At 40.9% G+C, this 72089-nt stretch overlaps 2 protein-coding genes and 1 long non-coding RNA gene across 4 annotated transcripts; 2 read left to right on the top strand and 1 right to left on the bottom strand.

Annotated features, from left to right (window-relative positions):
• The first annotated feature begins 38818 nt into the window (after positions 1-38818).
• LOC111604574 (steroid receptor seven-up, isoforms B/C) lies at positions 38819-63920 on the top strand. Of its 2 annotated transcripts, XM_023322677.2 has the most exons (5): positions 38819-39710; positions 49664-49813; positions 55472-56023; positions 63483-63640; positions 63786-63920. In XM_023322677.2, exons 1-5 carry the CDS (start codon positions 39068-39070, stop codon positions 63900-63902), a joined length of 1620 nt encoding a protein of 539 aa, XP_023178445.1. In that variant the 5' UTR covers positions 38819-39067; the 3' UTR covers positions 63903-63920. The 2 variants fall into 2 exon arrangements, with proteins under 2 accessions (XP_023178445.1, XP_023178444.2); XM_023322676.2 differs by lacking the exons at positions 63483-63640; positions 63786-63920 and having other exon boundaries at positions 55472-56884.
• A 200-nt stretch (positions 63921-64120) lies between these two features.
• LOC111604575 (kinase and exchange factor for Rac A-like) lies at positions 64121-65218 on the top strand. Its single transcript, XM_023322678.2, has one exon. It carries the CDS (start codon positions 64131-64133, stop codon positions 64776-64778), a length of 648 nt encoding a protein of 215 aa, XP_023178446.1. The 5' UTR covers positions 64121-64130; the 3' UTR covers positions 64779-65218.
• Positions 65219-67612: 2394 nt separating this feature from the next.
• LOC111604588 lies at positions 67613-68367 on the bottom strand. The gene is made up of 3 exons (XR_002751759.1): positions 68313-68367; positions 68083-68224; positions 67613-67855 (listed from the first exon to the last, which is right to left on the bottom strand). It is a non-coding gene; the product is annotated as an uncharacterized LOC111604588 (long non-coding RNA).
• Positions 68368-72089: the final 3722 nt, after the last annotated feature.

The following is a 72089-nucleotide window of genomic DNA, read 5'->3' as shown; positions in this document are numbered from 1 at the left end:
CCGTCGAGGCAGGGCTCGTGCCTAGATGCCTAGAGGCATTATCTAATTACCGCATTAGCTGGTCGAGAGCAGCTGCCACGTGGGTGTTGGCCAAGTTACGACAGACCAAATAGTTGGCAAGCCCTTGGGCGCATGGTTTTGATGTCTTTGTCAGCAGCAGCAGAGGCAGCAGCAGCAGCAGCAGGGGAAACAGCAGTTGGTAGCCACAGGAAGCCAGGACAATGGTCAATGGGCAACACCTACTGAGGCGGCATTGACTTGATTTACGTGCTGACGAAAGGACTGCAAAGAGCGACCTGCGACACGACCACTCCCACACACATACAAACCCAGCGTGTGCTGCTGTTGTTGTTGGTGTTGCTGTTGTGTCTGCTAGCAAAAATAATTGCCCATATTTATGAGGCATTTTAGCCTTTTATGGCTGGCATATTTCCTTTGCCATTTGCGCATCTATTACCACAAATTTCTTTAGCTCGGACAACTATTTTAGTTGCAGTGGCCCACAATTGTTTTAGGCCTTGTTTTTGTGGCACACGAACTTCCTTCCGTAAGCAATTTCATGCTCATTTTGTGGGCGTTCAAATTGGTTTATTGTCCTCGAGGCCAGATGCCAGAGCCACAATATCAAAAAAAGAGAGAAGAAGAATGAAGAAAAAACGAAAACTGTCCTGTGGCCATTCGAGCCAGTCCAAGGTGTGGATATCTTTATGTTCAGGTGATTAGTGCTGTGGCTTCTGTTTGATATCTCTGCACCTTTTGTAAGTAGGCGGCACAAAAAGAATTATAATAGTTTTGTATAGTTTATTTGATCTTCTTTGCTTTAGTCATCTGAAATAAGGGCGGCAGCAGAGAAGCCATTCAAATTTAGACAAACAATTGGCATGGACAAATTGTATACCAGGAATTTACTAGCTTAATCTAAGGGCTTATCGTTATGAATTTGTTTAAGCTTGATCGAATGTAATTTAAGCCCTTTACTAGACATATTTATACACATTTATGTAAATTGTATTTTCTTATTATTTTCACTATTTTAATTTGTCGATGCCAATTTTGTGGTACGATTTGCTCTTGGCCTCAAAAAATGCCTCAGTTTCAGCGTTTACCTTTTCCAGCGAGCATTCTCTGGAGGTCTGAGAACAGTCAAAAGTCGCTGTGGAGCAGGTCTGATGAAACAACTAATTCTTTTTTCGTAATTTCTATCTTTTTTCATCCTGGCTTATCCCATTTCAAGAGAGTCTATGACTATTTCTGCCAACAATGTCAAAATATATTTAATTATCTAGCGGTAACAAAAGTTACACTTAAAGTCTAGTTTGGTCAAGTAAAACTATTCAAATTATAAAGTGAACTGCTCTGCTCACCTCTAAAGCCGCTCATTGAACCCTGAACCGTGAACCCTTTGCTCCCAAGTGTGTCCACATTTCCATCTGATGTTTCACAAGAGAGCAGCTCTCACACGAGGTCGATTACCGGTCCGGGAGATGCTGCGCGCAGCAACGAGGAGATCAACAAAAAGTTTAACCCCTTTTAATGTGGCCAGCCGCCTTTTATTGTGGCCAACAAATAATGTTATATTATTTTAGTTTTTTTATGAAAATGTTGCCACACATAAGCGAAGACTGTGATTAAACAAACGCAAAAAAGAGGATGAAAAACAAAATTGAAATTACATTTCGCAAACAAATATATTAAAATGTCAACTAGGCAAATGTCAATATGCGGGGTTGATTCGGCACAACATCAATTATATTATTCAACGAGTATAATTCGTTCCCCTACTCCGATTTCTGTTTTGTGATCTGTGCCGGCTTTCATTTAATTGTCGCCAGCGCTGGGCGGGAGGGGCTTGGGTTAAATGGATTTTGATTTTGCAACTGGCTGGGAAGTTCGTGATCCGCGAACTCTTCGACAATCGGCCTGACATTTACAAGCCGCTTGCACTTTTGGTTTTTAATTAGATGAGGCCCAAGCCGGGTCCAACCAGCTGCTTGGGTGGTCTCCCAGCTCTGAGGCTTGGACTCTGCCGAGGGGTCTGCTGATTATCGACGCCAGCGCTTAGATCTTGCCGTCGATTAAGCTGCTTAATGGCATTAACATGATTAAGTAAGTGCTGGGTAGAGAGTGTGGACTGGAGGCTAGTCACCCGCTGACTGCCCCTGCCCTTTGGAGAGGGACCCAAAGGGGGCACTTGGCTTTCATTCATAATTCTCTTCGAACTTCTGCGGCAGCTAATTGAACAATTGATCTCTGATCGCGCGTTCATAAAAGTGAATGTGAATGTGAATGCTAAGTGAATGCATATGAGTGCGAAATGAATAAGCCAGCGACTAGTTCACTAGCTGCTCAGCCTAACTAGCGCACAAGCTTGCGGCTTAGGGGTTCAACTGTTATTTTTTAGGCTCTCTTTTCGAACGGGTCGGGCTTTATTTTGGGGTGGCTCGTGTCAAAGGTCAAACTGCACGAAAACTTCCCATGGGTCAGTCATTTGCTTTTTTTCTCTTTTTGAGCATAGAAAACTTGTTTCTGCACCAATTTCAATAACCTTTTTTTGCCATTAAAATTTTAATATGACCTTTGAACTTGGCCAAGGCCCGCTTGGATATAGGCCAACATAAAAGTATGAGTATTTCCAGTATAAATTTTCTTGCTTTTTGGTGGGAAAGCATTTTGAAGCAGCTGCTCAAGCAGCAACCAGAAATTTATCAGCTATCAGCGGTTTCTAAAGCAAAGTCTGGCGTGTGTAAATTTGTTCAAGTCTATTTGCAGTTAGCGGCAAGATTTTCTTAGCTGAAATCTCAACTATTTCATGAAAGAGATATGCACTCTGTTACGCAATACACCGAGACTTTCTCACCAAAATTATTTTTATGAATGAACTCACTTAGAGACTTACAGTCCCCCAAAAATGAGGAAAACTGCGGCACGAAGGAAGTGCGAGTATGCGTAATGCAGTAAAAGACAAACACTCGACTAAAGCAAAGAGATCCCAAACGAGATCTTCTAAGTTTATCAACATGCAAATATTTGACATCATAATAGAGCTGTGCAGTGCAACTGGGTCGCCGAGTAAAGCACAATTTTAGATGCGCATTGAGCTCTCTGGGCCAAGCGAGTATGCACAGTGCTGTCTCCGGTAAGCATTTCGTAAATACCAGAGGTGAAAAATGCTGTGGGAACTATGTGGAAAATCTATCTGAAAAGTCGACTAGCGGAAGTCTCAGATAAAAAGCTGTGGTTCCGTTTAGTAATGAAATGCTTAGATACTATTTTTTGTAACTTTAGATCTGCAGTTGTGATATCATAGAGCTTGAAGCTAGAACTGTTCATCAGAGAGAAGAGAGCAACGGAACGATGACTAAATAAATTCAGGCCACAATTGGCGCTTAAGCAATTCCCTTTGCTAAATGACTTTTACTCGGGCTTCGGAGCTTCTCCTTCTTCCAGCACGCTTTACTTATGAGTTCTTAAGTCTCTGATCACACAGTTGTCATTCTGTTGTTAATTACAAATATAAAATTAACATATGCATAAGTGTTTCGTCCACATTCCTGAATAACATCTGCAATTGTGTATTGAACGATGTGGTTTAGCTTTTAATGCAAATGGAATTCGATATCATACGCTTAACATCCGGTCTTGAATGTGCATAGCTGGCTAGCTGTTTATACGATTTCTTAAGCATTGCATTTCTCGAGTCCGTTAATTACTTCCGTCTGAAATGAAATCGCAGACATTAGGCATAGGCGATTGACCACGTGGTGGCGACATCGGGTCTTCTTTGTAGGTAGCTGCCGCAACGGAACCAGGTTATTTAACACTTTAAGCGTAACCCTCTCGTATCGAAGCTGTAATTGTTGAAACCCAATCATTCGCTCACATTGTTTGGCTTTGATTGCCTTGTGGTGTCGAGTGTCGCCATGGAACTTGAGCGACAGTTGCCAATACCAAACAGGATCACGGTGTACGGTCAGTAAACGAGCCTTTAGGGGTGGCACACAAAATTTAATAACAATTGATATAAATATTGAAAGTATTATTGAGTCATAATTGACCAAAGACTAAAGGGTTGTGTTCGTTTTGAGTGGCTATAAATGGATAAAGTTAACCTTTATCTTCGGACCTTATCTTATACTAGACTTGGGTCGAGTTGATGTAAGTTGAGTCACTTGTTGCTTGCGGGGCAATAAATAAAATTTGTTCAATTGGAAACTGCATCCATATCTTGCAGATAAGCCAAAGGCATCACGCTTATCGACTGCGAACTGGAGCGAAGGGGAATCAGAGCATGCCTTCGGCAGATAACATTCGGGCAGATCTCAACTTACAGTTCATAGGAATCATAAATAACTCAGCAGCATGGCATGATAGTAAAGGATTTGTGTGTGTTTTTTATTTTATATGAAAAGTTCATTTAAGGCCCCCACATCCTCATCCTGCCTGTGGCTATATATATTAAAATGTCACATATTTCTCACGGAAATCTTCTACCGTACTTTCGTCTCGTTTATTTCTCTCGTACTGTAACAAATTCCAACGATTGCATGAAGTGCACGCCTTCGGGCAGGAATTCCCCCGTTTATAGTTAAATGTTGTTCGGAATCGATTGGGCCTCCACCATAAATTGTAATCTTCCACGGCAAATTGTTGTAGATCCTCCAAAGGAATATGATTTTCTTTTTTAATACCCGTCCAGATGTTTTCTTAGCATGTTACCATGTGTCGAGGTTTCTTTTCTTATTTAAATACTGTCGTTTGGGGGTTTTCCTTTCGGTAATTTTTTGCTGCTGGCTTCTCACACTCGTGTAGCTAATTTGTGATTTCTGGTGTTTTCGGTGTTGGATTTTTGGTTGCGTGTTTGTTTTACGGTTGCTTTGTCAACTATTTTCCGGCTATTGATTTCATAGTTGTTGTTGTTGTTGTTGTGGCTGTTGCTTTATTGACACTCGAGTGGATGGATGACATGCAAGTGCCGCATGATCTAATGATTTATTGACATGTTTACCATACCGAGGTTAGAGGGTGCGACGTCAAGTTTACCAAAGAGGAAAGGAGGTGTGCTGGACTAGCTCAGAGCTGATCGAGCTGATCGAGAGATTGATTGATCTGCAATATATAATTCGTGTACTAGAATATTTCATATATTGTGATATGCTTCTCATTGACTTATGAACTTATATCTATCAAAGCTCTCTTGGTTAGATATCACATTTGAGTATTGGGCTATTCAAGTTGGCCGAGTCCTGACACTCAGGTTCCTGTTGGCATATTTCTTCAGCGGAAGACGTTTGGCTCAAGGTATCCCTATCCTACATGTTCACTATTGTATCCATTCACTTGCCGGTTGCATCCTGTGAAAGTTTCACTTCCTACACCTGTTTTGATCCACAGCATAAACTGCCTATGCAAATACATCCTGTATCCGGGTCACCAGGAAATCCAACAGCTCCAAAATCACGTAAAATATTCAAATATTTACACACCACAAGAAACATACAGATACCAAACTGACTCAATGAAGTGAAAGGTACGCTGCGCTTGCCTTTCCCAAGGATATTCAACTACAAGAAAGCGAGCAGGAAAAATGCATTTTCCACCCGGACTCTGAGGGGCACCTAAGAGAAGTGCGCGGGTGTGCGCAGCCTGCGCTGCAATGAGCGTAATTTGAACACCGCGAGAAAACGCGGCGCGGTACACAGATTTCCAATTTGAATTTCTAGCTAGAATTTCCCACACTTTTCTTAAAGACTTCTTGGGGGAATGAAACAACAAACGGAATTAGTCAGTTTATGCTTAATTAGTATTTTGTCTAGAGTTTCAGTGAAATGTCGCAATTGTATGGCAAAGCAGGAAGTGCTGCAAATCGTTGCATATGGCAAAGGTTGAGCTGCTGAACCGTGATCAGATTTGCACCTTGCGCTACCTGCAAACCCTGGGCACATGCTGCGGTTTTTCCTTTAGTGCGCCCTAATTGCAGACGTAACTGAGAGCCAAACAAATCACATCAAACAATGCCAAGTCAAGTGCCGATCCTCGACAGGTAGCCGCCCGCAGGATATGCTTCGACTGCTGCGCATGCGCAGTCAGTGTCCGGTTTCAGCTGGCCTTTTAAGGACATCGACATGGACGCTGGACAGCGGGTGCACTTTTAGCACTCGGCACTCTGCGGTTTTGAGCACAAGTGTTCACGGCAACTGCACTAGGCCTACATATGTCTCGATCGCGTGCCACACTCTTCTTCTTGAAGGCTGAAGTTGGGCAAATCACAACTGTTGTAGTGAAAAGAGACTACTGAATGCTAGTCATCGAGTTTCGATATGAGTAAACAGTTAATTTCACAGATTATTCATCTAAATAGGACTCCGCGTTTGTCATGTCAAAGCACATCATTAGCAATCTATAAATAGTATTTATATATGTATGGAGCCAGGACTAAATATTTTCCCACAAGCCCACTCACAGGAGCAGCCTGCAAGCATCCTGCCAGGAAATGATCTTTTGATCCGGAAACTATAAAATTGCCTTGGCTGCCACAACAAAATCTGTGTGTTTGCGTTCTTGGCACGCAAGCACCACTGAACCACCATGAAATAAACCACCTGCGACAGGCGAACAAGCATGCAGCCTAGCTCAATTGGAAGTAGGGCGAGAGCAATACCTTAAATAGGGGTTTGCTAGGGGCGTAGATCGAGTCAACCGAGGGAAAATAAAAAGCGCAATTAGTGTTTGCTTAAAAATTAAATTTTAATTGGAGCTACCAGCTCTTGGGGTGGTTGGTGAGAAAGTTTGAGAGACGCAGCTTCTAAAATTAGACATGCGCTGTACAAAACATGAACATGCCGCCTTCTGACAGTTGTCAATTGAAACATTTTCGAACATTTCAAAACACTTTGGATATATCAATTTCTCACCTCAACGAAATCACAGAACGCAGCGCTACGGCTTCGACGTGGACCCTCGTTTGTATTCGGGGGCGATCGTATTACCACGCAGCCTAATCCGATTGTTGACAAAATAAATACGAGGAAATGCGTAAAGGGGTGAACCAGAAGAACGCTAGATACCCCTTATAATTAATTGCCTCCTAAAGCAAACTGAAATTTATGCGCGTCAACAGCGATTAAGCGGCAAATGAAGAGGACAGACACATGCCAACAGACTACAGCCAGAGACGCAGCTCCAGTTCCAGTTTCAGCTGTGGCTCCGTCTTCATGTGGATGCACAAAGTATTAATAGAGAGTGAGAGTTGCAAGTATAAAGACAACACTGAAGATTAGTTAATAGTTCCTAAAACTAAAAACCTAAACCTAAAAACTTTGTCTTTGACTTGATATGAGAGCTTCTCATATTAGTTAATATAGACTTGGTAAACAAATATAGAATAAGTAAGATTAACTTCTCGGGAATTACCTATTGGGCATACTTAAAAATAAATAGTTACCTGAGGCTTGAGTAGACATAATGATATCCTAAAAAGTACTCTTTTCCAATTTGGCGATGCTTTCTTCTATACATATCTCAACTTATACAATTCTTTAATAAAAGAAACGTTTCCCAAGTGCAGTATAATATTTTCATATAGGACATACGCGCCACAGGACGTGAACGTCGGGCGGAGCAATAAAGGAAATTAATGCACTCACTGATAGCCGCTTGGTATATAGGGAATTGCGATTTAGAAAGACGAGCTGCAAGCCAAAATCTGGGCATGTAATTTACGTGACATTTATCGCTCGCTGGCGAATAAAATGCAAACAGGACAGTCGCCAAACGCATTACACGACTAAGCTGTGAATATCCTTTAAGTAGAGGCGAAGCTGGGCAACGAAATGGAGCGATTCGCTTAACCCTTTGCCGGCTGCCAACAAACCCCCGCCTCGACCAACCGGGCAATTGGCGAAGTTTTCGCAAACATTTTACACACGCTGGCAAAGGACTATAGATAAGCTTATGTGAACTATTGCCGGATAGATAAACAAAAGCTGTGCCAACACACACACACAGAGACAAACACACACGCGGCAAGTATGTCCTGCCATGCGGCCTGGCTGGGGATCGGTCAAACTTGGAGTTTGCGTAAATGATATCCCGTGGCGAAAGGATTTCCTTTATAGGCCGCTGCACACTTTAGCAACACTCAGCTCTCAGCACTCAACACTCGACTCGTCGCGATTGTCTTTCAGCCGCAACCCTTGCCGCATATCCTGAGACGTCCTGCCTGACGTCTATTTGTGTCCTTTTTGCATATTACTTACTCCATTGCTCACAGTGGGATGTTCGGTATGTGTGTGCTCTGTTGTTGTGCAACTTCCCATTATGCTATTTATCATAATTTTTCAATTTAACACCGTTCCATGGAGACATTGTCCTGCATGTCCTGTGGATAGTTGCCTCAATGTTTACTTGCGCAAACATCCTTTGACAAAGTTTACGCATTGTCCAGTTGCCTTGATGGCTTAGCCTGTACTTTCACATTTTTGCATTCTCATCGATCCATCTTTTGCTGGCTGCCAATGTGTTTGCTCAGCTCCAGTTATCCTTCAGCACAGCCACATCTGCATTGCATCGCATCGCATCGCATCACATCCTGGCTTTCAATTCCGCGCTAAGGACTCTGTTATTAATGAGCATTTTGACACTTACGTCTTGACATTTGCACAGCTGCTCGTTTGTCTTAAGACTTGCTAACGGTCATATCTTGAGCAAATGTTACCCCAGAGATAATAATACCCGAGGAGATGCAAAAGGTCAACTGACCTTAGCCATTTGAATAAAACTGTAATTATGTTTGTATCTGCCTACGGGTCACTCTATTGATCACCGAGAAGTAGTGTCTTAGTATGCCTAGGACAGTGTTTGCTTAAGTAAACAGATATATTTCCATTGAAGACCAGATGAGTTGATGCACAGTTTTAGACATGTTTATCATAAATATATATACCTTAACAGCTACCAAAGACTAGTATCTTGTGCCAATAAATAATATGTATCATGCCACGTGATAATTCCTAGCTTACATATGCCATGTCTCTCTTAACCAATTGACTATCGTTATATATTTCAGAAACATCAACTGTTATTCCTTATGGAATAACAGTTTATTCATCGCTTCACTTCCCTCAAAATCCTACCCTATCTTAGCTAACGGCCAAGTGCAATCAAATTAATAGAGAAATTCAGAAAGGAGAGAAAAACAAACAGACAGTTCAGAGCCATAGTCAAACTAACACTCCACCCCTTCAACCAGACTATTGCAGCTCTGACCAGTGGCCAGTCTCTGGGCAGGCAGCTGTGTCTGCAGGACTACCCCATATACTGACGGCCAGAGATCCCTAGACTGCGCCCAGATACAATTCCCGTGCGGTATATGCGTCTTTGTGCGGATTGTTTGCCTTCAATTTGACTACAAACCATAATTTATCTTTTCAGACGTGTTGGCTCGCTGGTCAGCCGATGCGACAATGCGAAAGGAGCCAGCGTCAAGGATTATTGATTATGCAAAGTGCCCGAACCGGACAATGGCGAGAAAAACAAAGGGCTTAAGCAAAGAAAAAGGATGTGTATGTAAAAAAAGCATAAACCCAAGACGAAAAATCAAAGGGTTGCAAACTGGACAGCAGAAAGTTATGAAATATTCAACCAGGTATATAATACCTCAAGGAATTCATCTGAATGAAAAGTATCCCCTTACGGGGCCAGCGCGTGTGTTTATGGCTATTAAAGAGATAATAGTTTCCGACTGATGCAACTGTCTTAATGGTCAGTTTCGCTATTTTGGCATGGTTAATTATTATCCAGCGTCCTGGCTGAGTGTGAGAAAGTTGCGCCTAATGATGCACAGAGTACATCGCTTGGCAAAGGGACTTTGCGAACTGGACCTCGCAGCGACACAGAGGTGAGCGAAAGGCTTCAGCTGTTGATGGATGCTGACGGATTAGGGCCATAATTAATGATGTACGCGTCTTGGGTGTGAAATCTTTCACAAATTGACCAAATCAATGAAGAGCAAAAGCTACAAAGGTGCTGACCAAAAGGTTGACAATATGTGAACCTTCATTTCTGACTACACGTTCCCAGGGCATCTATCACCTAGTGTTACGTCCAATTTACGAAGAGGCAGGAGTATGAACACCGTATTCTGGTTCAAAAATTATGTCCCTACTCTTTCACAACTGGAGAGGTGTAAATGCTATCAGAAATTAAATTTTTTTGATATTTAGTCTGATTATTTAAATTTCGTATCTTCAGTTTATTTTGTTCACATTTTTACGCAATATTTAATTATTCACTCACACCTTTATATCCATCAAATGAAGGCATATTTAGAGGCATCTTTAAGCTTGCTTGAGAACCATTGGCTTTGTTAAAGCAACTTATTCATTGCATATAAAATTACACATTCATGTGAAGTGCACAGATGATGAGTCTCAAGTGTGCGAAGCATTATCCTTTTACGCCTTTTGTCTGCCACAGCAAGCGAAAAAAATGAGGCTAAGCTGCACTACACTACATGAGCTAGAGCTTATTTGTTTTGCAATTAAAGATATTTCCTAAACTAAATATAAATAAATATAATTATTAAAATTCTAAAAGAAGACATTTTATTATGAACTAACTTCTTCGATTCGTGAACTCAGTTTTCTTTTCGGTTTCCATTTTATTTTGGTTTTCTTAGTTCAGTTTCCATTTTGTTTTAGATTTTATCTTGTAGCTCTTTTTACTGTAACAGCTCTCAAGCTAATCAAATTTTTGCATATTCAGTATTTCGTCGGCATTTCAATAGATTCCAAGCCAATTCATTGCCATCCAATCGAGGTCCGTTTCGAGCCTTGCAATCGCTGCATTTTTTTTGGGTCCTTCTCTGGAGTGTCCCAAAACTATTTAGATTTTTATGTGTCTTAGGGAAGCGGAAGGAAACGGTAATTCAATCGAAACTCTCGACACGGACAGCTTGCGGTCAATCGAAAAGGAGAGGGAGAGTGTGTAAGGTAGAGAGCGAGCGGCACATAAAGTACGAAGAATTATTGCCGAAATGGCTTAAGGAAAAGATTTTCGAGATAATGGGCAGCCGGCTAATATCAATATCCTTTGACAAGATCTACAGAATCGTCAAGCTGTGCTCATTAAACGGTATTTTTGTGGCCAGCCCGAGCCCATTGTATCTAAGAGTTTGCATCTTGTTAGCTGTGTGTTCGGGTGTGAGTGTGTGTGTGGGACAGCGAGGGTGCACATTAGACAACATTTACAGCTTCCTTGGCGACAATTTGCGGTTGGCCAAAGAGAAGAGCAGTAAGCGCAGCAAGCGTAGCATCCATCTAACCATCCATCTATGCCTCAACTGGCACAGACAAAAAGCAACCTTTGTTTGCGTTTTGGGCTCGGAGTTCGGTCTCGTGGGATCGTGCGGCTCCTGCAGCAGCCGCTCCTGAGCGCCTGAATGTGAATACGAGTGCCAAAGGCGAGGGAGGGGAGTTTGGCGGCAGCTAATGTGCATCTAATATGAATATGTATCTATTGTTTGAGCCACTCAAAATGAGCGGCATTGTTGCACAGCGTGGGATACTGGCAGCTACAATAAGAGAAAAGTTACACTAAAAATTATAGTCTATATCAGCATAAGCTGGACTGAGAAACAAGGCAGTCGAGTTATATATAACAGCTCAGCCCAAATCAATTCAGATTTTTAACATTTAAGAACTAAGGAGCTTTGACTTAAGCAAAAAGTTACTTGAACTCAAAATGAATTTTCAGTTTATTTGCCATCTATAACACGTTCATTCAGTTTTAGCTATAGATACATTTGATTGCACGTCTAGTTTGCCTGATTAACGTGCACAACAATTGCAATTATCAATGGCAAATTCTCGACTTGGCAATCGATTTGCTGCTGTTCATGCTCAACTAAGCAGCTGCTGGACAGCGCTCTTTGGCGTCTTTAATCTCAATCTCGGTTCAGCGTAAACCTAATTGAAATTGTTCACCCTAAAAATTGATGTCACCAAAGATCGGCATTCGCTGCATATAGATCAGGACCAAAAGTTCAGCATGGAACAGCAGCAGCAGCAGCAGCAGCAGCATCAGCTATATAGCTAGAGAGCTATACTTATAGAATCGAGTTAATCGAGCCATAACAGGAAAAATAACTCAACAACAACAACAATCACACTTGCCTTTACTATCTATTCCACTTATATAAACCATTTGCGATTATAATGAATAATGCGCGCAAAATGCTGATGCGCGCAGATAAGACAGATACTCAGACATATGTATAGTGTATTCATACACTATACATTCTAGTTTGTGCATTTTTATACTTTATTTGAGTGCTATTTAGCTGCTAATTATGAGTGGAGAGTTCTGGCTCAACATGTGATTTTCTATGCAATTTTGTTTACATTTTCAGACAGACAATTGACAAGTTGTCATCAACAAAAATATGCGCAGCTGTAAGAGGGGCGAGCGGATGGCTATTGGGGGTGGGGCGTGGTAGCGTGGCAGCGTGGCAGCTAGAAAGCACTTTTGATGAAACGGACGCGCACAAGCCGCCGCTTAAAAGCAGGTCAATCGACCTCGGTCCAGCGTTCTTTTTTAATGGGGCTTATCAGTTGTTCAAAGAAACAAAATGCTTCTTATCAACACGCTGTCTGCAGCAATGGCAACAACAACACTTGAGTTGCGGCTGGCAGCAATACATAAATATATATATATGTATATATAACTCGTATATAGTATATAGTATATACATATATACATATAGACAAAATATCAGATATGTGCTACGGCATACTCTGGCTCCCTTTGTACCACATGAATTATTTTGCTTGTCTGAAAAGTTGTTTTTTGTTTTTTTCCATTTGGGGCTTTAAAAATTGCAATCGGCACATCCAAAGTCAAAATAAACAACTTTTACTTCAAATTGAATGAAATGTATAAGAAATACATGGCATCTATAATATACACGTATATTATAAAATATCGATAATATTATATTTTTCAAAAAGTCTGTTTTGTCTCATTGTGTTGAATAATTCGGTATAGAAACTTGGGCTATTAATATTTAAAGAAACTTATTTATAGCTGAAGCCTGGCAATCAAGTTTTAAATTTGTTGTTTTGTTCGTCTAAAAGTGCAAAGTTTATCTTAATAATTATATATAGTTTTATTTTTCATTCAAAAACATTCAAATTGTTCTCGATTTCCATTGAGCGTCATTGAACATGGAATATTTTTAACAACTATAAACGTGTTCTGTTGACTTAATATAAATCTTAATATGTACTGATCTGAAAATCAATTTAAGTTGATTAGAAGAATGCCTAATGATTCACTGTAAGTCAGTCAGTCATAATCAAAAGCTTTTAAATGCTTATTGAACAGATTACATGAGACATTTAATTTCTATTTAATACGTAATTCAAATGCGCTCTAAGCCGTTGTCGCTGCCGTTGCCATGAGCACTTATTTAATAAGCCGCAATGACAATGACAAAATACTAAGTAGACCTCCTCCCTTCTGCCTATTACCCCTTGGTTGCAACACCTTCCCCCTGCGTTCCGTTCCTTGCTGAAAAGTTTAAGCGATTAGTGCAATTTAGCGAAAATAACACGTAAAATTGCGCGCTTCAACGCCTTTTCAATGGCACTCGAAATACGCACACATACACACACACACACACACACACTCGCACAACGTGACAAGTGCTCGTCTAATAGGCCAGAGAGATAGTGAGAATTGGCAAGGGCTGATGCTACAGAGCGCCCCGTTGAGCGCAGTTTGAGTCGAGTTAGGTGTGGGAAGGGAAACGTGTCTCACACGCCCACAACAGTGGGAACAACCCTCTGAGAGAGTGTTAAAAACCTTATAAACAATGGCAACAATTGCAGATCCTCACAATCGGATTGCTATGCTAATCGTCTCATTCGGCTGCGTAAAACTCAATGAGCATTCAAGAGCTAGTTGAGAGTAAAAAAACCTCTCAATGACAGCATCCAGGTCTCTTTTTGTCGGTGTTAGAGGGTTGCGAGACAGTAGCTGGCGATAGAAAACAAACAAAGAGGCAGCCAAGATCTCGTAATCCTTTCAATGTGCCTCTTAAGCCGATCAGGCGTAGCAAACAGAAGACGAAACTCTTGCACCCGATCTAACCCTATGACCAAGGTCTGGGACCCTGCGCGTGCAACAGCCTCCGAGTCCATTGTGGACCATTTAGTGTGCATCTGTGTGTGTGAGAGTGTGCGGTTCGTAGGCTCCTTAACCCATTTATGCTCGAAACGGAGTTAGCTCGACAAATTAGGGCACTCAGCAATAGCATCAGCATCGGGGATCGCCACCAACATCGTCATCATCTTTGTTCTTTCTGGGCTATCATTGAAATCGGGTTTGGTTTTGGGCTGTTTTTGTTTGCTTTTTAATGCCCGAGATCAAAATGTTTGCACTGAAGGGTTGATCTTGTTGATCTTGTTCAGCGCCTTCTTCTCTTTGTATTTGGTACATATTATCGCTTTGCATTGCTATTCTTCTGGTTTGATTTATATATATCTGCATTGCCGATCTTGATTTGGGATGCCCGAATGCTCAGCTTCTCCGACTGCTGTCTATTTAGTTTGACTTTTGCACTCTCATCTTTGGTTGGGCTTGGTTGTTTTTTTTTCTTTCTTTTCTGTCAGAGTACACGTGCCATTTAAGGTCGCTCGTTAAATATTAATTGAAGTGTGCGTGAGTTGAAAACTTTTTTCGATGAAGTCAACAAATATATTACTTAAGTATTTTTTGGGAATAGTAGTCATAACAATAATATTTATCGAGGATCTTTAAAAAAGGAGTTTTTTTAATTATTAAATTATACTTAATTAATTTTAGATTATAATGGTTCAAATCTTTTGTTAAAGTATATGATTTCTCTCTCATTCTCCCTTTCTCTCCCCCCTTCCTCTATCTTTCTATGTATATCTCTCTCTGTTCTCTCTCCCTTTTCCTTTTTCTGTCTCTCGGTGTCTCTTAGTCTCTCTCTCCGTCTCCCTCTCTCTCTCTCTCCCTCTCTATCTCTCTCTCTATCTCTTTAATTAAGTCTCCACACAACTTATTCCTCTCACTCCAAATATCTTCTCAAAGCTCACTCTATCTCTCACGCTCTTCCTCATCTCCATCACCTTTGCAAAGTTCAAAAGCTAGAATGGAATTGCGTTTATGTAATCCTATTCTATGCTGAACGTAATGAATCCTTTTTAGCTAATTATACAAAACACATGCCTAAGCTGAACTGTAAAGCTCTCGCGGGGAAATCTTTTGATTGATGTTGGCATTGTTTTGGTTTGTCAGGCTGATAAGTTATGCAGCGCAATTGCGATTCGAATTACACCTGGTGGTTGGGCCATAGATATATGAATGCTCAAATACATATAGTAAAGGGCGCAACAAAAGGCGGCTGCCATTTCCATTCTCCATTGCAGAAGCAAACAGATTATTTTCATAAATTAGACTTTATTAATCATTAGGACGCCAGCATGAGGCATGAGGCATGAGGCATGAGACATGAGGCAAGCGGTAAGTAGTAGTTGCTGCTCATCCTCAGACGGGACAGTTGAAGGACAACGAGTTGAGCTCGCATCCCTTCGCTCGAAAGGATATTGTGCAGCGGTCAGCTTACAAACTGGACATTGGTCAGCGCTGGACATTGGTCAGTCACGCACGTAATTTTCGCATGTCCTTTGGGACGCGCACAGGACACCCAACGGGATCAGAGGTCAGCACCGTACTTTTGAGCATTTCTTCTCACAGTACGAATTCAAGTTCTGAGCACTCGTCTTGCAAACAGCAGGAAACTTAAGACGTTTTCACGTTGAATTTTAATGATTTTTATATTCAAATTAGCTTTGCGCGCCCTTTCCAAAGTGCGCACTGTTTTTCTGCGACTCTCAATTCCCGTTTGTCCGGCTTGCTGCCAGGGGAGTGTCCGAGTCCCAGTTGCCCTCATAGGTCAAGCTGCGCGAATACTTTCAAAATGGCCCCAGTCGTATGTGTAACAGTTTCGCCAAAAGAAAGGGTCAAGGCGAAAAAGGGCAACATTCATGTGTCCTGTGTTGAGTGTTGTCCTGAAGCCATTTTGTTGAAATGTGACCAACCATCGCCTACTTCAAGGCTGGCAAACTGTGTAATATTTGGCTCACTATTCTCTCTTGAAAGTCATTCACATTTGCTAATTTCCAGCTTGCAAAGCCTTTGACTTTTCTGTGCTAATTAGCGCTTCGCGAATGCCTTTTACCATTTCTCTTTGTGCGCATCCTTAGAAGTTTTTCTTGGTATACACCAAGCCCTGCTGGCATGCGAGTTCCGTATAACTAATTATCTACACAAACATCCGGCGATTCTGCACTAAAAAATATTCCAAAAACCTATTTTAGTGAACTTTTTGTGAACCTCAAGCGTTGACTCGTGGTGCTCATAAAATTGTTTCTTAATTTATAACTTTATAAGTTTTTTCTAGAGCAGCGACCGTCCAAATGCTTTTTTCATGGCTCTTAATGGCTTTTTAACGGCCTGGGCGACGTGTTTTCTTGTTTTTTAATGGTCACATCTTGACCAGGCCCGTTGACACCTGCAGCTCAATTTGATGACAACTTTGGGTCACTCTGAGGTGGGTCTTTGTTCCAAAGATCTTGCTAATTTGCTCGCATCTATAAGTGCGACTATCTGACTATCTGGTTGCAACTGCAGTGCCTTGGAGCTGTTGGCTCAGCCCAAACACAGCTTTTGTTTGTTGTTGTCAAACGCTTTGAGCTGAACCGCCTTCCCTGGAATTATTTACAGGTAGTGCACTTCCGGAACTGCTGCCGGCCATAAAAAAGCAAAACGTTTGTTCAACTTTAATGAAGATAAATCTCGTTAGTTTCGCTGGAACAGGAAAGTATCTGTCGGATACGAATGTCTCTATACAGTTTTGTAGTTGTGTTTTGGTTTGAAATTTCACCTTTTGACACCCAACAGAGACTCTCTCTCTCTACTCGCTCTGTCTGCGTCTCCTTCGCGAGTTTCGTTTGACATGTAAATTAATAAACTGCCTGGCCACAGTGTCCTGTGTGCAGGCTAACAGGCGCGTAACAGTCAATTATTTGCATTTGTGTGCGACAGATCCTGTTTCTGCTGCAGCCAGCATCAGCAGCATCCTGTTTCGGCATCATCATTATTAACACTTTCCACGGCTCTGCACAGCACTTGAACTTGGCTTTCAGCTGCTGCTGCGGCTGCTGTTGTTGTTTTTGTAATTTTATATAATTACACCATCAAGTTGACTGATGACACGAAATGAATCTTTGTCGCTCCCTTACAACACGATCTGCATAAATTCATAATTTTTCTTTAGCTTCGCGCTAGCCCAAAGCCGAACCCCTTTTTTTTGGGTTAGCGGGCTGTTCTTGGAGTTAGGGATAAAGGTTTGACTTTCACGAACGTTTGAAATATCTTTACTTATGTGAATGCTGTGCCACACGTCTCTGTGTATTAAACTGCAGTTAAGCATTGGTTAATGTAAAATATTTGGCTTATTAACAACTATTTTGTTAGTTCCAATTGAAAGTCTTAACAAACGAAGTTATATATTAATTTAGATTGATTGAAATTGTATGAAAATAGTTTTAATATTGAGAGATATATTTTAACTTTCAATAAACCAAATTAGATCAGCGGCAGTACAATCTAAGTTCAAAAGAACCCGTAAAATTCGATTCTATCATTTGCAGTTTCTTCAAAGTATTAGAGACGTATGAGGTCTGAAGATATGTTCCTTAAAATGTAAATGGAAATCATAGAAGCTGCGCGCGGCCAAGGTGCCGGGCAATTGTAAAGAGATAAACCATATGGTGTTTGCTCTGGGCTAATGCGTTTTCTGTGCCACCTCTGGCCTGGAGTCGATCTGTCATAAGGCACAATTCGAATGTCAAAATTTCTGACACTTCAATTTCTAGCAAAAATTAAAAAGAAAACAGCAAAAGTAAAAGCAGACGAGCCAAATGTGCGACAAATGAGCAGCGTGCGCGTTTCCTTTTGCGGCATGAGCAGGATGAGACCTGGACGAGAATGGGATGAACTGAAGGCGGAAGGCTGGGTGTAGGTGCAGCCGTTGCTGGCCAGAAGGACATGCGCCTGTCACCGGCGTGTTGTCATGCGTCAAAAAGCAGCACACACACATGCATACAGACAGCCAGGCAGCAGAGCTGAAGTCAAAGCAAACAGCATGAAAAGGCAGCACAGGAAAATTAAATTGAAAATTTCAGCGCCGAGCAACCAGGTTGCGCACAGTTGACTCTTTTGATAAACGCACACACAGATGCATACTTGCATGAGAAGAAATGAATTTCTGGCAGCCTTTTGCTCATTGCAAAAATGTTGATTACAACTTCCAGTGACAACACACACACACACATACAAACAGACAACATCAACAGCACACGGCGACACATGAGCCCGACATTTCCGCCTTTGAGGCCGCAGCCGCAGCCGCAAAAGGACATGCGCCAAAAAAAAGGAGCAAAGGAAATGAAAATTTTTATAAAATGCAATTCGTAAAGCTGATGGACTTCTAAATACCCTGACTCAGAGAGAGAGAAAGAAACTATGACGAGACGTTAGCTGAGGCAAAATATAAAATAAATAAAATAAATGAAAACAAACAAAGCTACAAAATAGACTAGATTTATTATATAAGAGAATATTTCATTTACAAAGTCAATTTATAAATGGAAATGATAATTGTAATTAATTTTTATATATCAATCTTACTGCCCAGGCTGAAATACCCCACAGTTAACTTTTATATTTTTTCTGAGTATATATAAATAACAGTATCCATGTCTGCCATGGCTTGGCTTTGTGATACTGTATCTGGAACGCGTTGTCAAATAAAACAGCGTCAACCTGGAGCATTGACTTTCCAAAACAAAATGGCGGCTCGTCATGCAGCCGACTTAAAGAGCTGCTGAAAATGATGTAGAAAAAAGCGCAACTCAACGCGGACGCTCACCTGTGTCAGAGGCAGGACACGGGCGGCACTCAACACGGGACACTTCAGGCGACGCGAAGCTAAAACAAACAAAGTTTTAATATAGTTATAAAAAAAGGAGAAATAAAAACTACAAATCACATTTCCTGTGCAGCGTCAACTTCCTGTTGGTATACAAAAATCTCCAAGTCACTTTTTCACACGGCACTGGCGCTGTCTCTGCTGTCATGTGACGAACAACTGAAAAATCAAACGAACCTGCCACAGCTGGCCGCAGCTTTGATGTTGCATGCTACGTCGCAACGTCTATTTTCCGCTCTGTGTCGCTTAATTGTCAGTCAGACAGTTAGTCCGTTCGTCAAGGTAGCCCACAGTCCTGTTTTGGTCAGTCATGCACTCAATCTGTGGTCGGACAGGCATAGTGCACAGGATAACAAGCCAGCAAAGCAAATCAGCCCAGCCAAATGACTCAGGACTTGTCAACCGGGCCACCCCTCCACACAATCGGGGCGGAGTTCGAGTGCTCACACCCTCGCAGTCGTTTGCAGGAAGTTTGACTTCCTAAGCGGAACTTGCTGCGTTATCCTTCTATGGGAATTTTGAATGTTTGCTCCGGGGGAGGTAAGTGCAGCACAGTTTCTCACAAGCAAAGGACATGTAGTTTATGGTTAATACTGACATTAACTACTGAACTACGAACAGCAGTTAGAAACTGCGTCAATCGCACTTTGCATGATTGTTAAGTAATAGCTTAGTTAAGTTTTTTTTAATGTAAGCCGATCACGTGTACTAAATGTTTATATATCTTATATCTCAGAGTAACAGAACATATATTATATAAAATAGTATACAAATAGTACATATGTAATAATATGTAATTTATTTTTTTTTTATTTGACTACAACTACAGTAATTTATTGTCTTCGAAGCCAAAATGAATGCGTCTTGTTGCTGCATAACAATTTGCTTGAACACTGAAAATCAAGCCAAGAATATGAATGGCAGGCTGGCGGCCACATTCAACACTCGGGAAAAGCTAAAGTATTACAACCTCCAGTCACCTTCCCTAAGCAAATTTGTCGAATTTGTTTACCATTAAGTAGAAGCATTAAAAAGTACCATTATTATATCGAAACGCATTCAAGCTATTGCCGCAGGGGAACCGCACCTGCCAATCCAACTTTGGGCCCACAGAACGCGCCCAAAATGTTTTAAGCCCCAAATAAATCTAGCATAAAGATGCTTGACATTATTCAAAATACGTAACTACAAGATTCCACAAATGCTTGAGGAGGAGCAGATGACGAGCAAATGATGCGATAATGCCACGCCCAGCCCCTAGGCACAGTGCCTCCCCGCCCTTCCACGTCGAGCAAAAAAGGCAATAAAATTTAATGTCAAATGCAAGAGGAGCGAGCGGCACGAGTGCCACAACTGAAGAGGCATCCCAGCCATGGAGCCAAAGACATAAACGACTACATTTTTATCTTAATGTGCTAATAAATTTTCCAGCGACGAAATCTCTGCCAAAAACCAAATAAATTTACTAATACCAAAAATTAACACGCCGAGAACGGCAACGAGAACGAAACTCCCCCAAAAATTAAATGAAGCGCCAACTTGACTCTCGAGTGTGTGACATGTGTGGCATCAAAGCAATGCAATTAAGACTGAGCAGGAGAAAGAGAAAGAGATGGAGTGATAGAGAGAGGGAGAGGGTTTGAATGAGAGAGAGTGCTGAACAGACGTCCAAAAATGATATCTCAAGTGCTTAAGTAGCTAAACGCTCTGACAACTTGGAAAAGTTATGGCCCAGCCTGCAACTGTCGACGGCGCGTGCTTCCAGACAGCGTCCACGGCCACGACCACGCTCACGCCCACGTTTCGGCCCTAAGTATTCTGTCAACAGATCCATGAGGTTCGGCAGTTCTCCACTTGAGTCGCGCCTATTGAGTTGGCCATTCCTATGGGGCGGCCATCCACAGGAGTTGCACGCTAAAAGGGTTCAGGGCTGGTGCTCATAAATATTGATAGATCTCAAGTGTTATTTTTATGAGCTCTATCACCTGAGGTTAGTTGAAAAGTTTCCCTTAGTTCGTGGCAGCAATTCATTCAAATGGTTTTCGAAATTACTCTTTGATATCATTTTTATGGCCAACTGATGGAAATTTGTAATAAATTCCATATTGCTCTCCAGATAGCAACTATGCAAACTGTACTTTACTCTACAAATTTAGTTTATAAGCATGTACCCTCTGCTATATATCACTTTCTTTTGCTGCTTCTCCTTTGTAGCCGCGCGCCCTTAGTCCAGTTTCACCCTTGAGGTGCGTATTTCTCTCTCATATGCATTATTTTGCATGTCTGGCGATTTGGCTATTCGGGCGTAAAGGTCAAAGATCAATGTTGACAGAGTTGTAATTTCCAAGGGAAGTTTTCACCCAAAAGAACGCCTGACATTTTTACATTTTGTGCTCGAATTTTCTTCCTTTGGTCTTCGAAATTATGCTGAGTCGCCTTTGTCCAGCGCCTTAGACGCTGATTAGGCGTGAAGTCGGCATTTGAATACGGATTTTGTTTTAGCTGTCAGCTCTGAAATTTATTTTGGCGGCAAAATGTAGAGCATGAAGGCCAGGTGCACGAACAAATATTACGATATGTATAAGAAATTTAAAAGAAATAATTAAATAAAAGTTTATTTATAGAAATGTAGAACTCTACAAAAATACTTTAAATATATATAGTAAATAAATAAATATAGATTAAAATTACTTATAGTAATATAACTAAATATAGGAGGAAATAACTTAATAAATTTCAGATTTGTTTGGAGTTGTATTGAGCATTCTCTTTTAAAGTAATAAACAAATTCTTAGAAACTAATTATTTATTGGCTTAAAAAGTTTCTTTATTTTGCTTTTTCCCAGAAAACATGCTCGAAAGGTCAACACGACCTAATTGAGGTTATGTCTACCCCAGTAAAAAATCCTTACAACACGTTACGCCTTATTATGACTGCGAACACAAAAAAAACGGAAAACATTTTGTTACCCCACAAAAAAAGAAAAAATTATCACAATCTTAAAAAATTTGTAAAAATGTTTTGCATACAAGAAACCGATCATCAAATATTCGCAAACTCACACAAAGTGACCCAAAAATCACACCAAATGCATTTCGGAGCTGCAAGATCTGTAACGCAACCACCCAAAGAATAAGTCCAGTTCGTGTCCAGCTGCGTTTGCATAGGAGTTACCTGAGAGGCAGAGCACGTAGAGCACCCGACGTAGGATCGATTCTATTGTTTGCTGGGCCCAAGTAGAGCGTTTATGTAGGTCACCTTTGGGCATGTGCGAAAATCTACCCCATAATCCTAATGAAATTTCCAAATTAAAGTTTCGATCGAACAAAGGCAGCGAAATTCAAATGATTCGCAGTTCTGTTTATTTGCGTATCGAAATGTTTGCAATTCGCATTTACCTAGAGGAATATGCATAAATCTTTATTTCACATGGCACAAAGGTAATGAAAACAATGTATTTATCGAAGTATTTTCGGAAAAATTCACACATACATAAATTTTAATGCAAATAATATCAAGCGAAATGAACTAGTTCCAATTGAAACTAATCAATTGCAAATAGGAGCAATAAACCTGAAGTGGACATAGTGAGCAAGAAACATTTACAATTTCAAGGCAATCAACTTTAAGACCAATATTTCCAAAGTTAACTGGTTCCACGTTTAAGATATGTAAATGACAAAAAAATAAGTAAAAGAGAACAAGAGCATTTGTAAGAAATTCTCACATATATAGTCGTTTTATGCAAAATGAACTAGTTCTACCAGGAACCAATTCATTGACTATGGAAGCTATGCAATATTTCTTCAACTATTGCCACTAAATCAACTTATATGAAAGCCATAACAGTATAAGTTCCAGTGTGAACTAGTTCCGATTGAACGTAATTAATTCACCTGGTAACTGACAGTCGGAAATGTCAACTAGTCTAGCTGTAATCAAATAATTGGTGTCATAAAAGTTAGTTAAAGCACATTCGAATGGCTGTCAAACTCGTGACATTTCCAAATTAACTTTCGACAGGGCACAAAAAGGTAATACTTGAACCCATACACATGCATGCAAACAACCCGTGATAGAATATGAAATGGAAACTTCAATTTCTGTGCGCATTGCGTGATTTAAGGTGCCTCCCATTGTTTTGATGACATGCCAAATGGCTTATGGTTCTATGTCTATATGACATTCTACCTGTCAGCACCCGACAGGTTCCTATTTTCACCTATTGTTGAGGTGTGTTTGTGTGTGGGTTGGGTCGTGGGGCGTGTCGAGCAAGTGGCGCCGTCCGCATGGGAAAAATAATCACAAATTTACAGCTCGCCTGTAGCTAAACCCATAAATAGTTCATATACGATTGCCGTAATAAGTAGTTATATATTTATAGAGTTCAGCTAAGGTTATTTACCACAGATTGAACAAGTGCTAGTCTTCAGAATACGTCGAGCAAACATAGAACGCAATTTACCTGTCAATGAAGCAGAGAGTGCTAATCTTATTTTGTTGTGATCTTGATAAAACAAGAACTTTAAGATATTTCAGTGATTGGTATTACCCGAAGTGTGATTTATTTGTTGCTCTATTCACACTTCAACTACTTTCACTTTTCATTTCTGCTGCGTAGAACGTGGCCAACCAAGTTGGTAGCTCTGTCTGCTTACTCAGTCATCAACAAGCGATCGTTTGGTGGCTCCAACAAGACAGCGACAACAACTAAGACATGGACCAACCAGTGTGAGTGTGTGAGTTGATCTGGCTGATTTGTCTGTAAATGTTATGCTCGATCGAATATCGGCAAAGCACACATCGGCGATCGGTGGCAATATGCGACAGAGGCAAATGTTGACAGCGGGGCAGTGTTGGGGGTTTGAGCTTTGAGCATGCAAAGTAAGTTACAAACAGTTGTACGATCAGCAGACACAGACGCTGATGAAGACGCAGTTACAGATACGAATGCAGTCGACAGATAAAGTTGCGATAAATGGTGCGCAAAAACCAAGCCGTATCGATATATATATGGAAAGACAAACAGCAGGAAAGAGAGACAGAGCGAAAGAGAGACTGCCAAATACAAAGATAGATTGTGACGATCATGTGCGAAAATGTGGGGCAGGGTGCTGGAGGCACTTGACAGGCTCGAAATGAAGAAATAATTCCATTGAGCTGGCAAGTATGCGGGGAATTTCAAGCGAGACGAAATTAGACAAGCGTCGTGATTTACGGGTACCCTTAAATCACATGACAACACACACACTCATATTGAAAATCGAAGTGAAAACTCGCCAGAAGAAAATCGCGTTGTCGAACTCAAAGTCTGCGGCGCACATGTGCAACTGGGTGGAACTTGGAAACCACAGCGAGCCACAGCTACAGCCAGACACTGCTAATGTGCACGATCATGATGATAATATAATGATGATGATCTGCTCTGTCGCTCCGTTGACAATACAATCGATCGATGCTTCCGCTGCGTCGCGCCAACTTTTGCTGATTTATGGCGCGAATTCGATTGTACTACAAGTTGGAACTTTTATTTGCCTACTCGCATCTCAAAGCCGAAGACAAAATGAAAGAAAAAATAAAAACAAAGCTAAAGATCAAAGCAGATCAAAATTGATTGTATGTGTTTGCTTTTTTATTTTGTTTCTTATAAATGTGGTAATTTAATATGCTTTTGCTTGCCGCCTAATCATTGATCATTCTGGGCATTTCCAGCGATAAACATAAATTAGTTTTTACCTCCCAAGCTCAGCAACTATCCAGCTTCCGCAATAGCAGCGCAACTTCGCTTTACAGTCAACTCGAATAAGAACAACAACATTTCACACCTGTTCTAAAAGCGATTGCTATGATAAGGCTCATTATATATAGGAAATACTCTATCCGATCAATCAAATAAATTCGTGAATGTTTAAGCACGTTTGACGGTCGTTAATATTTTGATCAACACTTAACTTCTAGTTAAATCAAGTTGATTTCATTTTATATTCATTGATTCATAATATTTTTTCTATAAGCAAAATATTGAGCTTCAAAATTTGATATCTCTTTGAACGGCCTAAAGCCTAGGACAGAAGTGTTTCCAATTTCCATATGAAATTGCTTCTGTTCCAGATTTGTTTTGCTAAATGATCCTCCAACTAAATTTGAATAAATTGTGCAAAGCAGACTGGTTTGAAAATTTCCATTCGATTATTATTGATAGCGTCACAAAATGTCTTATTTAAATAAATTGTTAAACAGTTTTCGAACTAATTTACATTTACATAAGTTAAAATTCTGAAAACGGGTTAAAAGCTTTTCGAAAAGCCGCAAAAAACAAAAACAGATTTGGTTTATCATAATTAAAATAGAAACTTTACAGTTACATTAATCTATACATATATTTATATCACAATATTAGTTAATGAAATAATATATATCATGCCTATTGACAGTTAAAAAATTAGTGCCCGATAATTTACCAAAAATCCCCAAATTTACCTTAAATATATATATTTCTGATATATATATATATATATCCATTTCTCTATACAACTCTATATAGCTATATAGACATATATCACATTAGAACGTATTTAGATTCGATTTTAGACTAGTTTGCATAAACTGAAAAGAAATCAAATATTAATAGGGGCTCATTGACTTTTTGGGCAGTGTCTTTAAAATGAAATCAAGCTGAAACCCGTTTTTTTTTTCAAACTCATCTATTTCGTCACAATGCCTGTCAAAACTAAAAACCGCAAAGATTAAGTGGGCTGTGTTTGTGTTTTTGTTCTGTTGAGTTAAGTAAAAAACAAGTTTGTTTTTGTTTTTATTTTTTTGGTAAACAGTTGGGGGAATTCTGTGTAGATTGTTCTTGAATTTCATTAATATCGAGGCGTTAAACGATAGAAACGTAGCCTATAAAAGCGTATACCAGCCCAATGGTCAGACACAGTTCGATCTTTCAATTTGTCTAAAACACAAGTTATTCGAGAACAAAAAGTTACAATGCGTGCCGCTATCCTGTTCGCCGTAATTCTGGGAGTCCTGCTCTCCCTCGCCTATGCCGAGGAACAGGCTCAGGAGCAACTGCGTGAGAAGCGTCAATTCGGCTTCGGCGGACCCTTCGGAGGATTTGGTGGCGGCTATGGCGGCTATGGCGGCTATGGCGGACGCTTCGGCGGCTACGGAGGCTATGGAGGCTATGGAGGCGGCTTTAGACGTTACGGCTATGGCGGCTATGGCGGTTTCGGTGGATTCGGAGGAGGTCCCGGCTTTGGTTTCTACGGTTAAGCTTTACATTGAATAAAAACGGACTGAAATTTGAGGAAAGTGTTTTTTACTCAATTGTGTATACTAAAATAGGCACTGCTAATTAGGTTAGAGAGTTACGAGTCGTGAGCTCTTGAAAGTGAAATTCTCCATATGATTGGCAAAACTTGACCTCGCCCATGGGCTGCAGTTGACCCGGTTTTGGGTGTGCGTGCCTGTTGCCGTGGTGTCTGTGCCAGAATATGTTTAAAAATAAATAACAGCAAATCTCCATTTATTTATTAATCTTTGCCTGCAGTTCGTCCCCTGCCTCGCAACGCGCAACGTACTAATTAGTTGATTTTCGTCCGCCGTCTGTTTGTTTATGTTCCAGAGCTGTCACAAGTCGGCAGCTTCTAGTTTTTGTTTTTGGAACCATTTGCAGCCACGACAGGCCATCATCCAGAGAGCTGTGGGGGTGTTAGAGAGTGCATACGTATGTGTGTGAGTGTGCGCGTGTGCGCTGAGGTGTATGCATTGTGTGCTTGTGTGTGAGTGGGAGTCCTCTGTCGTTCTGCAATTATCACGTACGATTGTCATAATTATCATTTGAATTTTTATTAGATGACCTTTGGCTCGCATCTCTCTCTTTCTCTCTCGTTCTCGTTGCTACTCTGACTCTGTCGTTCTGTCACCTTTGTTTGTTATTTTCTTGATGCTCTGCCAGCAACTGCGTGTTGTTTTTCCCCAAACAAAATACGTATTTAAATGAATTTGTTTGTTGCTTCAAGTAAACAGCGTGTTCCGCATAAATTACCTTTGAGTTGGACCCTAATGACCTATACCTTATACATATCTACTATTTCCATGCGCATTTCTGTGGCCTTAATCTGCACATCTCTGTATATTCGACACATAAGTAGCTGAGATGTTGACTATGATAACTATATGCGAACTCAAATGGGAGTGAAGATATGGAGAGAGTACAATCTGTAAACTAGGAGAGAAATTCTTTTCCTGAATTGCTTTTTATTCCATTAATAATAGATAGTTTTTCAAATCAATTACTGCTTCTGTGCATCGCTTCAAGTTTTTATTTCTATTTTTCTCTGCATTCGCTGCCAATTGACAGTCTAGTTCACCCAAATAGAGACTGTTTGGCAATTAAATTGATAGCATATGGGTTAAGCACGCAATAAGCCCAAACCACGCACAAGTTGTGTCTGTCAATGGGCCAAATGTCCGCTGATTAGATTAACGACGTATTAATCCCGCTAATAAACATAAAAATCAACGCAAATAAAAGACCCGCAAGCAGTAATAACCATGCCCAAACCCGAGCCGAGAGGCGCATATTAATTTCTGCGCCAATTTCGGGCGTTCTGTGTATTAGATGGTTATCAAGTTGCCCTATGTGGCATATGGGTGCTCGTATTCGGATTCGTATTCATATTCGTGCCTTGTTGTGGCAACAAGAAGCGAATGAGAGTTCCGCCCCCTGGCTTGGCCTATTGTTTAATTGTCAATAGACATCGGCTTCTATCAATATCATAAAAGCTAATATTTTGCGGTTGGCTGGACGAGGCGTAGCAGGAGCTGACTTGTGGGCATAAATAGCCGCAAACATCTACCCCACATTAATCCCACCGGATATGCTCAATCAAAGCTCAAAGTGTGCGTGAGTTGTGGGCGGGGACGAGGGTGGGGTGGGCGCGAACCTGTCGAGCTCCTTGTGCCACTGGGGGTTGCTTGTTGTCATTGAATATCGTCGTATTTCATTCATCATTTTGCGCCTTTTCAACGCCAACAACAACCCTCTGTGGCCGGCAGTTAGTTAAAGGTAGGTTGTCCAGGACCTCAACCTGAACCCGAACCCGAGCCCAAACCCAAGCCACAATCTGACTTTCGTGCCGTGCCTTGTTTTGATATTAAAATTGCGTAATTATAATTAACCACATGTGGGTTTGAGCCCGAGATGAGAAAGGGGGCGTAGGGGGAGCGGAGTCCTGGTTTAACGTGTCCTCCGGCTGCTTCCGCTCGCCTTTCGCTCATTTGCGACGCCTTTTGTGACGAGGTGTGTCGGCGGAAGGAAGCGAATCGGTTATGGCTGCCACAAGACTCAACCAGGATGCGCACAACGCTCGCTGCTCGTGTGTCACGTGTGCGCTATGCGGGCACATGGTAACCGATATGCGGATTGTCGCCCCAGGGGCATCATCCATAATTTAGCATACTGTCAGCCAATTGATATTGCCTTGCCTTCATCCGATTGTATCTAACTCTTGTGTGTGTATCACGTGATTAAGCTCAACAATTTTAAATTTAATTAGTACTGGATTTTTAGAGCCTGGACTTTTGTGTGTGGAACACGTGTTGCATTGTGGTTTTTTGAAGCTCTATAGAGCGAAAGAGAAGAGGAGCAAGCGATATATTTTGAATTGAATATATAATTAAATATATTTTAAGCAGTTTTTTTTTAAAACATAATATGTCAAAGGCGGCCTAAGAACTATGTGAATTTTAATGAGAAAGAGATGATTAAAATATGTTCTCAATAAATAGAAAATGCAGCTTAAAAAGTAAGCAAAGCTTAAACAAGTTGAGGTCTCAGATTAGTTAAGCAATTTGAAACTATTTTATAAAAAATCTTAGTCTAGCTGTGTAATTTTAAGATAAATCTGCCAGCTTAGTAATCCCATACAATACTTTTCATGAGCATTATCTGAATCTTTATTTGACACCTACTCAATCTGTTAATAGTCAAAATATTTCTTGAGTAATTTATATAGATGCAAATAGTAAATTAAAAATATTTCATATTAATTTATAACTATAAATTTCATGAGAGCTTTCAGCTAATTACTTTTACTTTTAGTTGAAATATAGCCCAGGTCTTAGCTCAAAGGCAAGCCGAGCGCTATTAGACGCCTAACCCACAGACCTCTAGTTGTAATTAAGCATGGGAATCGAAACTAGAAGAGAGTCAGCTAAATCTGTGGCCAATCAAATGACTATGAAAACGAATGTGTTGGCCAGGGAGTTGGAGGCATGTATGAAATTCCAGGCGTGCACTCGGATGGGGGGAGACAGTGGTTGGGACAGGCAGGGGGAAGAGATTACAAACGTGTTGCCATTAGTTAACTTCAGCTTTGATTGATTTCAATTAATCTTGGACGCGTGTAATTAATCATTGAACACTTTAATATGGTTAACAACTCTTGACCAAGCAACGGTTAAAAAGGTTCAACGAGCCGCAGACTTCTGAGCCGCGCACAAGACAACGAGACCCAAACGGAGCTCCAAACTGACAAACTCACAAACTGACAAAGTGACGCAAGAAGAGGGGGCACGCGGCAGAGACTGAGGCAGCTGAGTCTGCGGTTACCTAGGCAGCCGCCGCTGCCACCACCGCCCGCCTGCACATGGTGTGCAGTGTCTAAGAAAAATGACCAAGTTTCGGAAAATGCGTTGGAGTAACGAGCCCACAAAACAGATTTTCATATGTGTTAGCCAAAAGGCAACTTGGCCAACTCAACAGAGAGTGAGCCAGTGAAGGCAACAGCCTCTACAGCCCCCGACTAATTGTAGTTACACTTCGCGCCAAGTAAACGGAAAACGGCCTGCGATTGATGGCTATCAATGCGGATGACTTATGGTCCATGTCCAGCTTCACTGCTCGCTTCACGTAAATCCATCTATGTGGCACACTCAACCAGCCCAGCCGCAGCCAAACAGACAGCCCAGACATTTTCCTGGCCAACTGCATATTGATTTTCCCATGCTCAACACAAATAGCCATAAGCCAAGGAAATCATTGTTGCGATTATATTTCCACTCGGAGCATTGGCAATGCTTTTGAACTACGTCTCCTGTGTGGGTGACCGGGGCACTATGCCTCTAAATGGGGCAAATGTGTGTGGTCAGCTTAATCCGACTTGATTGAAACTAAAGAGCAAAGATATTTTAAGAGTGTAAGTGATTGTAATTGAGTTCAAAATTGAAACAAATATTAAGATGAAAAGAAAATATTATTAATAAACGCAGCTTAGCCTTGCCATGTTGACTTAGGTAGCCTTTCATGATCGCCTTAATTGATTTGAACCCAAAAATGTATTTATTAGAAGAGTTTCTTAACAATATTATTATATACAGTAAATAATTAAAAAAAAAGAATTTGTAGAAAAATATAAAACAAGTCGAAATGTTAGACTACTTTTAGGAACCACTGGAAAATGGGCTTGAAACTTTAATTTAGATATTTAAAACACATCTGAGTTGGTTAATCGACATCGACTTATTGTTCTGTTTGGCTTTTATTAAGCTTAGTAACATTATCCACTACAACAAAATAGAACTTTGGTAGTGAATAGAATGCATCGAATTATTGATGCAGAATTCTAAGACACCTACGATTATGATACAAAAGATATCAATAGAACGAAAGGCTTGAAAATTAAGTTTTTCTATAGAATTATTATTTGTTGAGATATTGTGATTGTTTTGAGGTTTTAAAGTAAACTGAAAAAATAAATAAATTGCATTACTCTGCAGATATATACGTATCTGGCTTAGGATTATTCTAAAATGCATTTACTATATCCAATGGAAGCATGTTTTACAGACTCTGCTTTCAAGCTGAGGCCTGTATGAGCTTACTCTTGCACAAATCGCATACATTTTCTCATTAGCCTAAAAAATGTTGATGGGAATAATTGAAATCTTTGCTGTTTACCCAAACATCAAGTTTGGTAACTCAATATGATTGACTCTCAGCCATAATGCGATAAATAAACATTCATAAAGTATTCAAGGCTCAGGAGATCTCTCCAAAGTTCAAGCATTTGTTGCTCTTGTTGTTGTTGCAGCCACCGTTGACTGCCATAATTAAGCAGTCAAAGTCAAGCGTTGGGAGCCACACACTGAAAAAAAAGAGCAGCCAAAACAAAAAGAGTCTCCAACTTGAAGCGAATGTGTTTCTGCTGTTGAGTTTTTGTTGCTGTTGTTGTCTCGGCAGGCAGCTCTCAATCAACAATGGCAACTCATTTCACCCGCTCGTTTCAAGTTTCCAGTTGGAAGTTTGATGAATGATCTCATCAGCGAGGTGTCGGCCACAACACAGCCGATGATTGGGCGGCAAGTTGTGCCACAGTTGATGCCGTTGTTGTTGCTGCTGTTTTGCCCCATGCACTGATGAGCCTCATTTACGGCAAAGTGTGTAAAACTTAAAATTTAATAATTAACAATTGTTTTTTAATACCACAGCAGCAAATCTCAGACTCCAACGCCAACTGTAGCTCTCCAATTACTTTCGCCCGGGCACTTTGGTAGCTGTCAATCGGCGCATCAGTTTACCCTCAGACGCCGAGATCTCTTTGTTACGGCTTGATTAATGATGCGAAATTATGAACTCGCTTGTTCTAGGTGCCGTGTGGCAAAGGCTTGGGGCAGCGCAAGGAACCACTGGAGCACAGGGCAGTCGCTCTTGTAAGTAGTTTTGTTAATCGGTTTAAGAAAAATGACTTCATTAAATTCATTAGCGCCCATGTGTGAAATGCGTTCGATTCGTATACAATGCTTAACCTTTTGCAGTGCTCTTACATAATATAAATAGCAGTCATTATGCGACTTTGTAGAGCTCACCTTGGGTAGCTAGCTGACATTTAAGAATGTATATAGAAGAGCTCACTTAGAACTCTGGGAATTGTAGCTCCCTTGCTTCATTAAAGTTCCTATTGGTCAGTCAATGAGTACTTGAGGTGCTTTGGCTTGCATCAGATACTTTCTTTCTCATTAAGCTTTGTATTCATGTGGACTTTGCTTTTATTAAATTTACACAAATATGTGCATCTTACATAATATGTAACACTAAGAGACAAGCTGCGATATGCTGCCTCATTTCGTTACAAGTTTTCAAACAATATGAACCTTTGCTGCTTATAGAAACTCACAAACTCAGAAAACCCATAAGGAAAATCTATTTTAAAAATAGTTTTCCACAAAAATAAACCGAGCAAAATGTAGAAGGAACAGGGCGAATCCAAATGCAGCAGACCGCAAAGCGTTGCGCTTCATTAAAATCGGATTAAAGTCCTTCGCAAGCTGACAAATATCCAGACTGGACAAATAGTCCTTGTGGTGCGATTCCCACGCTGACCAGAGCACAAGAAACTCCAACGAATCTCGGCGTATGCAAAAACATCTAAATGCGAATGCGTATAAAATTGGCCCAAAATCAAAGCCGAAATCAACCCCAAGTCGAGGAGCTAAGATCTAGGGCCGAGCCAGGTAGAGTGTCGCCGAGGAACCCTTTAGAAATGTGTGTACAATTTCAAGAAAATCAAGCAGAAAATTTACGCAAAAAGGAAAAATTGATTGCTAGCTGACCAGTGGGTAGCACATAGATACCCTGCCTGTGTATGGCCGTAGCGTTCGGCCGGGGGGTTGAACTTGTCAGCGAATGCGCCGTGCGGCTTATCCTCTACGACGCAAAGGTTAATTTTCTTATAGCACGGGGTCAGCTGGACACTCAAATCTTATTTACCTGGACAGCATCCGCAACAGTTCGAAATTTGAATTCTCGCTTCTTGTGGCTATTGTACAGCCTGCGAACTCTGACCCTACTGCCTGCGGCCGCAATTAGGCAACATTTTTAAGGTCAAAATTCTGCATTTGAATATTCTGCATCAAGTTCTTGGTATTTATTTCCTCTGATATTTGCTTGGAAATTGAAGTACTTCTGATACACGATTCTCCTGGGGTAGCGGCGCCCCACTTTGACTGACCTCTGACACCCGATTTGAATATGTGCTAATGATTTGTGACATGTTCTGCAGTTGCAGTTCCAAGCAGTCAGCCTTTTATCGCAAATGTTTAATTCATGGGGCCTTGGACAATGCACAGAGAGCATGGGGAAGGGGAGAGAGAGAGGCGGAAAGAGAAGGAGAGAAAAAGATGCACTGAGCGAAAATGTAAATCAAAATTATATTGGCGAAGTTGAAACAAAAAAATGTTTTTAGATAAAATTGGAATAAAATTAAAAAGAAACGTTCACAATATTTATTAAGTTAATTTTGTACTTTTTTATAAAAATATGGAAATTTATAAGAATTTTCTTTCTTTGCGATTTAAGTACACACTCTTTTCGCTAAGTGCAGCTTTGCTTTATTTGGGGTTGGACTTGGGCTTGGTCGAGACACATAAATAAAATTGGGCGTTTTAGTTGCTCATACTAAAAGGGGAGGCTCGCATGTAATTACAGCCAAGCGCAGCACACACACACACACACATACAAACGCTCACAGTCGCTCAGGTGACCTTTTGACATGCGCGCTCGAAATACATTTCGAGTGGAGCACAAATACATTTGTGAGTGCGTTTTCAGTTAAACAGTTGTCATATATATATAGCTATATATTGAGGGAGTACACACACATATATATATATATATATATATACATATGGTTTCTATATTGTTATATGTAGCATTTCAAACCCTTAAATTTATCGCCTGTCCGCTTGCATGTGCAGCATTTGATTGGGTTTAATGCATTCAACGAGCGAATGACTTCCATAATGAAATGGCCAGGCAAATGTTATTGGTCTGCTTTTGAGTTCATTATCGAACCATTTGCATGAATATTAAAGCAATCATATAAATGCACATCAGTTATGTATCTTATATATGAGTGAAGTATTTCAAAAACAAAAACTCAAAAATTCTTATACTTTGCCGGTGTATCTAATAACAATATTTCTATCCATTGAAACAGCCAGTTTTGCATATATCTATAGCTCAAAGGTCAATGAATTTTATTCAATATTAGCTTTGTATCTTTGCATATTTACATAAAAGAACTCAAGAACTAGTCCGAACACAATTTTCCCAATTCATTGAGTAAAGTTGTGATTCTAGTATCGTCCTTTATTTTGTATCCGTCTACATAACAGATTTATCTTTTTATGTGAATGATAATTCTATGACAATTCCAAGAGCTCAAGCGACTTCAAAAATTATGTAAATTCTAACACCGCTCACAAGGAAAAAAATGGGGAAAGGAATCCATCAACAGGATGCGCAGACATCAAGTTTTTTGAGTTGACAACAAACTCCAAACTCTCCAGCTTCCAATGTGGTGTGTATGTATGTGTGGGTGGGAGCGAGTAGATATTGTTCATTTGGCTATGGCGGCGGCTGTGGATCCACTTGCCACAATGAATCATCAGGCTGAGCAGCAACAGGGAAGGCAACAAAAGCAGGCGCTGGGTGGGGCCTTGCAGATGGCATGCTTCTGCTCGTCAGTTTAACCAGGATGACATGGCCCGGTCCATTGCGGTCCTGGACTCTGGCATTTCAGCACTTATTCATAAAGTCCTCGCGCACCCACAACTTGCCCCAAAACGTGGCAAACAAGACAAAACAGAGAACGGAGAAAGGAAAAAAACAACAAAAAAAGCCAAGCAAAAGCGACGCGAAAAGAGGAATTACTAAAAATTTATCAATGTAAAAGTTTGCGGCGAAGGCAGTGGGCGGGGCAGAGGGCGTGGCAAAAGGGAAACAAGCAACAATGTAAATTATATGCCAGTTGGCTGCTGTAATCCAAGTTTGCCTTTGTCTGAAAGCTACATGTATCTGTGTATCTATATATATATATATCTATATATATATGTGAGTATGTATGTGTCTGTGCGGGTGTGTGCTGCATATATGAGTTATATAAGTGCATTTCCTGCTGGAGTCCTTGGCGCATATATTTCCAACGTTTCTCGCAGCAGAACTAAATGCAAACATGAAAAGTTCTAAAAACAAGTGAAACTTTAGGAGTTTAGAAATTTGTGCCATGTGTCTATATACATATAGTAGTCAGTGTCCAAAAATACTTTATATAAGGAAAAATAAGTCTTTCTATACATAAGCTTACTCCTTGTTCTCTATGCATGCCAGCCTGACTAACTATTTTACATTCATTTACCCAATTGAATTATTCACCTTGGTATGAAAATCATTTGCGACCGAACTATAGAAGACTTAGTTAAAGTTTCATAACTGTAAATAGTATTTGAAATTAAAATATATTAAATATATTATGAGTCATTCAAATATTAAGAAACTCTTATTTTTGAACAACATTCAAAACTTTTAAAATAACTATTTATTTTTTTAATATTAAAATAATATTTTTTATCTAATCGACATTTGTTAATCTTAGCTTTTAGCTAATATAATTTTATGTTAAGTTTTATATTATTAACAATTAAAATATTTCGCAAAAGCTATTTCAAATCTAAGATAGAAAAACAATAAAATATTATGGAATATTTTTCTAGTTTTATGATATATTCGCTTGATTTTATTTAAAATATATTTTAAACAATATTTTCAGAAAATTAGAAACTGTTTGAAAGTTTTCTTTATTATTAACAATAAATCAACATATCTATAAATATATATAATGATTTTATATAAGGAAAAGTAAGAAAAGAAAGCAGAGTAAAGAGCTTCATTTAATTCAGCGCGAGGCTCCACTGTGCCCAGCAAAGCCTCTGATTTGTGTCTTTCCCCCCTTTGTGCTTAAAGAGAACATTTAACGGGAAGGCACCTACTTTCAATGAACTGCGCAGCGTAGTGCTGGCGAGCAGGACGCAGAAAAAAGATTGAAAAAAAAAACAGAATAATGGAACTGGCCAGTTGCCAACATGATGGCAAAAGTTGTGGGTTAGGTGCAACAAGCTGGTGGCAGCAGAGGGCAGCGAGCAGTAGGCAGCGAGTGCAAAGAGGCGCTCAAATGGGGTTGTCAGTATTTAACCCAAAAGGGTGGAGGTGCTGCCTGGCTGCGCGAACTCTGCGCAGAGCCACGACCACAACAATGCATTGCCCAAGGAGCAGCAAGCAAAAATGGGGTAAGGGGGAAGGGGGGGCCAGCTGCCACACGAGTAACATACGAGGCACTAACAAGAGGTGCCGAGAACCACGAGATTAGGTTCAAAGGCAGGACGCTTACCATGCAAAAAAAAAAACAGAATATATAAAAAACCATCTGCAGGATTTGCCGAGCTACCGCCTTACCCCACATTTGGCAGCCGCCACTGAAACCCAATTGAATTAGACTTTAATGGGCGCCAGAGAGAGACATCTAGCGGTGTTAATAAAAAGCAAACTCAACATTTCTAGCTGCTGCCACTTGGCACTGCTCTCCTTTTTTATTCTGTCTTATTCTTCTTTGGTTTTTTTGTTTTATTTTTAAAGAGCGCCAACAAAAACGAATTCCGATACAGTTAATGATAAGCCAGTTGCGTGCAAGCGAGACAGCTGCTTGCCAGTGAGAGCGAGACGCAAGACTAACGAGGGCGTTGCCAGGCATTGAGTGGAGAGCGCGCGCTAGTGAGTGAGTTAATGTGTGTGTTTGTGAGTAACACTGAACGAAACTTGACGAAACATTGAGTGAGTGTGATTGAGTGTGCTTATTGGAAACACAGCAAGCACTTCGAATTGGCACTCGACTTATTAGTAGCTGCCTACGACCGCCTGCCCCTTACCCAGCTCTTGCACCACTTCAGTTCGCTGATCATCCAATTGTACATTTGCTCCGCATGCCCAACCCCAACTGCAAGGTATGCAACGGGTTAGGGGTGGCACACTGCATTTGCCCCTCAACTGGGTCGAGACTCTTAGTTTTTTTCAATATATTCGCTGCACTTGCAGCTTCTAAGTTGCTGGCCCCACTGCCCCCTCGCTCCATGAGCCGCTGCTCGCGTGCCTAAAAATTGTTTAGGCCTCTTCGGAATTTAAATCTTTTTCAATTTCTACGCTCTTTGCGTGCAAATCGCTGCAAAATGTTAATTTCACAATGTTATGGAAAACAATTTATGCTGGCGTCTCTAATTGTGCAACGCCTGTTGGGGGCGGGGCAGGTGCCTCATGTGGCATCGCCTACGGCCTCTCGTTAAAATCAAATTAAAATATGATTTCATGTTTTGGCACTTTTCAAGTGTATCCAATTGCGTGTCGCGACACGTAACTGGAGTCCAACCAGAGCACACGCCTTATCCAATTAGCATCGAGTATTATTCTAATTTTATTAAGACTCAAGCAGTCAATGGGCTTCCCCCAAGTAACTGTAAATAGGGCGCAATTCAAGTGGAGCATATTGGAAAGGAAATTGTGGAAACTATCTTTTTATTCAAATAAATTCTCAATGTTACTTTAAATAGCAGCTCCTAACTATTCAAATCTCTAATTGAGTCACGCAGCTTCAAAAGTTTGCTTGGCTTATCTCCGGGCACAACCAATGGCAGCTTTAATATATATATTTATATAAACGCCTATATATCTCAAAGATCGGCCATTACTTTAAGACTGAGTAAAGATAAGCAAACGACAAAATGTGGAGCACAACGCACTTTAATCAGCCAACCAGAAAACTCAAAATTTCTGTGTACGTATATATATACATACATTCGTTTTTTCGGGTAGGTGGAGCTCATTTTAAAGTTACTTTTTTTTGGTAGAAAAAGTAGTTTTCGGTTGAAATAGATAAGAAACTTAACGGTAAGGCAACTAACAGATGCGCCAACTAAAAAACTAATAAGAAAATGCTAACAGAAACAAGTTCTTGTTGGACGCCCAACAAATGCAGTGAGCGCGAGAGCCGGCCAAAAATTACACTCACAGAGAGTGAGAGACTCAAAGACGGAAAGTGAGTGAGCTGTTTTTGTGGTAGTAGTGCGACTGTTGGTGGTGGTAGTGGTAGTGGTGGTGGTGGTGGTAGTGGTCGTGGTAGTGGTATTCATGCTGATGGCTGTGCTGGTGGTGGTGGTTGTGAGTCCGCTGAGCAAATCAGCCAAACGCATCGAAGGTCTTGCCCCGCCACCAGAGAGAGCAGAGTGCTCGCTCTTGCCGACCGCGAGTACTAGTGCGAGTGCGAGCGAAGATTTTCACTCAATTGCGGACAGACCATTGGGTCGCTATGAGAGCGAACAGTGCAGCAATAGAGCAGACACAGTCGCCGGGGTGCAGTTGCTGTAGCTGTATATCGCTGTATCTGTGGTGGAATGAGAGAGATTTGTGTGATGTGTCGTTAGGTCGAAACGGTCGAGTCGGGTCGGGTCGTGTACCTTTTGCCACGAATGTTTTGCCAGTCAGGCTCTAAAAGGCCTTACGAGAACAGCTGAGATTTCGCTGCTCGCACGACGCGCATTTTCCACAAGATAGAAAAAATTTTTGAATTTTCTTTCAAATATATTACAATTAAAAATAAATATATATGTATATATATATACAAGAAAATCAAAGTGCAGCGCAAAGGCGAGCAAACAAATTAAAGATATATAAAAATAAAAATAAAAATTTTTATCGAGTCGCAAAAGTTTTAAATCGTGTGCGTGCAACGAAATAAATTTTTGAAATAAAAAAAAATATTTTCAAAATATTGAATATAAAATTATAAATTCAAAAACCACAGAAAATGTGTTGTGTAAAATGTGCAGATCAAAAATAAAATAAATAACAACAAATTGTATTAAAAATAAATTTTTAAACAAAATTATATACCCAGCAAATACTTTGCCCAAAAAGTGTGAGATAAATATTTAGAAAAATATTTAAAGCAGTTTAGCTAGAGAAGTTCTTTTGGTGACTTTGCTGCGTTTAGCGCGTGGAAAGTCCGTGCAAAGTGTATTCCAGCGGTTATTCCACGTGTTCCGATCCAGCCGCCAAAATTATTACGCACAATTCTCTGAGCGTGTACGGTGGCGGCGTCATGTGCGCCTCACCGTCCACGGCTCCCGGCTTCTTCAATCCGCGGCCGCAGACCGGCGCCGAGCTGTCGCCCTTCGATCTGGGGCTGTCGCGCTCCATGACGCTGGGCGTGCCGCCGCACAGTGCATGGCATGATCCCAATTTGAGTGGCCATCTGCACGCCTCGGCCGGACCCGGCTCGCTGGCGGGCACCAACACAAGTGCTGGCGGCAATGGCGGTGGCACCACGCCCAGCAGCGTGGCCAGCCAGCAGTCGTCGGGCATCAAGCAGGATCTGTCCGGCTTGACCGCCTCCACGGCGAACCTCAACCAAAGCGCGCATCATGTCATCAAGGAGGATCTCTCCAGTTTGCCCAGCGCCAATGGCAGTGGCTCCACATCCGGCCATCACACAAGCGGCGGCCAATCCGGCCATGGCTCAGTGGACCTGCTGCCCGTCATCAAGGGCTCACAGTCGGCCAGCTGCTTGGGCAGTTCGGCAGGCGTCAACAACGGCGGCAGCATCACGCCCAGCTCCCAGGCCAACAGCTCCCACTCACAGAGCAGCAACAGCGGCTCCCAAATCGATACCAAACCGAACATCGAGTGCGTCGTCTGCGGCGACAAGAGCTCCGGCAAGCACTACGGACAATTTACCTGTGAAGGTGAGTACCAGCACCAGCCGGCTGCACCAGGGGCGGAAGGGGGTTAATTGTAATCGTTAGATAGTCATTGACTGCTAGTCGACAGTTGATTTCAATTGTGACTTCGCCAACCTCATAGCTTTGCATAACACCGAGTGGATCTGCAGCGATGATGACCAAACAGAATTGTTTGGACTTCGAATAGTTAAGCTGGCAACACTCGCAAACTACTCAAAAGCGTGCTGATCTTGACAGTTACTGTGAATTATGGCAGTTTGATGAGTTGGCAATAAAATTCGGTGATGTATGGCAAGTTGTCTAAGGTGGGCGTGCAGAGAGCGCGGCCCGATGAATGACAGCAGTTTGAGTTACTTTGCTAACTGTTTACAAAAATACAAACAGTGGACACCTGGCTAACGGGGCTCGTAGGAAATCTCCAATTTGATTTAGCTAGTAAGCACTGTACCAACTTAACCAAGTTGGCCTGAGATACTTTTGTATCTCAAACTGTGTTTTACATGGATGAGTTTCGTATACAACTCAGCTGCAGATACATTTGTATCTTTTCACTTAATCTACTTGCTTCAAGTCTGACTCAAAGCTCTAAGCATTACATATATTGCAGGAGTCCATTAAAGATTGTTTTGTATCTTCTCAATAATTCATTGGATACATAAATATCTTTATAGCTCAATAGAGTCACTTATCAGACTTAGCCAGCTACTACAGTACAATGAATATTCAGTTTACACTTTTAAATATTGCTCTTCATTTTAGTCAAAAGATTGAAGATATTAGATACATTGACATTTACACTAGTTCAATGATTAAAAGATACTTTTGCTGCAGCATCAAAAATCAAAGATTAGTTACCAGCTGCGGATTTTTATAGCTTTTATAATTAACAGTTAGATAAAGAATATTTTGTGTAATTTATATTGAAGATATCTACTCTTCACTGTAACACTCATCTCATATCTCTTGGGAGCGTTTTCCAATCTCAGCTACGTTTGCATATGAAATTTTTCGCAGAAAATGTCTCGAAAAAGCAGCCGCCTCTTGAGTCGCGCATTATGTAAGACGGCGCGCTTCTCAGATACTTTGGGCTGGTCAAAACGCTGTTACAGCAGACCAAATGCGCCGCGATCCCGCGCACGCATCTCAACGCGACTCGACTCGCTTATCGCCAGATAAAAAATAAAATAACAGCAAAAACCGAGTGAAAAAAATTATTATTATCTAAATAAAATACGGTGCGCGCTTTTGTAGCAAGCCAAACAATTGTTGTGCAAACATGCAAATTGTGGCGGCTGTGGCCGCTAAATGAAGCGCCCACCTTTTTATTGTCTTAGACCTGGTCGAGATGCCAGTTGGCAGTGGCAGCGCAGAGTGAGCAGCGGGAGCGGTCTGCGTTAGGGTGTAGGTACTTGAGCTGCGGGGCAAAAAACTGCACTCATGAGTTTAGATTAACGCTGCACGCAGCGCTGGCATTTAGTACAGCGGCCAAGTTGAACTTGTCATATTCGTATCTCTTCAAATGTTCTGCTTTTAGTCAGAGAGAAATTACAGCTGCAGAGTGTATCTATGCGCACAGTGGTTGCTGCTATAGAAAATGTAGCAGAAGTGCTAAGAGCTTAGAACACTTTAATTAAATTCGTTTTGATATTGATCTTGGTTAATTATGATTTTTATAGAGATTTATAAACATTTTTTGTCTTTATATATTTATTTTGCAATATACTTCTGAAGTATCTTCGTATTATCTAATTTAAATGTCAATAAGGAAAGTTAAAAATAATTAAAAATATATTTTGAAATAATTCATGCCAACTCTCAGCAAATCAATATATAAATTAAGCTTTTATTTCCACTACAAAATACATTTATCAAGCCGTCAACTGTCTTTAGCTGTACTCATGATGAAAAGTATCTCACAGATACATTGCATAGCTGAAACCACTGTTCATTTGGCTGAGCTGGCAATGCATTGTAGGCGCTTTTATTATTATTAATCACCCAGCGTTTTGTACGCATGCGCAGCAACAACACCAACAGCAACAGTAACAGCAACAAAGACAACTAGAATAGCAACAACAATCAAAAAATGTGGCTCAGTGACCGCCTCGCTGCATTCTGAAGGTGTTTTCTGCCAGCCGCATGTTGCCATGCATGTAGCTAGCAGATACATGTATCTGCTGTTGCTATTGCTGTTGTTGTATATCTTTTGGGGGCAGCAGCAGCGGCAGCAGCAACTACTGATGCTCCAACTGCTGCTGATGATGTTGCCACGATAGCAATCTATTTTGTTCTATGCAAGTCTCTCAAGACTCGCTACAAAAATGTTTTTTCGAAAATAAATAGTAAAGCGCTTAGACGCATATCATTGCCAGTTATGCGTTATGTGCGCTCTCTTTTCCACTCAGGCGCCCTCTCTTTCTATTACTGCCTGGCCGTGGCATCAAAATGCCATAATGTGCACCGTTTGCGTCCTTTCAGCTGATTCACTTCCAAAAGCTGAGCTACACGTACTTGCAGATACTTGGCACAACTCGTTTTCTTGCCGCTGTCTCACTTGTCTGTCTGCCCGTCTGCCTGTCTGTCTCGCTGCGCTGCCTGTCCAGTTGCAGGGCGCAATATGTGAAATTTATTCCAAAAGGCAACCCCCCTTCATGTCTCGAGATTAATTGTAGCTTATGCGTATGTGTGTGCGCCTATGTGTGTGTATCTGTGCCTTGAACCCTAACCCCTCACCCGTACAGGCTGTGTGTCCAACTTGTTTGATTCTGCACACAGCTGCTTCTTCAATTGGTAGGTGATTTCGGCATACCTTAAGCAGTATCAGTTGCCCACTCATTATTTTGTTTTTGGCTAAGCAGTCACGGTTTGAACTCCTGTTGAAAAATTTGCGCTGATATCAGCCGCCTGATAATATTAATGATGAGTGGCTCACTCTAATGCAACATCGGCAACACAAGCCATGCACTTCCCGCTCGCCCATTAATTTAGCTATTTGTCATGGCTATTAGTTGGCAATACCTGAGCTTTTTCACAGTCTTTTCTCTATGTTTTTCCAAGAACCTTGCGCACACGTACACACCTTTTGCATTGCAAATTGTGCTGCGTTTATTTATTGCATGAAAAGTTATCTTAGCGCCCATGTCAAAAGCTAATTAAGTTGATTTATCTGCTGCCCCACATGAAAATGACAAATAAATTTTATGAAAAATTACTGCAACATCTAAGTAGCTGGCGTGCAATTAATTAAATGCCACATAAACATCAACAAGCATGGCGCAGAGAAAACTCTTTAAGAAAATGCAAAGAAAAACTAGTAAATAATAAAAGAGAAATAACAACGCAGACTCGGGAGCTGGCGCTTGTCTAATTGTTAAGCGCGAACGGCTTACATTAGAGCACTGTGCGAATGTATCTCAAAGATACACGGATACTTTGTCAACCCAATGTTGTAGGCCACATTAACATTTTGCGCCAAGCGGAGGAGGCACTTTTTGATGTCAGTCCATTTAAATAGTTTCCCACGTTCCCGCAATTAAAGCGCAGCACAGTCCAAGCTCAAGAATTCGTCTGTGGTCAAGCGGAGGCTCGTTCGTTGTCGAAAACTACCCAAAACACAAAATTGAAGTAAAAAGCAATTCTTGATGTTCACAATGTCACAGTTTATGCTTTATGCTTGTCCATAGTCATCACTGTGCGTTTGTATCTTGTATCTTGTATTTGTGTGTCGTCTCTTTATGCTGACTTTGCCTGTGGGCTGAGCGTTTCCTTTTGAAGACATTTGCTGAACAACATGTGTGGCTTTTTAATTCACTTCATTATGCTGTAGGCAAATAAAGCATTTAACGCAAGTCTCTTTCCACATGCCAAAAAAAAAATTGTGAATTGCATTTAGCAATGAAAAAGAAAAGAAAAAGAAAAAGTTCTTCTTTCCCTTTACACTGCTGCGCTTCGATGTGACTTTTTGGCAGAGAAGTGAATACGATTTCTACATATAGAAGTTAAATTTGACTTAGAGCTACTAAATTTTGTTATAATATTTTAGTCTTAATATTTTTTTCAATTTTATAGTGTAAAAATTTTGGAAAAACAATAAAAGTCCAACGAAATTTGCTAGAGTTGCTTGAGTAGACATTTCTTTTGAAGAATTCTTCGCTTGGTTCTTTAATAATGTCTAAGAAATTCTTATGCCTTTAATTATTGATTGCTGTGCGAAATATATTTATGACTTTTCACTTTTTCACCTCGCAACGGGCTGGGAAAATGCCCGAAATGGCGCTTGCAGAGCCTTCGATAAATTATATGAAAATTCCAGTTGGTGAACTCAGTCGCTGAGCTTTAACAAAAGGCGCACATAAATCAATTAGCTGTCTACTCGGTGCCCCAAAAACCAAAATAAACTAAAATCAAAAATAAGAAAAAAAAAAAACAAAAAGCCAAAAGTAAGAGCAACAAAGTAAATACGATTGCAAAAAAATTAACAACGCCCACAGCGCATTTCTCAGATGTGTTTTTCGTGGCTGCAATTTATGGCGTTGCAGCCTTTTCTGCTTGCTGGGCGTGGCAGCGACGCCCGCCACCAAAAAGCGTATTTTACTTATTAATTAGCAACGAAAAGCTTCATAAATACCGAAGCTTGTATTAAATTTGCATTCATTTCAGGCGAGCGAAGGGGACAGTTGAATTAAGCCCCATATCATTTGCTATGAGTGCATATAAATCGCTTTATGATAAACATTTATAACTTCCGTGCGATTTGGCATGATTTACGTACACTCCCCACTCGGCAAAGTCTTCCTTCAACTCTTATTTTGCTGCTGCTCTGCCAAGTTGTGGCCATTGAAATTGTGAGGTAGCTGAAGGCAAGAAATTCAATATTTACAGTTTTTTTTTTGGTGTGCTCTAATCGGGAGCTGCAGCATTACTCAACTGTTTGTCAACATTAATGAGCCGCAAGAGTTTGGCCTGTTTTTTTCTTCTCTTCTTTTTTGTATTGGAAAATATTTGGCACAAGCGCCAGCCCTTCATTAAAAAGCAACAGCGAAATCGCGTCGAATACGAAACTTAATTGTAAACAGATTTTCGAAAAGACAAAACAAACAACTGAAACAGCAACAGCAACAACAACAACAACAACAGCAGCAGCAACAACAACAACAACTGAGGCCAGACATTGTAATCATTAAGCGCTGACTTGTAGTACAAATCGTTGTACTTAGAAGCCAAGTTAAAGCCAATAAAGCTGCTGCCACAGTTGCAACTGCAACTGCAACTGCAACTGCATTTGCAACTGTGCCTCGTCTCTCTGCCAAATGAGGCGCAAAAAATGCATCCTGACACGAAGCGATTTCGTAAACTTGCCCCTGCCCCATCGTTCCAACCGAAAAAATCGTGAACTAGCGAGCGACTTGATCCGCTTTATAATGTAACGGTTTAATTAATTATGTTAAGCTACAGCCAGGGGCAACGTGCAACATGCAGCAGACACAGTTGTTGCCACTTCATGCGCAATTTTCGTTAGCAGCCAACTTGGCTAATCGATCAGCTGCAGAATGGCCCTACCACAAATATATATTCGGCTATTCTCCCGCTTTAACTTGATTTTCGTGCCCTTCCCTCAGCTGTGCACGTTTCGTGGCATCCTCCATATGCACTTGCAACATTTGCAGCTAGCGCTAACTCATGACGACATGCCCCGCGGTGTAGTCTCTTTAATAGTGTAGCAACGCCGCTGCAATATAACCTTTCTTATCGCCATGTGTCTCGCTGCTGTTGCCCAGCTACATGACTCGGACTTGCAGCGGGCCTCGAACTGGGCTTTGGCCCAGCCACTTCCCATAGAGACTTCTAGCTGCGCATAACTTCACATAGCATCAGTTAAATCAAAGCTAAATCGCTTATCTTTATTTTCGCCAAGACTCTGTCGGCCTTTTGTTGTTGATGTTGATGTTGATGTTGTTCTTGTTGGCGTTGCAACGTGCGAATTGCTCTGCATATGGTGGCATATGGGCCAAGACGTTGCCCAGACGTACCTAATATATATACAAATTGTGGGCTAAGAAAACGGGTTTCCCTCTGCAGTTGACTCAACGGCAAAAATATCTGTGGCCCACAGCGAACTTTGTGGCACCAAAAATTTTACTCAAATGCAAATTTTTAACATGTTTTCGCCTCTCTCACGAGCAGGGATCAATTCATAGAGAACTCAGTCAATATGATTCTTAATCAGGTAAAAGTTTATTCAACATTCGATTCACAGCCAGAAACCAGCTGAATCCAATTTACAATTGTCTCGGTCTGTGCAACATTTTCATTAAGTGGTTAGTTCTTAAAATTTGCCACAGTTGCGAGGTTTGTTGCAATTGTTGCCGCAGTAGCAGCAACAGCAGCAGCAGCAGTTGCAGCTCTTAGCTTCAGATAATTCCCACAACTATCTTTACCATTGACCTATATCGAGCTATAAACCCTGCTGCTTTATAGCAATGTCAACCCCGAATGGCGTTGCCTGCTGTTACCTGCTGCCTAGTAATCAGCTGTGGGGGCACCTGCACAGCAACTGCAGCAATTGGAACTGAGCTTCCGCCTCGCGAAGTTCAAGCGCGTTCATAATCAGCGCATTTTGTAGATACTCGAAGTGCATGCAAGTTAAAACATTTTGCGGTTCGTGTCTGGGTCTGCAATTATGTTTCGGTTGTACTCCAGATACTTTGTCTAGCTTTTGCAGCGCTTTGGCTTTGCCGCCGGCTCAATCTCAGTCATCAGTTTGCCAGTCTTCAATAGAGAGGAGCGCGTGTCGAATCGTTTGCGCTATGCGAACGAACACCTAGAAGGCAGTCGATAAAGCCATTTACTGTTGACCAGCATAGAAAGTATTGGGTTTATAAGAAAGCTTTCTGCACTTCAAACTCTCATTATTTCATTTCATTATTCTTCCACACTTATACTTTGTGCTGTGCCTTGATCGTGTCACGAGCTGACGCTCCTCTCTAGCCTTCAAGTCTTGAGCCGCTGTGCTAATTACTTGAACTAGCAGCCTGCACATGTAAGCTTAACATTTAATTATTGCGACTTAATGATGGCTCTCTAGCTGTGTACTTTGGGAGTGTGTGTGTGTGTGTGTGTGTGCTCGGGTGTGTGTGCTGGTGTGTGTATGTATTAATAATTAGAAAATGAGCCGACAATGGGGCGGCGTCTGGTCGCTGCTATTGACTCTCTGTATGTTACACTTCTGTGCAACGGTGCATTGACCGACCGCTCGAAACCTATGCAATTGGCCAAAAAACCGAAGCTTGATTTGGCAATTGACTACTGTGCAAATAGATACTTAGAATACTCATAGAGTGGCACTCATATATACTCATTAATATATAGTCAAATGGACTCGTTGGCTGTGGCCCTAACCAATTTCACGCTTCAAATTGGAGCGGCCAAGCGGCAAAAGCCTGCACTTTCATTTATGAAGCGGGGGCATCTGTGGGCACCCATGGCCATGGTCACGCTACAGATGTGAGGCACGGGGAGAGGGGTGGGCTGTTGATATCGTGCTGTTTTCGCACACATTTCAGGAAGTTCAATTAATAGAACGAACGCTTGAGCTTAGCTGTTGTTCTTGGAAGTCTAACTGTATTGAACGCTTTATGGCGCGTAGCGCACGCGAGTGGCTACCCACACCTGCCCCTACCACTCCCGCGCCGCAGGCTCGCAATTAAGCTCAAGCGTAATTGAAACTACCGCAAAGTGCGCCTGGCTTATAGCTAAACTGTCTGCACTTATGAGATACATTTCGAAGCCATAGCAAAGCCTGGGGGCCAATCAGCTCTAGGGCTTCTGAGGCGGGCGGGAGTGGGACAGTATATAGATGCACTCCAAATGACTTTTTGGGCCTTACACCTTCACAGCTTCACAACGGCATCTTCATCTGTAAGAGCTGCATCTGTGGCTGTATCTGCATCTGCGCCTAAGCATCTTTCTCTCTCTCTCTCTCTTTCTCTCGCTCCACCCTTTTGCGGTTATTGATATAACATGATATGCCAACAGCGCCCGCCCCCTCTCGCGCTGCCACTACGCCCCTCTCTGCCTAGGCTTACGGTATCTTTTGGCTCATAGTTGAATGCTTCTGCTCGTATCTTCATCAATAACGACACAGCGCAGCTTTCGCATCGTCTGAGCTCCAGATAAAGCGGCGATATGCGCATATGGGCAGCGCCTGGTCGCTCGCTTGCAGTTCTTTTATTTTCGATGCTTGGCCAAAAGCCGTAGGTACCACGGCCAGGCCTCAGCCTGTCCAGCCTGTCCCTCAGTCCAACAGCAACAACGAGAGCCACAGCCAGTTTCAAAGAGGCAAAGGCAACGGTACGTTTTGTGCAGAAATCGTGACTTGGTACAATATCGTTATTCGTAGATCATATGGTGTAAAAGCTTAAGTGTGTGCTGTGCATGAGTGTGTGTGTGTATGTGTGTGTACGTGTGAGTGTGTGTATATTTCCTAGATGCCTTTTAGTTGCATCTTGGGCTTGTCTAGCGCGGCGTGTGAGGCCAACGTTTGGCTTGGCAGCTAAGACACTGCGGCATGCCCTTCTCATATTAGATGCAGCTACTCTCAGATCCGGCATCTTATCTTCAGCTATGTGTGGATGAAGAAAGTTACAAAATAGCTGCGTTCAAAATTTCAAGCAAAGCATTCTTAAAATTTTCTGCCTGTGGCAGATCTAAGATCTGTTTCTCACTCTCACTTTTAATCAAACTTTACATTAGTCTGCATCAATTCCTATTTCAATGCAGCTCAAAGCTCAAGTATAGCGCATCTGTTGATCGACTTGAAGACAAAAGCTTAAAGTTCCCTGTGCCTGGGCACGTTTTAGTGCACACGATCGCAACGCAGCCGCTGCGCCGATCGCCTCCCCGCTCCTTAAATAGTTGGGCAGGAGCGCGCATTGAAAATCTTTTATAGCACACAGATCGCATAGCTCGAGACTTGGCTGCGACTGTGACTGCAATGCTGGCTGGGCCTAACATATTTTGTTTGATGATGATTTTACAGCTTAAAACGAATTTTATGAGCATATGCCATTGTTTTGAGTTATTGTGAGAAATTTTGTGTGGCATGGCCCGGGCTGCGGCCCCCGCAGCCGAACAGGACCAGGACGCTCGCTGTCTGGCAATGAAGAGGAGGTGGGCTGCGGTGCAGGGCAACGCAAGTGATACACATGTTTAGCTGGATGGCGACATCAAATTGCAATGCAGCTTGTAAACAACGCGACGGGCTCCAACTATATCAGTGAGTGCTTAATGGCTGCCCACAACAACAACAACAGCAACAACAATTACAACAACAAGCTTGTCTAGTCTTTAGTCTTAACAGTAAATTCGTGGAGCCAAAAACTAAAATTCAGCAGCCGCCCAGCAATATAAGAGGCACTGCCTCTTCTTTTCGAGACGGCGGCTACTCGAGTGCTCGAGACAGTCGTATCTTCGTGCCCACAGATACACTTTGTTAATTGAAAGCCATTAAAGGTAATTTTATGGAAGGCGTTAAGCCATGAAACGTGTAACATGACCATTGACATGGCCAACAAGTGAGGCACCTGGAAGGGGCTAGGCTTTCGTATAGCAGGACTAGGACAAACAACTGCGAGTGTCATGAAGTGAAGCGCAACTTGCCGCATTTGGTGGCATGTTCTGCGCTTTGGATACTTTGCTTTACAAGTGGTAACAATTTTTGTTGCCCTTTTTTTCCATTTGATTAAAGTGCCATGGAATTTGTTTTGCTTGTTCCAAAGCATTTGAAGGTGTAACTGAGAGAAAGAGGGATCATAAATATGTAAACTCTTTTATGAAGAGACTTGAGTTGAGTGCATCACTCGTTGCTTTATATAAAAATTTAGACAATTTCAGCAATGATTTACCAATATTTCTTCACTTTCTAAAATATATATATTCTTTTCTATATCCATTTACAGGCTGCAAGTCGTTCTTCAAGCGCTCCGTGCGGCGCAATCTAACATATTCGTGTCGGGGCAGCAGAAGCTGTCCCATAGATCAGCATCATCGCAATCAATGCCAATATTGTCGCTTGAAAAAGTGCCTCAAAATGGGCATGCGACGTGAAGGTAAGTCCCCTTTATATAGTATAAATATATATACATACGGTGATCTACGAAATTTCTTACATTGGCTGTGGGTCAATTAAAAGTCAAACAGTGAGGCAAATACATAAATAAATTAAATGCGCAGAGACCGAAGGCAAACACACACACAATGAGCAACAACCACGCCGTAAAACGGAAGTAGAACACGACTGCAGACGAAAGCAAATTTGATTTTCGACTGCATGTGGGTTACGTTCGGTCCAATAAATGGGACAACTAAATGTCAGATGCTACGAATTTTCACACAACACACAATTGACAAGTGTGGGCTGCTCTCTTTTAGCTGTGCCAAGTGGTCTGCCAAGGTGCCAAAGAATGTGCCACTTGATGATAGGCCGGAGCTTAAAGAACCTCAACGAAAAAACGGGTCATGTCCTCAAAATAACTCACAAGAAACAGCTGTTATATCACAAGACTCTTCGAACCTTTTTCGCAAAAGTCCAACAACAGCCAAGTTGTTTACAATCTTTTAGCTTCAACATAGTTCTATATTAAGCTGAGACTCTCAGAAATACTTACTTAATCGAAGTCCTCTAGATAACTTAATAATCCGTCTATACGCGGCATTATAGGCGCTCAATTAGCTGTACATTCATTGTCATATTCCATTGCCTATCAATATCTAACTCCACTCCACACATGACATTTAGCCAAGTTCCTTAACGACATTAAAGCCAGCAACAAAGTAATATCAGCGTAAGGTAAGACCTTTGGCGTATGCTCAACCAGTAGATACCCTATATTCAATAAATGGAACACTTAAGGTATCTTAGGAAAGCCCTCTTGGCTACTCTTCCAAGTTAGCAACTATTGCATTAGTTCATCAGGCCGTCTAGCCACACTTTATGGTACAGGGTATACAAAATAACAATTAAGCTATGGCTGCAGCATATTGACCCCAAAGATCAAATGCAAACTTGTTCGCTCGTTGGTTAATAATTAAAAAAAAAACATGAGTACTCGAATAATCGAATACGCGAACAGTTGAATACTTGAATGCTTGAATACTTGAATACTTGAATAGCTGAATTAGGAATTAGCTCGATATTGTAATTTGTGTGTCGACACTTTTTTCACTCTATGGCGCTTGCGGCACGCAGCCACGAGGCACAGATGATTTATTAAAGTTAATTCGATTAGATCCACTGACATACACTGACAGAAAATTATAGGTTAACTAGCCAAAGCATCGACAGCCTAATGATGGACGTGTGCTAGCTCAACAGGAAGTTATAGCTAATCAGGCGAGAAATATACACTCCATCAAATATTTTGTATATTTTTAATCATTTCTTGCAGTGCACCAGCTGACTTAATCGAAGGCAGCATGCAACAGCGCAAATATTTGGCATAGCTGAGCCACAAATGTTTTTTTTTTTTGTTTACAAATTGGCAAACGACGACAAATTGACAGACGCCACTGTGAATCGATCAATGAATGACTGACTGACTGACTGGGTGACTGGCTGACTGACTCACTGTGTGATTGACTGATTGACTGACTGACTGGTCGAGTGACTGCTTGACTGGTTGGTCGGTTGCCTAGTTGCAGTTGTCGGCATTAACAATTAACAACTGTCTGGCCCAGAGAGAGGGAGATATATGTATAGAGAGACCTGTCCGGCTGCTGCACAAAGCTGTTATTATTTGCACTAATATTGACAGGTTTTTCGCAAAATGCTAATAGCCCCCGCCGCTGCCGCTGGTGCTGCTCTGACGGCAGCAGATGTTGTGATTTGGGTTAAGAACGAGGCAATTAAAATGCAGCTACAGCCACTGCCATTGTAATTAAATGTATCTAAACATTGATTTAAGCGCGGCTATTGCGCACATGAAAATATTAAATGATATTTTCCTATAGCCAAAATATAAAAAACAAGACAGATGTCTAAATACACGTATATTCAAAAGTCTTTTTGGCTAGGCCAAGTACCAAGTGTTGCCTGTGGCTAACGAACAGCGCTGTGAACCCAGGTGTGGGCTACCTGTTTGGCCATTAAACATGCGATTACCTGTAGCTCTGCCACTGTCACTGACAACAACTTGTCAACTTCATCATCATAAAACGCAAAAGAGTTCAGCACCTTTTGCCCCCTTCTCCACATGGCGTTTCCTAATGTACAAGTTCTGCGTAAAAACTAGTTCACAATAATCCAAAACCTATATCAGAGCTGAGAAATCGTGAGAAAATGTCTTTTCTGCATAGAATTTCAGTTCGCTTTTTTTCTTTTTGTGCGTTCTTTTTGGGCGCTACTTAGCATAAAAGCGGCACAAAGGTTATGCCTTGGCAGACCTGGTCAAGCAATTCTACAGCAAAAAACCCGAAAAAGCGCATAAAATCAAGGCACGAAGGTCGCTCTAATTAAATTGCAGTGTCAATTGGACGGGGTGGACTGGACCCGGGCTGAGGTTGGGTCAGCGAACTGGACAACAAATTGTGCCGTAACTTGTTTCTGCCCAGGGGCTGAGCTAGGGAAATTAATTTCCGCTTATAAAAAGCATTTTTTTGTCAGCAAAAAGAAAAAAAACTAAACGAATTTACTGTAAAATTGAACTTGAAATGAGGCAACTGGTCGCAAAACTACAGAAACGAGGGTTGAACTGGGCTGATCGAGAGATACGTTTGTGATGTAGGGTTATCATGGAAAAAGTTCAAGAAACATAAACAACATTCTTTATAGTATGCTCAAAAATGTATAATCTTCCAAATTGAAAGTTGAAAAAAATTCCAAATTTCTCTTTTGAAATAACATTTTATTTATATATATAATAAAAAAAAACTAAGTTTATTCCAACTGCGAATATATATATATTTCTAAGAAACATTCAGATCTTATAGCAAATTAATATAAAATTCCAATTTGACTTTGATTTTGAGCAAAACCAAAACATTTTCTATATGAAACAAAACTTTTGAAATGCAATTGACACGCTCAAATTAGACAGACACTGAAAGCAACTTATATCATCCGGGCATTATAATTAACAATGGAAATTTTAGCTGTGCAACAACAGCAACCAGAACATTAAAAAACGACCGTAAAGCACATTAAAAGCAAGGCAAATATTTAATGCGCGAATTTGCATAGAGTGAAAGGCTTTTTGAACCTGAGGCCGGAAATGATATTTTCATAGATGCATCGAGCCCTTGCGGCACGGATTTAGACGGATTGCGGCACTCAGAGACTTTATCCACTTGACCACAATTAGCTGCGGGCCACTTGGACACGCGCTCGAGTGTTGTTGGCTGCTTGACATGGCTCGATGACTTGTATATCGTTTATCGATTACATAAGTGCAAGGCTTAAACAACAATAAGAAACAAAAGCGCAGTTGAGACTTGAGCACGTGCTGGCCCACAGAATTCATTCATTAAGTAATCAAGCCAAGCCAAGCCAAGCAGACGCTGCTGCTCTCCTACTCAGAGCAGCTCTTCTCGCTCTTCATCTTTTGAATTGTTGTTGTTATTGCTGCTGGCTGCTGCGTTATCTGCTTAAGTCGTTGCTGTTGATCTGCTCTGCGCTGCGCTGCGCTGCAGTTGCGGTCAGTCTGGCAAGTTTTTGAGTCACTGTGGTCAGTGTGGAATATATATTTTCCCAGGCGCATAAATAAGCCTCGGCTCAACAACTGGACAGGAGTGAAAGAGATGGCCGCAAGAGACTCCAAGAGAGACCGGTTTGCCGCGTCTTCTGCTGTCTGCCTGCCTGCCTGCCTGCCTGGACAGATCCGCTGAGGATCAGCCGCGTTTTGCCTGCGCAAATTACGCAAATGTATTTCATAAATAATTGTCTCGTCCGGCGCTGGACAGTGGTCAAATGTTTGGCAGTTCCGGTTCTGCAACCCCCTCGTGCACTTAATTGCTTGCGTAAAGCAATAAACAAATACCCTACCCTGGTCCAAGTCCTCGGTGTGTTTCTCTTAGGATTTTTCATTTGTCTGCTGACCAAAATGCTTTCGCTTTTCGCTTGAACAAAAGACGTTACTTTTGCCTAGACAGCTGTGTGCGTGTGTGTGTATGTATAAACGTGTGTGTGTGTGCTTGTTGGGTCTTAGACAATGGCTGTGCCGAACACTTGGCCCGATCAATAATCATGTTTAGCTTTATTTGCTTTTCAGCGCCTTGGGCCAAACATTTTTTGCGATATTTTTATTTTGATTATTTCTATTGAAGCCCAGCCTGTTGCTCCAGCTCTTCGAGTGGGGTTAGGTGTGGTGCATATGACGACGTCTAGGTGTGTACCTCATATTTGAAGGTGTAAAAAAAGCCTTTGCTAACCCACATTTGCCAATAACACTCAACTAACAACGCGCAATGCTCCATTGTTTTTCATAACAAAATATTTGTATCGAATGCGTTCGGCCAAGCCCCTAAAAAATTGTCTCGAGTTGTGCTTTAATCCTATGCAGGTGTAACTTCGTACCTATACCTAATGCAAGGGAACCTTGCAGTTCAAAGTTCACACACAAGGAATGTGCTTATCCTACGAGCCTGCCAGCGCACCCTAAAAACCATTTGACATGAGAGCTAAGTTTTTCGTGAAGACTTTAAAATCGCAACGAATTTCATTTGGAATTCGATCCTTTTCTTGTGCTTTTACTCTCAATTATCTAATTGGTAATTTCTAGTAATAATCATAATTTAGTTCGCGAACTCAATATCCTTTAGGCATTTTCCGCCAATTATAACCGGCTCAGATTTATAGCGCTCTCAAGGTTGAGTTTTTGTGTTCATTTGCCTCTCAACTCAGTAATCAGTAATCTCTTTATCTCTCTCTTTCTCTTTCATAACCTGTCTCTCTTTCTGGTGACAGGATTTGCTCGGGCGCAACTTTTAAGTAAGTCTAACCCCAAACTCTAAATAAAAGCTCTTTCACTTTAATCAGTTGATGAGCTTTCGAAGTATTTCCCAGCAGCAGTCAGCTGAGCTTTTGATCCACGCCTGTCTCTCTCTCCCTCTCTCTCTCTCGCGCCTTTTCTATGCTCTCCTGAGCTGAGCTTTTGGTCTCAATTCGACCAGCTGTTGACTGTTATTGAACTAACTTTTTGCTTCTGCTCTGTTTACACATTTTAGGCTTAAGTTCTGTTCAACAGTTACACACGCACACTCGCACATACACACACACACTCACACTCTCTCACGTGCTGTTGTATCTTAAAAGATGCGTTGAAAGTATTTAGTTAAATTTGCATATCTAAGCAGTTGTGGCAACAAGGGGGTTGCAAGGGACTGCGACATTGAAATTATTTAAAAAAAATAAAGGAAAGAAAGAAAAGGGTTTTCAGGGTAGGCTCAAGGTAGTCGCAGCCGAGAAAAGTATCTTATGACGTTGTCGCTTGCAGAACAAAAGGGCAGCGCAGCGTCTAGGAGAGTGCGACTGAGATTGAGGTGCCCGATAGGCATTGTGCGTTGTGGCAGCTTTGCCAACAACGTTGAATGGGGCAACATTGTGTGGCGTGTGATGTCGCGGTCAAAATAAGCGTACAAAAGAGCGCGCATATTGAATTACTTAGCTACAGATACATAGATACACATATACACACATTCATATACAGATTCTCAAATGCAGATACATATACTAAATTTTCTCTCTCTCTCTCTCTCTTTCTGATTCTTTGCAGCTGTTCAACGTGGCCGCGTGCCGCCCACACAGCCCGGCCTAGCTGGCATGCACGGCCAGTATCAATTGGCCAATGGCGATCCAATGGGCATGGCCGGTTTCAATGGGCATTCGTACCTCAGTTCCTACATCTCGCTGCTGCTGCGCGCCGAGCCGTATCCAACATCCCGCTACGGCCAGTGCCTGCAGCCCAACAATATTATGGGCATTGACAACATCTGTGAGCTGGCTGCAAGGCTGCTCTTCTCCGCAGTTGAATGGGCCAAGAATATACCCTTCTTTCCGGAGCTCCAGGTTACCGATCAGGTGGCATTGCTGCGTCTTGTCTGGTCGGAGCTGTTCGTCCTGAATGCCAGCCAATGCTCGATGCCACTGCATGTGGCGCCGTTGCTAGCTGCTGCGGGTCTGCACGCCTCACCGATGGCAGCGGATCGTGTGGTTGCATTCATGGATCACATACGCATCTTCCAGGAGCAGGTGGAGAAGCTGAAGGCGCTGCATGTCGACTCGGCCGAATACTCCTGCCTCAAGGCAATTGTGCTCTTCACCACCGGTAAGTTGCTGGACATCCTATACAAGGATGTGCCCGCACTGCTAACCAAAGTTTCAGCACTGCTTGGCAAGCGTGTGGATGCTGGCAGTTCCAGCGATTGTAGCAATGATGATGTGATGGCCGTGGTGCGTGAACATCTCGATGAGCTGAATCGCTTGGAGCTTAAAACGCAGCTGCAGCAAGCGCCAATCCATTTGGCGACCTTCATGAAGAGCGTGGCGGGCGTTGAGGCTGCTGTGCAGCAGGCAGAGCAGCAACAGCAACAGTACCAGCAGCAGCAACCGTCGCTGACTTCCAGCCAACTTAAGACCGATCCAGGTGCTGCTGCTCATGCTTTGCCCGTTGTGCCCTCTGCCGGCAGCGCATTCAGCAGCTGTGCCAAGCCCAGTGCCAATGCTAATGCTGAAGTCGATCTGCTGGCCGCGCTGTACGCCAGCTCCAATGGCACCGGCGGCGGTGGCGGTAGCGGCGGCGATTCGAGCGGCAATAGCAGCGGCCTGGGCGCCTCGCTGCCCACACAACCTTCTCACAGCGCCTCATCCACACACAGTGCCAGTGCCTCACACTCTGTATCCGCATCCGCATCCGCATCCGCTGTTGCCCCCGTCACGAGCAGCTCGCTGGCTGGAGCATATCAGACGCCGGCGGGCATGTTCTATCAGACGCCGCCGCGCAGCGCCTTTGGCTCGGCCTTTGATATGTTCCATCACAGCACACCGTTCGGCGTCAGCCATGCGGCGGCGGCAGCGGCTGCAGCGGCCGCTCACAGCGGCAGCGGCGCCAACTTCGGTAGTCCCAGCTATAGATATTCGCCATATAGCCTAGCGGGCAGTAGATGGCAGTTGTAGACCCGAAGCCCTACCTCCCTACCTTCCTATCTTACAAGTCTCAGTCGTTCAGTTTAGTCAGCTCTACAGCTGAGCTTAGCTTATGTATCTGTATCTTATCTATTTATCTATGAAGTACTTAAACTATTTATATATTGTAAAGTTAAATTTAGTGCCTATTGCTTATGTATTTATTGCCTTAAACTAAGTCCTAAATTAAAGTAATCTAGCTTAGCAAAAACTTTGCCAAAAAGACATACAAACAAAGAAAGAAGAAGCTGACGCGAGAAGAGTAGAAAGAAGTTAAGAATATACGCTGCTGTTGCTGTTAAACAAAAAATTAATCCTAACCTGTGTTTTTACTTGTTCCATTTGTTACTAATTCTCTAAGCCGCTGTTGACTACTTTTAAGCGTTTTATTTTGTTTTTTTACTTACACTTAATATTTGGCTTATTTTTATTTAGTTAACAACTAACAATTATTTCAGCCTTTCTTTTACTAATATTAACTCCAGAAATTTTGATTTAAAGTTTTGACTGTAGAAAACTATTTTCTGCCAGCAGAGATTCTTTGCATTCGTAATTAAATATTGCTTTAAAATATTTTTTGAAAATCATTTCAATATACAGATAAAGTAGTATAAACCTTGCCTATAAAATATTTGAATATTTTCAATAATTCTTTATATCCACAAAATACGTGAGAAAATTATAACTTAAAAATTTCTTATATTTAATATTTTTTATTTATTTCATCTCTTACTTTCTAGACTTTCTAAAAAATTTTAAATATATTTAGTTTCGTATTTTTTAAATTTTCATACAATTTCTTTATTTTCTAATTTTAAGCTCAGTAAAAAGGAAAATTAGAAAGTATTGAAATTGTGTTCCTTCACTTAAACATTTTTATGATTTTATTCTTTTTATTTTTAGATGATCAATTCGCTTTATTATCAAGAAATATTTATTGGCTCAATGATAATAAAACCAATTGATTGTCCTTTATGGAACTTGAAAGTTGAATTTAAAATTTCAGATCAAAATATTCTATAGCTGTGAAACCTTAAAATGATGAAAAATAAAAAAATCAATAACTGATTAAGGTCTCTAGCAAAGTGGAAATTGTTAATGAATCGGTAATTTAAAAAATCTCATTCCATAATATCCGATTCATATGACAATTTCGTTATATAAAATAGAAATCTATGAAAGCAGCTAGCTCTTAAAATTAGAATACCTAATAACTGGCTGCTTTCATAATTTTCTAAACTGCATTTCATTTTTATTTTTCGATTACTAATTTTGCATTTTTATTTTTAAACAAAAGCATCAAAAAATCACACAAAGCTGCTTCGCACACACACACATTTATGGCACACACGATCTGGACTTTGGAAACAAACACACACACATACGCCTAACACACACACATACGCATTTATTCATATAATAAGCACATTTGCATAAATATTAAACTTTTCAAACTAATTTGGCACATGGCTTAATTTTAATGTTTGTTTCTAATTTATTTATATTTATTTTCGTTTTTAGCCGAAATAAATTCGAATATTTGTATGCAAATATTAATTGTTTGAACTATAAAAGCTGCATATTTATTTTGTCTAAGTTAAGCTTAAGTATAAACTAAACTAAGTTAAAGTTTTCGTTTTAAGTCGAAGCTGCGACGATGGCGCAGCTGTTGCTTTGTCTGCCACGCTTATCTGCCCATTGTCCATTTACAGTGGCCAAATAATGCAGCAATGCATTCAACTGCAACTCAAGCTCAGTTTAGCTCCGCTTTGCCCCTTCGGCACGCCGCCCATGTGTGCGCTGCTTGGCCTGTTCGGTTTGTCAAGCAGCTGTCCTCGATCTGCGACACTGACTGCACACAATCCCCTGTCCCTCGCCCGTTTGTAGCTGGCGACGTTTATTGACGTCGAGATACCACATTATGAACATTAATACAACACTCGTTTATGTCGCTTACTTACAAGCCGCAACGGCTGCTCCTCGGCCAGGTCCAGCTAGCTGCAGCCACAGCCATGAAAATAATTTTCCAATTTCCAAAACGCTGTGTGTGTCGAGTTTTGGGCTTTTGGGCTGGGGTCCATTGTGAGGGGGCGTCGCGAGTTCGTGTTGCCAGAGCTTCGACTCTTCGAGCTTTAACTTCGACTTCGACTTCGACTTCGAGTTTGAGTTCGACTGCGACGCCAACTCTGACTCTTGTGCAGCGCAATTGCATTTGAATTGGCTGCATGAGTCCATAAACTGCAGCCGATCAATCGCTGCAGTGCAAGCCCCTGCACTTGCCCCTCTCTGTGATAGACACGATCGCAGTAGTAAAATACCGGGTAGAGACTTAGTCGATCTTCTGCCTGCTGCCTTGCAGCCAGGCGGCGGCACGTTGACGACATGTCTGCCCGAGCTCTCTGTGGTGCATCTTCCAATCTGGTTGTGGCCACGTCTACCTCAGCGCACCACCCGTTCCACTCTCGCTCTACACTCTAGCTGCCTGATTGCTGTCGTTTGTTGCAGTTGTTAAGAGTTGTAGCTTTCATGTCTTAGCCACACTTTTTGACCAACATTTTGTGTTGGTTTTAGCTTTGGCCAACCTTTGTGCCTTGGCTCTGCCAGTGTCGGTGTCTGTCGGTCTGCATCTGAGTCTGGCTCTGCTGATGCTCTTTTTCTCTGCTGATGCCCAAATCGTTTTGTGGGTGCTCATTGATCGCCTGCGCTACTTTCCGAAAATTGCCACAGACGTGCCTTTGTGCCTTGTAATTAACAGTTTCGTACACAGAGACCTCTCTTTGATCAGAATCATTTTTTGGGCGCGTTTTTCCTACTTTGGCTGAGCCTCTCTTCCCTTTCCCCACGCGCTCATAGCTTAAATTTTCAATCAGTTAAGCCTAGATACGAGATTTAGCTTCGATCAAACTCTCGAGATATTCAATTTGCTTCGGCAAAATAGCACGAGGCTTTGCTTTACAATATGAGCTAAATGTACTTAATAATAAAAGTTATTTTTCAGGTTGTTGAACAGGAATTTGATTTGATCCTAACATTGATTTTTTTATATTATAAAATGCCTTAAAAATATCTGACTAAAATTCGAATGTTTATTTCTCACTTCTAAGTCTTATTTGATATTTTCGTACTGCTACCAGGTATTATCTATCTCTTCTATTCCTTAAACACGTATCTCTCTTCATTGATATATTTTTACATTTTCTCTTCTAGCCAAAGACTCGATTGATCGTTTCCTTTCATAATATTTATTTAAATTTGCAGCTCAGACATTTCTCTGTTCGTGTTCCGAATCTATGTCAGAGACTGTCACCAAGCAAATACCTGCCATTTTTATGTTGCATTTCTTGTATATTTTGGCCAAACAACAACTTTTACAAATGGTGCTCGATTATAAATTCATAGCTGACCTCACATGAACCCATCCCAAAGGCTCGAGCCATATCTGCGGGCGTTTGTCTTGTTACTTATTTCTTCTTGCATTTTCCTAATGCTTATTAAAACTAAATAAAGTTATAACTGTTACCAAGGCAGACACGAAGTCCAACAACGTACTAGTTGCTGGCCATAAAAACTATATAATAAAATATAATGCAGCAATTCATAATTTTTGGTTAAACAGCTTAACCTTTACTTTGCTCCGATTTGGGGGATGGGGGACGGAGCAGGCTGAGGCGGAGCCTGTGCCACGTTCTTGTGTGACCAAAAAACCAACAACAGCAACAGCCACAAAATCTGCTCCGTATTCGATATGCATGTTGTTGTAACTGCATTTGCTGTTTTTGTTATTGTTGTTGTTGCCGTTGCAGTTGTTGTTGTTGTTATTGGCAGCACAATTCGGTTACGTAGTTACATCAACTACTTTACGGTCATTATGCATTTAAAACACGCGGTCACGATCTCCGCGCTGAGTTAGTAACTGCGCAGAAGGCAGCCCAGGCAGAGGTCCAACCAAAAGTCCCCAAAAAAAGCAAAAAAATACAAAACCGAAAACCAAAAATCAAAGCCAAGTTAAGCCATAGTTATAGCCGCAGCCCGTTGCAAATGCCCGAGAAAGCTGCAGCTCGCGGGCATCGAGCCGCATTTCTTTTGGCCAAATTCACAAACTGGAATTTCTTTCACTCCGTCGCCTTCTGCTGCATTTCAATGAAAATAAAATTTTTGCTTGACTGGCTTATTGATTCGAATTGTAGCCGTTTTTTCTGCTGCTTCTTCTGCTTCTCATGTCCTCTGGACTCGTTTTCTTTTATGATATTCGCTGTCGGTGCCTGCGCTCCGGATCATCAAAACCTAATGGCCAAAGTCAATTGACAATTATTGACCATGGCCAAGTGAAATGATTCGCTCAGCTTTTCAATCCCAACTGGCCAAATCTAATTTGTAACTTCACGATTATTGCCGGATTGTTGTTGTTGGTTGTTGGTTGTTTATGAAATGAAATGGTTAATAATGGCTAATTGAATTTCTGTTGCCTTTGGCGACAAATCATTTATCTTGATTTACGCGCATTGTGTGCTTCGAGCCGGCCTTTAAGCCAACATTGCAGTTAACGTTCAGTTTTGTTTATGATTTGTTTACTTTGTGGGCCAACTGGAAATGGCCTGAATGCAGCATGCAGAGTTTCTTTACTTGTCGCAGTTCACTTTGTCTTTGCCGTATCTTAAATAGTTATTAACTGCTCTGTGAGTCAGCTCGAAATTCCTTCTAATTATATGCAATTTTTTATTTATTTTTATTAAGCTTTGCGGCATATCTAAGCTTGACTATTCACTTAGCAATTGACAGAAAATTAGTTAAATGCATGTAAACATTTTTTGAGCATTTAAGATTTGTTTATTATTGCACTTTGCACAGAAGGCAGTTATCGACTTTTATACAAGTTCTAATATAAGATTTGGAGAGCCCTAGACTTGGTTAAATATATATTGCAAAGGTTTCCAAAACGAATAAATTTTGAACACACTCAAGCTAAAAATAAATTTACATAAAAATTAAACTGTAGATTTTTAGCGATAATAATTAATATAAGTTCTGCTTAAGGCAATAATTAAGTATTATAGTATTATATAGAAACTTTTTAAAATTCTTGTTAGCCTTTATTATTTATTTATTTATCATTTAAGTAAATTCTAAGATATCACTGGACGTCTGCTGTTTAGAAAACGCTTCACATGAAGTTCTTGAAAAATTAAGGTAAAAAGTATTTTAAATCGAAGTCAGTTTCTTTAGCTTAAAAACTCAAAGCAAACATTTTAAAGAGCTATGAATCAATAACTAATTCTTTTATTTCCCGTTAAATATATCGTCGCACAACTTTATGAGCTGCTCAGGCAGCTATAGCGCAATTTTTATCGCATAAGTGTGAATATGTTAGCGATCAGTTAGCTTTGCCACCAGACGAGTTAACTCTAATGAACCTATTGCCAATTTGTTTGACTCATTTTACATTGTGACTCAATGTATTGGCTTTCAATTGACAGTTGGCAACCAGAAGTGGGTTTGCGTGCAGCTAAAGACAGCTACGACCAATGAAATTCAAAGAGCTGAAATGCGAGACATTTAAACGACACATTACGTCCCATACCTGGCATTTTGCAATGCAATGCAATCAAATTCAAATTCAAATTTGAATTCGAATTTGAATTCACACTGCAATCGGATACGCTTGACGACGAGTTGGACACCCAGCGATGGCCAGCCGATTGCCCACAAAGTCAGCAAATGGCCAATTCATTAAGCAGCAAACCAGCTGCGCGATAGCAAAAAAAAAAAAGATGAAAAAACTGTTATAAATGCCACTTGTAAATTTTGCGTAATGTGCAAAAGATACTTGATGACCATACTTTGAGCTAAAGATAGTTTTGGCTGGCTGACTAATTAAGTAAATGGAATATGGCATTCTTAACATCTATTGAGAATACTTCAAGCTATGCATGCCTACAAGTGCTGATGTCTAATTTGAATTTCAAATAGGCGCAGCACGACAAATATACCCACATATATACAGCTCGTGTGTGCACAAGTTGTTGTGGTTTTACAATATTTCAAAAAATATACATAGACACATAGACAGACACACACAAGAGTTTATATTGATAAGCAAACTTTTGTGTCGCTGACAATTAACACTTGACGGCACACGCTGCGTATGCGCAATGTCTTTAGCTTTAACAACTAGTCAACAACATAGCGAAGAAATCTCCTCAGCCGACCCCGCCCCCTCACTTCTACTCCCTCTTGTTTATGGCCTTTGTCCACAGGGGCGTTGCCGCTTAGTATAATTTTCGTAAATTTAATTAAACGGCCTCTTGTTCGACTTCGAGTCCAAGTCCCCAATTGGGCATAAATCATGCGAGTGACGTAATTCCGTCATGTGCCATTTTCTAGCTACAGTTATTATTGATGTTGTTGTGTGTGGGCGTGGCCTTAATTTATGTTGAGTTACATTTTGACGCTAACGCTGGAAACCCATTCGCCGGATACGTATTGTAAGCCATTTAAGCGCCAGGTGAACTGCATAAGCACACAAACCATTTGCGTATACAAGAAATTGTCGCCTGGTTCGAAATTTTCACTAATTATGAATTTGTTTTGTTATGTGTTTTTAGATGCCTGCGGTCTGTCGGATGTGACACATATTGAATCCCTGCAAGAGAAGTCTCAGTGCGCTTTGGAGGAATATTGTCGAACGCAGTATCCCAATCAGCCCACGAGATTTGGCAAATTACTACTCAGATTGCCATCGTTACGTACCGTCTCCTCACAAGTAAGTAGAATCGAATCAGTAAATAAAACGTCACTTAGAATAGCTAGAAGCATCTTCTTAATAGTATAGCGTAAGTGAATAAAGAACCTAAAATACTTATGCATATTTGTTTGCTCGTGTTCTTGTTGTCTTTTCAATTAACCAGGTCATTGAGCAGTTGTTTTTTGTGCGTCTAGTCGGCAAAACGCCAATCGAAACGCTGATACGCGACATGTTGCTGAGCGGCAACAGTTTCTCTTGGCCCTATCTGCCTTCGATGTGACACACAATGTGGCGCCAATTGACAACAACTTGATCATCAGCCGCAGCTGTGGCGGCCGCTGTGGCAGCCAATCATAGCAACACTACGCTCAACATCAATCCCTGCAACAACATCACAAGCAACAGCAATAGCAATAGTAACAGCAACATTGGCGGCGTCATTGGCGGTGGGTGTGGGGGCATTCCTGCTGCTGGCAATCACAGCCACGATCACGGCAATGTTGCTGCCATGCATGCAACATACGGCAACGGCGGCAACAACAGCGGCAACAGCATCCACAGCGTTTGCAATCAGCAGCAAATCAGCAACTACAACAACAGCAACAGCAACAACAGCAACATGAACGCCAGCGGTTTGCTTGGCGCCGGCTGCAGCAGCGATTATATTGCCAATGCAACAGCGGCTGCTGCATATGTGACACCAGCAACAGCAGCCGCTGCGGCAGCAGCAATTGCAACAACAACAACAATGCCAGCGACAGTGAGCACAACAACAATGCTGTCTAATTACTGCGATGCTGCGACTATGATGATGGCCGCGGCCGCTGTCAATGCAAATCAGTGCCTGCAACAACACCACCAGCGACTGCTGCTGGCCAGTACAAGCAACAGCAGCAGCAGCAATAATAGCAATAGCCACAGCCATGAGCAACTGGCCACGGCTGCGGTCATGGCCTCCTCCTCCTCGTCCTCAGCGGGCTCGCTGTCATCGGCATCGTCCACACCGACAGCAACGGCCGTCGCGACAGCCCAGCAGCAACAGCAGCAGCAGCAGCAGCCACAACAACAGCAGCCGCAGCAGCAGCAACAGTCGCTGCCATCGCCGCCAAATTTAATCGATATCAGTGAAGTTCCTCTCAATGTGGATGTCAAGTAGTGTAATTATTTATGCATATTGAAGAAAAATCAAAAAAAAAAATAACACAAAAAAATCTCTAATGAAAAATGTAAAAAAAACGAGAATCGTGTAGCTTAATTGTTTTAAAATCTCCTTTAGTTGTTGTAACTTGTACATAAACAATTTTCAACTTTCACCTAGGCGCCCACAACTGACAGCCAAATGCGGTTTTGTATCTTGTAGATACAATGCAGCTCCCTGGTTAAAAGTCGAATGAAAAAATACAAAAAATTCCGAAACGTCTAACGTTGAGAGATTTTCCAAGTTTTCATTTCCGGGCATCCATCAGTTCTACTATATGTCTGTATAATATTTAAAGGCACTGAGTTCTACTTAATTTTAAAGCAAATTAAAACTAAACTAAAGTAAACTTCTTTATATACCCTCTCAGAAGAAAAACAAAAACGAAAAAAATACACAAAAAGACAAATGTAAATGTATGTTAGGAAAAATATTTATGTATTTCTTGTAGAATATATATATATATATATATATATATATATATATATATATATATATATACATATATATACACTTATATTTAGACAGCTATAACTACATAGCTCTATGCGTTCAATAGTGTACTTTAATCTCTAATCTCCCAGTGGTTTGCAGAATTATACCAAAAATATATTTTTACTTTATGTGTGGCAATTATATTTTGTGTGTGCTTTAGCAATTTTTTTTACTTTATTTTACTTTAAGTAAAATGTAGAAGAAAAAAATCAAATCAAATATCATAAAGAAATTATGAAAATCGAATTCTCAGCTGCTCCAAGCCATGTCTGAAAGAAGTGGCACAAACTTTAAACAAAAAATACAAATTTTATTTTTATTAATTTACAATGCAAAATTTAGCTAATTTTTTATTTTTTATAACAAATCTAAAAGAAAAACAAATGCGGGCAATACCAATTCAGTGCAAGTTTTCAGTTTAAAACGATCTTCTAGAGTAAGCATTATTTTATTTATATGTATAAATATAAACGTTTTATATATTTTATAATAATAAAAATTGCGTTTTTAAAAGAAATTTCTTTCTTGTTTTCTTTACGATTTTCTTTTTGTGGCTTATGTGAATGAAGTATATCGGTAATCCATATCAATGAAATGAGAGCTCAACATTACGGAAAGGTTTTTTTTGGCAGAACTATTGGTATTATTATTTCATTTGAAGTCTTTAACATTTTATCTTTTATTAATATATTTTGAGCAACTGCAGCCAAAGTTTTGTACAAAGAATTAAGTAAAACAGTATAAAAAATTTAACGTTATCAAAAAAATTATATTAAAATATTTAAAATACATTTTCATCATTTTCGTTCATCGTCAGGTATGTGTGCATTGATATTGATAAGCAAAAAGATTTTGTAAATAATATTAAACTATATATAAAATAATTGAATCACTACAGTTACTTATTGAACAAGCATCGCACGAGCGCGTGTAAATAAATAATCGAGGTGCGAATTTTGTAAATTAATTGATAATAAATGTCAACCGAATGGTAAATAAATTGAAATATACAAACACAAAGTAGAGCTGACCAAGTTCAGCTATAGCTATATACTCTAGATCAAGTACTTATATATATTAACCTTATCAGAGTTGATAATGCGAATGTGTGTGTGTGCAAGTCTGTGTATATACATGTGCGTTTGTGTGTGTGTGTGAATTGACATTCATAAAGTACAGCAAAACATGAAATTTCCGCATTATAGAAACATGTTGCTTGCTGTCATCGAAAATATTTAGTATATATATACTTAAGTATTAATTAGTTGAAACGAAAAGAAACTCGGTTTGTTTCTGATAATTTCGATATGGAAATAAAATGTCAGTTAAATTAATTTTACTTAATAAAAATACAAAAAATAACTTAGTAGAGTTTTGGTCTAGAAATCCTTTTCACTTAATCTCTTTCTTTCTCTAGCTCGCACACTTTCTCCGCTTATACAAATTTCTATTTTCTCACTGTCTCTCCACATATCATAATTTGTGCATGAGCTGCAAAATAAATGCTCCAGTCATGCTTCAGCTTAGGCGCGACCTCTATACAAATGACCCTCGGCATGGGCTTGGACATGGGCATGGGGCAATTACCTCGTACTGCTCCAAAATTGCCAATAATGAGACATGCAGCTCGCGCGCTTAGCCTCTGTAATGGATTGCCATGGATTGGTATCAATTGCAGGTCAATTCCTCAACGCCACGAAATTTCACGCGCCGACAAGATAATCGTCGCACATAATGCCGGGATTCCCTACTTTGCTGCAAGCATCGAACCTCGAAAGGATCGTGCAACGCAGACAGCGTGTTGCCAGTTGCCCCATTGCCAGTTGCCAGTTGGTTGCATGAACAAATTGCGCCTGTCTTGTGGGCTGTCGCTGCCGTTGCCTTTTGCCGAATGACAAATTAGATATCGAAAACAACAATTTGATCGACAGGCGATCGCCACCGAAACAAGCCGAAAAGTACAGGAAAAAAATAAAAGATTGCTCTGCGATTCGAACCGTGAGCTCAAATTGCCAGAGCATAATACAACTAAGAGTGCTCTAGTCGGGTATGCTCTACCAGAAAATACCCAATACCTAAATATAATATATATTATATAAATTATATGTGTTAATCGAAAAGCTAATATAAATATAAATTAGGTAAACTTAAAAGGGGTATTCTAAAATTTATGCTTAAAATCCATAGAAATTGGGTAAATATAGAAATTATATATTGAATATTTACATATTACATATTCTTTCCCAAAAACGGAATACCCTTTTTAACTATTTTCAACTGATTCAGGGCATAATAAGGAAGGCATTTTCTGCGGTTTGGGCTCAGCGTATCCAAAGGAGTTGATGAAGGTGTTGATTTGATTACTTTTATGTAAGCGACTCAGACAGAGCTGCAGTTGAACATATTTCCTCCAAATCGTGATCGTGGCAATTTTGGGATGGATCGATTCGGAGTTGCCTTCAATTGTGCCGACTGTTTGCGAGGGTGGAGGGTGTGGATGGAGTAGGGGCGATTCTGTGTGCCTGCCCCGCGGCCAATATCTAAATGTGAAAAATGATTTGACTTTAATGGCCGCCACTGAGTGATCATCTCTGATCAGATGATCTTCTCTCGATGATCGCAGCACAGCCTTGGACTCGCTGTAGGTGTTAAGATTTTGTGACCAATTGGCCAGATAATGCCCGGTGTTGCCACCTTCCATCGCAGGCTGTGCCAGACTTAACGGTTGCAACTATTTTGCATGCCTGGCAATCATTTTGTAGCTAACCCCGCATAAGCCCCTTGACCAAAGCTGGCTAGGCAAATGATTGATTCGTTCCGCGGAGCTGCAAAACGTGGGAATCCAGCTTGAAGAATCGAAGGTGTGTCCGCGCACTACATTTCGTACTTCAAATTATGATCTTTACGAGCTGTAAATGAGTTATGCAAAATTAGTTAAATTGCAAACATATACTAAGGCCTAGAGTTAACCACGCTCCATTGCAGAAAATTACTCACTTTGTGGTGTTAACTGCCCACAACTAATTTTGTTATATACCAAATTGAAAATATGTGAAACTTTGTTATTATCATGATTATAATAGTATTTTGTTAAATAAAAATAATATCAATTTACAGATGGGTAATGAAATAATGAATGAAAACTTAAATCAGAAATAATGAAATATAATAAGATGTATGTGCTACCAAGGAATGAAGTAGATTGAATATGTAAAAATATAAATATATTGTCAATAGTCCTATTATATAAATTTTTTCAAATTAAATATTAAACTTGTAATATATAAGAAACATGCAAATATGGACTTGAGCCATTTACCAGTTCTTAACCACTCTCCGTTAGACAACTTAAGCTTCTCTTGAACTCTTAAAACATAAAAATTAAAACACATCTTTACTTAAAATAAATATATTTTTTAAACATTTTAAGGATACTCTTTCTCTATTTGTATAATTTATAAGTTTTTGTTGATTTTTCGAAATTCCCATGACATATTTAGCAAATTAAAAGCACAAAAGGAGATATATGTTAAGCCTAAGCATAACTACCGTGTGTTGCTTGCAACACCAGACAACAGCAAACACACACACACACAGTCATATAAACACTGTCTGGCAGACAGAGTGGTCCGCACAAAGCCGTCACAAAGACCCAAAGATATTAGTGGGCATTTTTCAATCCTTTGACGATGGTCAAAATAAAATATTATTTCGCGCGTTAATACGCAAAAATAAGCGGCTGGTTGGGTGGCTGCCACGGCTAGGCGGGTGGGCAAGCCATGAACTGGTAAGAAACTCACCCTGCCCCCTGGCGGCTAGTTCCCCTCTCTCACACAAGCACTCTTGAGTGTTGCTTGGCTGAGAAGTTACGATGGGGCGCTCACTGTGTCGACTCTGGCAATTGCAACGTGAATTTGTGACTCGTTAAAAGCGCGTGGCAATGCATCGGGGCCAAGGATCGGGCTAGGCAGTGCGGCCAATACCGTATGCCTGTGGCTGGGCCATCGCTGCGCCATGGGTGGGCCTGGCCAAGACGCAAAACGCTTTTGACAATTTGTACTTGTTGCTGCGGCTGTGACGCGTTATAAATTATTAAAATAGAAAATTGCATTCAATTTCGATTTTTCATTCTTCTTTTCATTTGTTGTGTCTTTGGCATGCGGTGTGAAATATGTGTAATTGGAAAACAAATTCCCCATTTCCTAATTTATGACTTATGAAAATTGCGAAGATATTTATTACCGAACAAGACGGTCTGTTGTCGGTCCGTTCGGTCTGCTAATTAAATTATTAAATTGCGTCTGCGTCCAAAAGGCAAACATCATGCTTAAAGCCCTTCTGCTTCCCCCACTCGGCCATAAAAAAAGGACCACATGTCCGAATCCGCTTTGGGGTATTCAATTTCATACGCTTACAATAGATTTTATGTAAATTCTCGTAATGTGACAAAACAGGGAAACACACACACACACGGGAACACACATTTCAATGACAGTTAGACAAAACATAAGCGCACTTCCGAGAAGGGGATACGAGTTGTAGGGGAGTACGGGTGTAAGGCGCTGATGTGCCTAATGAAATTGGACACCAAACGTTGTCCACTTTGTTCCTTTTTGAGCCACATAAATTAATGTATCGTGCGCATGTCGCAGAGAGCAACAAAGAGTGAGACCGAGATAGCAAGCCGAAAATTATGCAAATCAGAGACAGAATCTGTGCTGGCATCGGCTGCATATGCAAAATGTTTAACCCTTAATTGGCCCATGCGACTGGGGCGACATTCTCTGTGGCTCACCTATCGCCGACATTGATAGCCATCGCCAGATACAGATTTCAGATATTTGCGACCAGCCCCCGCAGGCAACTTTTTCAATTACACAACTGGAGCTGGAGCTGGAGCTATGTGTGGGACTGACTCTGACTCAAACTCAAACGCTAACTCTGTCTCTAATTCTCTGACGCCATCTAGCTTTGGCGCTGGCGTGAATTATCTGTGCAAACAGCCAGTGACAGGCGTTGAATTGCCACAGTTGCTTCTCTGTCTCTTTTTTTCTTTCGTTATGCCTCTCTCTCTCTCTCTCACAAACACACAGTCCAAGCCGTGTCCAGTGGCAGTTTGTCGCATAATATGTTAATCAGCGCTCCCTGACATGTCAGTGCAACATTTTGCTCTGCTTGAGTACCATAAAAATTGCGGGTGGCTTAACAATTGGACAACAACAATACGATACGTTATGGGTGGCAATTCTGATTGCTCACAGGAGGGGTATATATTTTAGAGTATATATTTATTGTACATAACAGATAACAAGGAAATTTACGAATAAATGTTTAAAAAAATGAGCTATTTCGAAAATCAGCTCTCTAAAATTTAAAATGTTATCCATTTTATTCTTCAAGGAAATTCACTTTTATTTATTTTTCATATATACTTTTTATATATAGTATTTATCATATCTTTCTAGTGCAAGGGTTTGACTTATGAAATCGATTTTTAGAGAAAGAATTTAGAGAGCTCTCGGAACTTTAAACTCTTTAGTTCTACAAGCAACATTTTTAATAATAATATAACTTTTGTAATATTTTAACAAACACATGCAGCTAAAGAAAAATATAATAATATATATTTCCCATTGGAATAAATATTGAATTATTAAAAAAATATTAGATACAGGACCCCACCAGAACGAAGAGTCCTTTAATCATGGACTTCAACAACTTCTCAGCCCAAAAATATATAGCTAAAGTTGCTAACTATAGTTTATAGTGCTTAACTAGCTATACATTAAGATTCGTCTCAGCTTCCCTCCACGCCCCTAATAATATATATATATACTTCAATGATGATATTCCTCTTACTATAGCTTAAGGTTCTTGCCAGCTTCTCCCTTTCGTAATTGCTGCTAAATAATAATACAAAAATATTTATACGCAATCTGTCCAGTTACAGTTACACGAATGGACTTTTGCATGGTCATATTTTATGGCAGCTTCGCTGCTCCGTTTAAGGATGGAGGTGTTTTCTTTCTTCATTTTTTGGCAATAAATTGGCATTTAAATTAATACAATTTGAATTATGCGGAGTGTAACGGGCCAATGGGGCCAAAGGCAAATCGTGGCGCAGCCCCCCATAGCGTTAATTTTCAATCAAAATCGCACATCCGCGAAATGATCATGAACTCAGCACAACAAAAATCGAGTGTGTGCGTGTGTGTGTGTGCCCTGGGAGATTATCAAATTGATTCCAATTAACACTTGCCACTGCATCAAAGCTGCAGTTCGAGCCAAGTATGCAAACCTTATAAATATTTCACGTTTTTACGGTTAACAGAGCCACAACAAGATCGGGCTAAGAGCAACTCGCTTTATTGTCCGTTCCTCAGTAGAGGGGAAAATCAAGTTTATGGCGGCAAGCCCTTTTCTTTTTATTCGCAGTTTTTTCCCCGCTTTTTACACCAATCCTCATGCACATAAGTTAAGCGCACTTTGTCGTTATTCGTAATTCGAATTGACAAACGTTCCTGTGGCATGGGCTTTGTCCCGCTCTCCCTGCCCCATCGTGCAGTTGGCATTGGCACAGGCACGGGCAACAGTTCCTTTCAATCCTCTGGGCAGCGCCTCGTGTGAAATGATAAATATTCCATAATTTCGCTTGGCATTCAATTTCGATTTGTGTGACACATAAATTACGAATTAACGCTTTAAGCTCAACGCCAACCAGCTGAGTGCAGCAGGGTTACAGGAGAGCCGGGGGCTACCCCAGTGGGTCACGGG

The sequence above is a fragment of the Drosophila hydei genome, unplaced genomic scaffold (genome assembly GCF_003285905.1).
Source record: "Drosophila hydei strain 15085-1641.00,03,60 unplaced genomic scaffold, DhydRS2 tig00000063-arrow-pilon, whole genome shotgun sequence".
Classification (NCBI taxonomy): Eukaryota; Metazoa; Arthropoda; class Insecta; order Diptera; family Drosophilidae; genus Drosophila; species Drosophila hydei.
This window is presented reverse-complemented; position numbering and strand designations above follow the sequence as displayed.

Coding starts and splice junctions, on each gene's coding strand:
- LOC111604575 (XM_023322678.2), top strand. CDS start 64,131: ATGCATGCAACATACGGCAACGGCGGCAACAACAGCGGCAACAGCATC.
- LOC111604574 (XM_023322676.2), top strand. CDS start 39,068: ATGTGCGCCTCACCGTCCACGGCTCCCGGCTTCTTCAATCCGCGGCCG. Junction 39,711..49,663: donor CGGACAATTTACCTGTGAAG/GTGAGTACCAGC, acceptor ATCCATTTACAG/GCTGCAAGTCGTTCTTCAAG. Junction 49,814..55,471: donor AATGGGCATGCGACGTGAAG/GTAAGTCCCCTT, acceptor GATTCTTTGCAG/CTGTTCAACGTGGCCGCGTG.